General features: G+C 37.4%; 2 protein-coding genes across 2 annotated transcripts; both read right to left on the reverse strand.

The window, feature by feature from the left end:
- Positions 1 to 13,070: 13,070 nt before the first annotated feature.
- LOC140166099 (tubulin--tyrosine ligase-like protein 12) lies at positions 13,071 to 37,194 on the reverse strand. The gene is made up of 11 exons (XM_072189483.1): positions 37,043 to 37,194; positions 29,123 to 29,304; positions 28,480 to 28,681; positions 27,626 to 27,791; positions 26,779 to 27,103; positions 25,300 to 25,503; positions 24,184 to 24,298; positions 21,950 to 22,101; positions 20,957 to 21,047; positions 17,811 to 18,018; positions 13,071 to 16,297 (listed from the first exon to the last, which is right to left on the reverse strand). The coding sequence occupies exons 1-11, from the start codon at positions 37,190 to 37,192 to the stop codon at positions 16,149 to 16,151; spliced, it is 1,944 nt and encodes a 647-aa protein (XP_072045584.1). The 5' UTR covers positions 37,193 to 37,194; the 3' UTR covers positions 13,071 to 16,148.
- A 7,590-nt stretch (positions 37,195 to 44,784) lies between these two features.
- LOC140166103 (E3 ubiquitin-protein ligase RING2-like) lies at positions 44,785 to 55,623 on the reverse strand. Its single transcript, XM_072189486.1, has 9 exons — positions 55,539 to 55,623; positions 55,381 to 55,411; positions 52,177 to 52,372; positions 51,541 to 51,664; positions 50,332 to 50,436; positions 49,334 to 49,945; positions 48,149 to 48,293; positions 47,553 to 47,632; positions 44,785 to 45,866 (listed from the first exon to the last, which is right to left on the reverse strand). The coding sequence occupies exons 1-9, from the start codon at positions 55,551 to 55,553 to the stop codon at positions 45,774 to 45,776; spliced, it is 1,401 nt and encodes a 466-aa protein (XP_072045587.1). The 5' UTR covers positions 55,554 to 55,623; the 3' UTR covers positions 44,785 to 45,773.
- Positions 55,624 to 60,948: the final 5,325 nt, after the last annotated feature.

A 60,948-nucleotide genomic window follows, 5' to 3' on the forward strand; every position in this document is an offset into this window, starting at 1 on the left:
GTCCAGCTGTAATTGAAATTGCCAAATTTTAATCAAGATCTGTATAGGGTATGTATTATTTTACCATGTCATTGGCGTATATTGCAGGGGAGCTAACTAGAAGATATCCACAGGAGCTCTTTACCATGTCACACAATACAGACACCAGGACACAACTACAAACTCTTCATTTCTTCATTATTATTTCTGTGTACATCCAAAGTTCCAAAGAAGCTTTGTTACAGAAGATCAAGTGGCAAAGTGTAAGGCACCATCTTGGGTCACTCAAAAGGTTTGTATGACCAGCCCTACCACTCTCCACATACTTTTAATATCAGCTATTATAATGTAAGTAATTTAGATGCTGATTGGCAAAGTAATTTAAGTGTGTTAAATCCAATTATTCAATCATTGCTTACCCTATCCTTATATATTGTTAACCAATTATAATTTGAAAAGAATGATTCTTCTTCTAATGCCAACTACTACTGATTTTGCCCACACTACACAGACTGACAGTCTACAATGCACAGAGAGGTGGAGAGCCAGTGAAATTGTTTTCTAAAGCAATGGGTAAAGGGAGTACAAGTAGGGATGACCAATGAACCATCAACTTGATTAGAACACTCCCATAGACATGCAGGGAGCTCAACTGTGCACTGCTTGCACATACATTTCTAAATTGATCTCATTCTTTTATTTTTCAATATTTTTTCTGTAAAATTTGAGGAAGTTACTGCCAATTATATTTTGTAACTATCTTGCAAATTACAGCAACATAACTTATTTTGTTTTTCTGTAAGTGCGAGTCAAAATTGGTCCATCGCCACAGTGCGCTTAATTGCCAGTGGCTGAGTTTAGCACTGCTCAAGAATGGCACAAAATATTCAAATCAGTAAGATCAGGTGAAAAACGTGGCCTACTGAGCTGTAATTTGGCAGAGTTGCCAGTAATACCTCTATCATACCCTCTGTAAAAGGTTAAAAATTGAACAAGTAGATCTCGAGTTACAAATTAAATCACCAGCTTCCCTTTGGAATTTTTATATTCCTTTCAAATCATGTTAAGAAGACACCTTTCTGAACATAAATGTGAAGTTTCGTGCTCATTCGATGTATTGTTCACCTGATCTTAACCCTAAACGTTTTCTTATATTTAGGCCTATAACATCTACAACTTGCTGCTGGCTATACCTTGTTTAGGACTTTCAAAAGAAGTACCTGAATGTGCAACAATAACTGTTTCAAAATAGCCCGGTAGTCATGCAGGTAACTCCGAGGTCAAGCATTGAATTGGTTTGAACAAAGATACTCATAATGTATTGAGTGCTACTTTGGTTTGAATGAGGAATACTACAGGAATACACATGAGCATGATGAGGATAATCTCTATTGTTGTGAATGAGTCAATGACCTTCAAAACTTAAGATTTTGTTTACATACACCTACTAATTGGTCATATTAAACCCAATAACATTGAAATTCTTGGTTGTGAAAAAAAAGTTCACCTACTTAGTGCAATTTTGATTTTGTGCCATATCGGCTATCTTGGATGATTTTTGGCAAATGTCCTCTAAATGCATGATTTCAATGCCTTGGTTTGAAAAAATAAGTTATGCCAGTGACTAGTTAAGTGCCATTTCATAAGAAACCCCTTTGATACTTTCACAATATGCTTGTTTCATGTTTGCAAATATGTTAAAATAAAGAAATATATAAAGGTAAATATATGCTTATGCCAATTTTGCTCCCAACTGCTATTTTTGGACCTTGTCATTTTATTTCGTTCCAATGACCGGTCAGAATGGGAAACTTTGATAATTCATAATTCAATTGATTGACCGATTTTGACCATTTAACCACCAAAATACTTCTGTTGATTAGTTCTACTCAGAAAACAATCTTTTGTAGCAATAGGGTCAACATGAAATTGTTATGGTTATCCCTAGTACAAGGCAGCTGGATAGACTACCAGATCTTAAGGAATTTGTCGCCAGATGATCAGCAGCAGTGTGGAAAGAACTTGGTGAGTGATTTCATATAAATCAGGGGTGTCTATTCTTCCATTAAGGCTTAAAAATATTGTTTGATTGGCGTAACATAAAAAAAATTGGGTAGGTCGGTCGGCAATTTTTTACACACATTTTAAGCTGTAAATCGTGCATAATAAAGGCTTTGGAACTTTTTTTCTTTTTTTTTTAAATTAAATTTTTTTTTTCTTCTATTTTTAGGGTCAGTTGGGTTACACCATTTCAAACAATTTTTCAAATGTCTCAAATTTATATTTAAAAGATCATGTTGAAGATCATGCTAGCAGAACAACGGTGTGCGACCATATGTGCCATAGCTTTGTGATCCAAGAAAAATCTTACAGACACAAGCTGAGAATGAACAGGTGTCTAGAAGGTTTCGAGGTCTTGCAAAAGATCAAGAAACTTGAACTGGTATATACAGCATTTATTATTATATGCATAATATGTGACTTGCAACAAATTGAGAGTCACACATCAATTAAATTTTGAGGCCCACTGGCTTATATTGCCTTTGCGTCAGTTTGTTTGAGCCATGTGGGTAAGCCCCTGTGGGTTAGCCAGTGGCACTGGCAGTAGTATGTCAGCAACATATTGACAGCAATTTTGTTTCTTATCAATTCTTGTTGCACAGCCGCCATCGGCGCTGTGCATTCTTTTTTCCGCGTTCTTGCACATCCGCCATCGGCGATGTGCATTCTTTTTACCGCGTTCTTCTTCTTTCTTTCTTTCTTTCTTCTTCTTCTGTCAACACTATGCACGATCCGTCATCGTAGCCACATGCTTTCAGCCATGTTGACCATACTTGGTCACTTGAACCATTAGGTGGTGCCACAGATGTCACATGATAAACTTCCGGTCAAAAATCATCCACTTCCGGTCAATGGCCAAAAATATGATTTTCACTAAAAATGCTTCTCCTCCTACATATTACATAGCACGTGACATCACTTGCACACATGCATCACCTATACCCAGTGTCTAAAGGTTATACCACAGAATTGGGATCAAAGGTCATTAAGGGGTCACTTCGGTCAAAACCAAACATTTTCAAAAATTTTTATTAGCCAGAAAAAACATAGCAGAGTAACAGTATGTCCACACATGACTTGTTATTACATAGTAAATATGCAGTATTTTTTCATTTGGGGTCAAAGGTCATTAAGGGGTTACTTCCGGTATAACACGAAATACCTTCAAAAATTTTTATCAGCCAATAAAAACATAGGAGATTGATGGTGTGTTCACACATGAATTGTGTTTATCTATTGTATACGTGGTATTTTTTTATTTGGGGTCCAAGGTCATTAAGGGGTCACTTCGGTATAACACGAAATACCTTCAAAGATTTTTATCAGCCAAGAAAAACAAAGGAGAGTGATGTTGTGTTCACACATGAATTGTGTTCATCTATTGTATATGTGGTATTTTTTTTTTTTTTGGGGTCAAAGGTCATTAAGGGGTCACTTCCGGTATAACACGAAATACCTTATAAAATTTTTATCAGCCAAGAAAAACATAGGAGAGTGATGGTATATGTTCACACATGAATTGGGTTTACGTAATGTATATGTGGTATTTTTTTATTTTTGGTTAAAGGTCGTTAAGGGGTTACTTCTGGTATAAAACGAAATACCTTCAAAAATTTTATTAGCTAAGGAAAACACAGGTACGCAAATTTCAGCTTCAAGGTGTAGAAGGGAGCACTATTGTCATAAATAACACTTAATTAGAAATATGATTGGTTTTGTTTGGAGGCAGTGGTTTAAAAACTCTGAAAAGTGCCAGTGCTCAAAGTTACCACATTTTACGGTAGGCCTACTGGGCAATTACCCAATGACCCCACTTTTCACAGTTTTCATACCCGATGATGACTAACCCTTTTTGCTGTTTTCTGCTACTTGACCATTCAAATTTTCCAACATCCAGAACCACCTATGATACTACTGGAACATACCCGTCAGTTCAGATAGGGAGCCCCGGTTTCAATCCTGCACCTTAAGGTGGTATTGGAGGCATTTTCTAGATATTAGAAAATGCTTTGAGTAGGCCTATGTTTTAAACAGATTAATTGAGTAGGATAAAGTACACTGATCAATATGCCTTTTGTTTGTTTTCTTTGTATCCTATTGTTTCTATAGTTTTAAATAAGCTAAAAGGACTGTAAAGGCTCATTAATATGTATTTTTTGCCAATTTTGCTCAAAATCAATGAATAAATGTTCATGCACTTTTATTTTGCACACTTTTGCCCTGAAACTTGGTCAAAGTTTTTCTAATATGTTCTAATGTATTATATAGTGAAGCCGCCCCCTAATTTGCAAATTTGCATAATTAATGAGCTAATTTGCATAAATGCTAATTAATTATGCGAATTAGGCGGCTTCCTCATTACTTATGCATAAATTATCTGGAAGTCATTAGGAACACGTTGACCAAGTTTGAAACCAATATGAATATTCTATCAAATAAAAATGTTATGAACATTTATGCGTTGAATTTTAGTAAAATATTGGCAAAAATTACATATTAATGAACACTTTCAAGTCATATTAGCTGACAATGAAAACACACCTGAAGGGATGCATTTCTGTAATGCCCCTCCGTTTCACTCTACCCCGGCCCAAATGAACCTGGGGCAAAGCGGAACGACCTTTTTCAACTTCACACCATTTAATAAAGCTGCAATTTTTATCAACTTCCTTAATGTCATATATTAGTTGCAGTCCTAAGGTAAGATTATAAACCTTAGGCCTAAGTTTTGCCTTGCCTTGCTTCGTAATCCTGTTTGGGCTGGACAAAAAAAATTTGGTCCACTTTGCCCCGGTCTCCCCTATTATGAAAACCGTATGTCCGATTTTAGCTTCAAACAAAAGGCATACTGATCAGTGTTCTCTGCCCTACTCAATTAATATGTTTAAAATATAAATAGAACACTTCTAAAATGCCCCCAATACCGCCTTAAAAGTTAAAATCTTCATTCCCATAACAGAAATGGTACTATGGCGTACATTGTACATGCACATTTGATCTTACTTGACTTATTACTCTGTTAGATTCGTAGTTTATAGACTAAATAATCAAATAGGTCATTGCGAAATTATTACAAATTGTTACGTAAAATGTGCACATAACGGTAACAAGTTTTAAACTCATACTCAAATTCGCACCAACTAACTGCTCTTGGCGAATGCATGTTACAATTTCAATCAAAGTATAGTGGAAAGAAAGATGCTATTACTGATAGGGCAACCTTCATCTCACAGCAATGCGTCGCTATTCAAGTATGAACTATATGATGAAATCAGCATTGACCAGATTTATCGATTTCACATCATCATAATCAAGGCATAAACTGTCAGTGTCACTGAAGGAAGTTTACGTGTTGTCGTGGAGGAGAAATTAGTCAGTCGAGATGGCAGCGAATACAGGATCAGGGATGCATTGCCATCTATATGCTTTAAGTAGCATAAGTAATAAGTGTGGAAACAAGCACAAATTTTATGGAATGGATCGGGCCGGAGATGTTTATGAGTGTGCTGTTAATCCCAGTACCGGTACTAGCAGATATGAATCCCCCACAGCTGTGGTTCAACAAGGAAAGTTTTATGCCATAGTGGGGAAGTTCAACATAAAGCGTAGTACACATACACCGTACATAGAAATCATACCAGGAAAGGCCATGGTAAGACTTGTTTGATTTGTTAAGTCATATTCTGTTTAATTTACAATAATATCATGATTTAATCCCATGTAAATTGAGCGCATCAAACTTCTCTTCTCCCATCCGTGACACAGCTAACAGTCACTATTTCCGAAAAATGTTGTGAACAAGTATTGTAAATAAGTGGTAAATGGCATGTATAACCGTATTCGTGTCCTGGGGGCACCCAACTGAAATTTTGGTAGGGGTCGTGCCGAACTTTGGGAACTAAGAACTGATTTTGGGCAAAATTGGGGCTTGAATGAACTGAAATTTCATTATTTTTGATGGGCCTTGTGAACTAAAATTGGGCCAAATTTAGGTTTTGGAGCTAAAAAATTGTCCAAATTTGAGCTGAAGTCGAGCTACAATTGTCAGAGTGTGGGCTCAAAGAACTGGGTCATGACCCAAATGCGAGCCTTAAAGACGACTTTTCCCTGTATTAGATATTCATGCTGTGTTTTGAATGACTGAGATGTGCAAACACATCTGTTTCTGAATATCTAAGGTTATCTCAAGTCAAATATCTAATTTTTGTACTCAGTTTTACTGTGTGACTCCAAGATTATTGACAATTTTGGTGGTTTCTGCTGTGTAGGCTATTCTACACACACGCATTAAAGGTTATAATGATAAAAGAGTATTCCGAACCCGGGAACCAAATTGAACAAATTTCACCCCACCATGTTTAGACACAAATGGAATCACCCACAGTACAGGGTGAGTCAAAGAAAGTGCAATAGAGAAAATAATCCATTTTATTTAAGAACCGAGTAGAACCTTCTAGGTTTTATAACATGTTATAAATGATATCCATTAATGACCTTGTGTGAAAAAATCAAGGAATTAGCAATTACCTTTTTGTTTTTATGACACATTTTATAGCGATACCCAATTTTAATGTTTGTCCAAGAGACATCTAAAATTTGAATGTCAGCCCACTTTGTGTAAGGTAGATTTGGAACAACTGTCATTATCTTAACCTCATTGGCAATGAAAAATGTGTCAGAGTGAGTGAATTACAAAATATCCAGTAAGCTGGACATTGGGATTAAAATACTGGAGTTGGAGTCGAGTGATGTATGAAAGACTTAAAGTAGTCAGTTTCAGAGCTGGTGCCTTAATCGTGCATTGTGTGCTCTCATTCAAAATACATGGTACCTCATGGACAAATAATGAAATTGGCTATCGCAGCAAAAGGACTCAAAACAATTAAGCGGTAGTTGTGATTTACTTCATTTGTCACAGAAGGTGTCTATTGAGTGTGGCATTTATAAAAACTTTCAATATTAGGAAAGTTCAACTTGGTTCTTACATGTACATAAATGTCGATTCTTTGCTCTATTGCACTTTTTTTTGACTCACCCTGTATATTAATGTATCAATTTTAAAGTACATTTGCCATTATATTCACATGGTACATGTGCATTGCTTTGCACCCAAAATCAGTGACTGTGTGTCTAAAAACACTAGTGGCACTTCCCTGGTTGTAGCATCACTCCCTGACCAACCTTTCTAAATATATACCCACAATATCACATAGCACCCAAAGAGTCCCATGTGGCTCTTTGTGAAAGCATTATAGGTGTCAATTCGTCCATATACTGCCTGGTGCAAAAAGTTAATCCATATCCTGAGCCTTAATTATAATTCAACTGAAAGACCATCCCACCCCTCACAACATACCATGAAATCTCCTCCCTTCACATTTGTGGAAATAATAGTAAGTGTCCGACAATAGGCACTATTACCCTACATCAAATAGCAGATATTGCACATACACGTAGGCCTATTTTGTTAATCACATTGTTTTAATTTTTGGTCATTCTTTTCAGATTATTGAGGTTAACGACACCTTTGAAGTTAATGAACAAAGAAGACAAAAATTTGACGATCCACCGACAGTCACTTTCAGCGACATAAAGAACTCCCCCAAATCTAAGCGGTGACAGTGAATGGACAAATAGAGAAGGTAAGTCTTAATTGTGTCTAGATGTTCTTCAGAGCCATTGAAACTTGATTGACAATTTTTGAGATACCCATTTAAGTCAAAGTCAAATGCTCTAGGGGCTAAGTTCCAAAGAGAGTGGGCCATTTATCAAAGTCAAATTTTCAATAGAAAAATACAGCAAATATTATTGGGTAAATTGTAAATAAATATCCTATTATCACCATAATTGTGCTCTCAAACATGTGATTTGCACTACCAAAGGGTCCTGGGTACTGAAGACTAACCCGCATATTTTACATTATTGATTTTTATTTAGGGTCAAAGGTTATGAGGGGTCACTTCCGGTGTTAAACAAAATACCTTCTAAAATACCTGGCGGTTGTGCATGCTCGCGGTCGCAGGCGACCGCAGTTATATCTAGTTCTTCTTCTTTCTTCTTTCTGTCAACATCATATAATATCAGCCATCGTAGCCACGTGCCTTCAGCCATGTTGATCATAGTTGGTCACTAGGACTATTGGGTGGTGCCACAGATGTCACATGATCAACTTCCGATCAAATGTCATCCACTTCGTGATTTTCACTAAAAATGCTACTCCTTCCACATATTACATAGCACCGTGACGGCACTTGCACACATGCATCACCTATAGCCAGTGTCTAAAAGTTATACCACAAAATTGGAATCAAAGGTCATTAAGGGGTCACTTCCTGTAAAAGTCTGAAAAATTTGTAAAAAATATTCAAAAAATCACTGTCTTTACAAATTACATTGCAGTGAGTCACCATTAGCACACATGCATTGCTACTAGCCAGGGTCTTTAGGATGCCTACAGTTGTGGGGTCAAAGGTCATTAAGGGGTTACTTCCAGTCAAACACCAAAATGTTTAAAAAATTTTATCTCAAAATGTAAACAGACCAGAGTAATATAATCATCATACATGAATCAGTGTTACCTGATGTACGCATGGTATTTTTATTTTGGGGGTCAAAGGTCATTAAGGGGTCACTTCCTGTTTTTAGCTAAATAACTTCAAGAATTTTTATCTCAACAACTAAACATAGTAGAATTTTTAAATTAAAATTAGAACAATGCATTTTGTTGGTGTACATAGGGTTTTTTTTATTGAGGTCAAAGGTCATTAAGGGGGTCAAAAGGTCAATCATAAATTTAAAAAAAATCAAAATCCATGTAGAAGTTCCGATTAAGCTGAAATTCACCAGGAATATTCCTTATGACATCCTAAGCACTATGTAATATTTTTGCGGGGTCAAAGGTAATTAAGGGATTTGTTACTTTTTTACCAGGTTTCAAAGGTGACTGATGGCCCTAATTGGAAGAGAAGAGATATCACTCTCACAGATGCAGATTCCTCTCACGGCGATGAATCGACAAGGAAACGAATATGCCTAAAGTTGTGGGGAGAAACAACAGACCTTATTAAAGAAGAAGATCAGGGCGCAACAGTAACAGTCAAAAACTGTGTAGTGAACGAGTTCAAGAGGAACGATGGGTCCAGAGAGAAGCAGCTACAATCATCAGAGCTAATAGATATCCAGGTAAGATTAAAATTATATACTCTTTTTTGAAATGTTTAACCCTCTTACCAAGGAGGGGGTGGGGTGCAGGGTGGTTAGCAACCTCTGAGAGTTTTCAAATTTTTTGCACAAAAATGCTTAAGTTACCGTCAAGTGGGTCTAGGTAGTTGTAGTAAGTTCATCCTTTCCGGCCACACCTTCCACAGGGTCAGTGTGTCCTGTCAAAGTCGAGGTGTGTGTGGGGGGGAGGGGTTGCCACCCTAATTGGGATTGTACAGTACTGTTTGGTATATTTGACCTATTTTTCTTACCAGTATGGGCCTAAAACTCACTGATTTTTCTAATATTGTTATTTCCCCTCAGATAGGAAAGCGTGTGATTTTGGATTTTGGCAAATTTTGATGACTCACAGAAGTTATGATGTCACTGTAACTTTATACTAGGTATGCTTGTTCTTATTTTGGTATCAAAGGAAAGAAGGTGACTATAGCTTGTTTCATCTTGTATTTGAAGAGACATATTTCAGGAGAAATGTAACCAAGCTTCTTCCTCTGCCTCAGAAGACTCATTCCCAACAGGGGCAAAAGAAAGGGCAATGATATCACTAATTGATATTTGAATGCATAATCACATGACTCTCTTTTTATGCAGGTGATATACCAAAAGAGAAATACAAGAGACTTGTTCCTGTAGGTACCAATCCCACTGATTCCAGCCGTGAAGAAACTTGTAAGGCTCCAAAAAACATCCACAGTTCACTCAATAAACAGGTACGGTACCTGTTTGCCGCAGGGCAAGGAAGTAACACCCATTGATAGGGATCTCACAAGCTTAGTGGCTGCATCAAATCGATCGGGGCTTTCAGAAGCCAGATCTCCTGACAGCTACCAACTTTAGACATCGAGCATCCATCATCTTTAGGTACATTGCACCTAACACCACTCCAGAGGTGCAACAGCAAATCTATGATCACATGGGCCATGATGAGGAAATAAATAAAAGTGTATACCAACATCCACAAGCCATCATGGAACTACTGAATGTCTCCAGAATATTGGAGCAAATAGAGGGTAATGAGAATTGTTATCTATTATTTCTTTCTGGATAAGGGTTAGTCATCAAACTTTTACTTAATGTCTCAACTTATATCAGGCCGATTATCTGCCTGATATATACTGTGAAGCTCCAAAATATTTATATCTTTATGTGTTTTATAACCACTTACTACTATTTACATTTTTAGGTAGTTTAACTTATTTAATTCTTTAAATTCACAATTGTTTGTTGCTTGTAGATTTAGTTTAGTTTAATACCGCAAATCTTATGTGGTCAATATGCAGATGTTCAATAGGCTCTGCAAGTCTGCATATTTGAATTAGCCGTACCCAGGGGTACATCCCTGTGGACAGTAGACAGGATGTCAGTCACATATGACCAGAAGATTCAATGTTGGAGGAGGGCAATAGCAGAAGTCTACAGAAGTCTAAAAAACAGCCATCTACATGCAGAGTAAAAAATCAGATTTTTGATTGCCCAGTGACCTCCGCTTGAGCTACCACTAACTCTGGAAATATTTGAGGACGAGTTGAAAAAGAAAGGGTGAAAAGCAGAAACATTCTGTAACAAAGACTGCAACGCTTGAAGACAAAAGTGCAATTTGAAGAAATATCAACCTCACTGTGGTCCACCACAGAGAACCTAAGATTGGAGTGTACCTACATTTATCAATGTCACTGCTGACACCAACCGCCAATAAGAAGACAGGGTTGTTTTACAAGTTGGAGAAATCAAAACTCAAATAAACACTAGTGGCTTCTCTTTAAACAGCTGGTCACCAAAACAAAATTCATGCCATAACTGAATTCAAATTACCATAGCTAAAAACAAATGAAACGGGAGGAGCTGTAGGCCTCAATCTAGATTTTTAAGCTTACCTAATTTATTATGTCGTCGCATTGTATTTGTTTATTGGGATTTCCGTCATGCAATGTCAGGACTTCCTGGCCCAAATTGATGCCAAAATCGCATCGTTTATTTAATTTCCATGCATGTACTGAAGCTAAATTGTCCACGTAAACAGTCCGATCCAAGGAAAATGGGGTTCTGTCGGCACAAAATACGCCAATTTTACCTCGTGGATCGGCTGACATTTCGGTCCATTTCCAGTATAAAACATGGTTCAAATTCTTAGATTTTCTATATTTTTATTCCTCAGCAATTCAGGTTTCTGCTGATATGGTGCCCAATTTTGGAGGTGCAACCATTGTTTTAAAATTCCCTGCCAAATTTCAATGTTTATTTTTGGAAAAGACGCCATTATCGTCATTTTCGCGGGGTTTCCCAAATAACAGTGCGAATTCGTAATACTTTGTTTCACATTAAATTATTATATTCATAAGAAAGCAGCTTCTCCCCAGTTTTGGAAACTAGGCCAGTTTTATAGATTATTAAAGAATTAGTAAAATTATAGTTAGAAATAAAAGCAATTTAAAGAATTACTAATTACTAGGATTACCAGGAATTTTCAATCATAATCAGCTTTCAGAACATCATTCCCCCAATTTTTCTAGGCCAATCAGCTCGAGGCATTCTTGAAAGAAAATTGTTCAGTTCAAATTGCTTTTGGCCAGAGCAGATGTGTGAAAAACGAACTCGTGATTATTATCGTCTGTGAACACAAATTTATATTTTCTGTATTTTCCTCAAATACGGACGTGAGGTCACAAACTTGCCACTTGCCAGGCCTATTATAGAGGCGCCCGTTACTTTCGTTACATTGGTGGCAGCGGTGGGATAGTATAAAACATTTCTCTAGGAAATAAACCCATAATTAGTAAGAAAGTAAACAATGGCAAATCAAGAAGTACTAGGAACAGCCCTGAGGTCAGGGAGGACACTCGATCCCCCTCGCATAAGGGTAGTGCCAAATACAGATAAGGATTGTTTGTCCAAGCATTAGAGGGCGCTGTGCCCGAGATGCCACTACATGTAGAACCTAATGTAGTTATTATGAATAAGGGTGACAGTCTGGTAGAAGTAAGGGAAGAAATAGGCCCAGTAGGCCTATGGGGATGTACCAGTAGTGAGTGAAGAAAATAGAGCCCCTGATCATGCCGTTACCATGGCTCCAATTAGGTCTGACGAGTTAGTAATGATAGCCGACATTGTTACTCGTAACGTAATGGAGAAATTGGCATTTCAAGCTCAATCTCCAAGAGCAGACATGGGTGATTAACGAGCCAAGTGTAACCGATCACCAGACTAACACAAGCAATAATGCAAGTACATATAGTGACCCAATAATGAAGGATCTAAATAAGTTAAAGCAAAAGATGAAACCAGCGATTTACAACGGAACTACATCTTGGCCAGATTATTTGGTTCACTTCGAGATGGTGGCGAGGCACAATGGGTGGACGGAGCCACAGAAAACCACCTGGTTGGGCACGAGTTTGCGTGGAGTCGCCCAAGGTATATTAGGCGACTTGGTAGGGGACGCCATCCTTAATTATGGCGAAATTGTCGCCCACTTAGACCAAATGTTTGGTACGGACGGGAAGTCCGAGGCCCTCCTCGAGAAGAAAGTTAGGCAGCCTGGGGAATCGTTGCCAGAGCTGGCCCACGAAGTTCGTAGACTGGTTAAATTATCACATCCCGAAGCATCGTTGCTCATGCGTGAAAAACTGGCCAAGAAGTATTTCCTCCAGGCGATACCTAACCCAGATTTAAGAATGAATGTCACATATAATAGAAAACCTAAGGCCTATTAAAGAGGCGCCAGTTACTTCGTTACACAAATAAGCCATTATTACACCAAACTTAACACATATGGAAAGAGATGCTACTTTTACAAATAAAAAGAATTCCTTGCAAAGTTGAAATTTATTTACATCTCGGAAGCAGTTAAAAACTGCATTTTTTGGTTCAAACTGGAATTATTTTTGGGAGTGACATGCAATAATAATGTGCACAAAAAATACACTTATTAATCACCAGTTTTGTCACACAACTATATGACATTAAAGGAATTATCAAGGTACCTTCTTGCAAAGCAAAAATAAAATGAAATTTCAATCATTTGCCCCAATCATGCCATGTCCATCGCAAATCCACATTTGCCGTCATTTGCCTCATTTGGTTCAGTTGCCACACAATAATTTTTCGTACATTGTCTGAATACAACAAAGTCATAATCTATAATGGCTAGTTTTTGTGTGTTAAAGGAGTATTTTGTGATCCTAGCATCTTTTTATGACATTTTTCCTGTAGATATTCACAAAAAAAACCTTATTCCCAACATTGCAATTGATTCCGATTTTGTGTTTGCGAGTTATGCATGATGTGTATAATACGCTGCTCCATAGACATTAGACAATGTCTTGTAATTTCATTCTGGTGTACCAGAACGTAATTCAAATTTCATAATATTTTTGCAGAACGAGTTAATCCGCAAGAAATATTTTACATAAACATTATGTAACCAGAGGTTTCCAGTGGTATACAAATCTCAACTTTTTTGAGAAAAGTGGGGGGGGGATGATGCTGTGGATCACAAAATGCCCTTTTAAATTATCAATATAGACCTTTTTCCATATATCTCACAAATTCACAATGCACTTGCCCAAAAAGCTAAGTACTCAAATCGCCATACATGAGTTTCAATGCAGAGCACAAAATCTTGAAATTACAATACACAATTTGAAAGTGTTTCTTTGAAGTTTGAATAAAGCATTTTGAGATAACAGAGAAAAGGTCTATTTGATGAAGACCGAGAAACATATACTGTTTACCTTGTGAGCCAGCAGTTCTTGAGATGATATCTCAGGCATAGTTCTTGTTTTGTATCTAAACAGGTCACTTTCATCCCAGAAAAAAAAACCTTGAAAAAAAAACCATGCATCTACAAAATCCACCAGTGATGAGTTGTAGAAACTTTTTCAAAAGTTGTACAACTTCCTGAAAAAACACCAATGTTCTTGTCAAAACTGACAAAATTTAGGTCTACTTTTTGTTAACCCAATTTTGTTTTTCTGTTTTGAAAGCCTCTAATACTAATAGACTAAAGCAGTTGAAAATGTAACAAATAATCTCCTTAAATTTGAATTACAAATGTCAAAGTTTAAATATACTGTAGTTAAAGAATCAACTACTTTGACTTCCAGGATTCACACTTTGTGCATTTTTAAATAACTAGGTGCTAAATAATCGTCACCTTGAAATAAAAGTTTATCAGTAATTATGGCAATGCATCAAGTGTTTATACAATGTAGGCCTATACTGTAACTGTGCAACATTCATTCAAAGAAGTTGTATATCAGAAAGTTAAGACAAAAGACCCAATGTAACAGCTAGAAACTGTAGTAACTTTCTGGTATAGAACTTCTTAATAATTACTTGTAAAAAACTTGTCATAATGTATTCATTTACCAAAGAAAAACAAACTGAAATTTCTCTCCAAGTCCAAACTATAAAGAATCTCCTTTCAGAACTTGAATGGACAACTACTTACACTATTGCCAAAACCGTGTTTTTAGAATTAGATGCACAAAATGGCTGACTGAAAGATCACTTACCCAAGCATCTTGCCCATCATTAAACTACCTTTGCCAGTGTCAATGTGCAAAAATATTGTTAGAAAATGACAAGAATATTATGATAAGAATGATTATTTTCAGTTTCAGGTGGGGATTTGCTAATACAAAGTACAATGTGTTTCATTGACACATCACTGATTTGCCTTAAAGCACCAAAGGTATATTGAATCAAGTGCTTTTCCATGCAATTGGTCGATTTCTTTGCAGAATTTTGTAAATCACCAAAATTTGAGGGTTTTTTTTTACATCTTCACAATGTACAGATTTCATTTGTCCATTCAACTTCTGAATCAGAAAGTGCACTGCTTGGGAAATTATAAGGCACAAAGGTACAAATTAGCTGTGATATACTGCTGGCTGTGGTTTGGTCTTGTTCTAATTGATTACAGAATGCAGGCAACCTCCCAGATTGACTGTGTGGGGGCCAAGCCAGGTTGCGTCAGGCTGTCAGGATTATTTCCCAAGTACATATGTGACCATCCACCACAAAGTGGTAGTAAAGTCGGCTCAAGATCATTTTCTGTTTATTGCAGATTTTAAAAGAATGCACTTTCAGCTTCAAAATGACACATCGACCAGCTTCATCGGACATCTGGAAGTGAAGTTATGGTTCATCAAAGGTCAAATTCCTGATATATTTTACATAAAGATCCATATACTGTTTTTGATTGTATCTCAAAATGAAAAATACCGACTTTACGACCAGTTTGTGGTAGATGGGCACATACATCCTTGGTGATGGAAGTAAACAATGATTTGCATTACCTTTCGTCAAAGGTGGTTTTTGTATTTTTAAATGATATTTAAAATGATATTCTATCTGCAACATAGAAGATAGGATACAAAACACTCAACTAGTCCACCTGCATCTTGATGTCACAGAGCAAGACTGGTGCACAGCCAGCATTGTTGCATACCTGCTAACATTTAGACACCAGGCATATTTCAGTCAATAGAATCATCCCAGTGGTGATTTGCTGAGAGCAATTGCCTAAAAACTCTTATAGTGAATATTTTTAAAAGACCCAGAAAGGGCTATTGATTTATATCAAATTTTACATTGTGTTATTTGATTGCACAATTTGAGTATGTGCTACAAAATGTTATCATATGAATGGCATTTTTGTATCTAACAGTAAAACTGTTGAAACCCTCAGTCTGAAGTATAAATATGTGTTATAAAACAATAACGCAATCTAAAATGTCGAGAAACCCCTTGTTTTTACAATGGGAAACCAAACAAAAAGGGATGGTTCAGATTAAATCCAGACAGTCGGCAGGTATGCCACTGAAGTGCACCCCATTTAGTGCTATTACATCTAATAAATAAATACAACAAAATTAAGATTATTGTCATAGTAGTACAACTGGCCTGTCTTTGATATCATCTAGGAATAGAGTACTGAAGACATCATCGAAGTATTCCTTTCGATGCCAGCACGCTCGCTCACAGTCAGGTATAAAGTTGCATTCAAGAATCATAGGCTGCATATACTTGTCACCTGCAAAGAATAAAGGGGGGAACAGAAAAAAGAGATTAATTTATTACGGTAACACATGTATGATGCTATCTGGTCGAGGTGAGTCATTGAAATCCATACACCCAACATGGAAGACATGACACACAATTATTCTTCTACAAGGAGGCATAGATTTCAAATGGAGTCACCCATTCATGTGACCCATTTGACATTCACACTGGACAAATTTTAATGAATAAGACTGCTTCATCAACTTAAGCATTAGATCCCATTGGGCTATTCCAGTTGAAATCCATACACCAGGGATGCAAGTAGGCCTGATGACAAAATCCTGAAACTCTGGAAAAAATCCTGAAAAAGCGTGTGAATTTGGGCTAAAAAAAATTGGACACTAAAAAAATCCTACATTCAGGATTAATCCTACAAACTTGCATCCCTGATACACCCAACATGGAAGACATGACATAATTATTCTTCCACGAGGGGATGTAGATTTCAAATGAAGGCACTCATTCAGGTAACCCCATTTCAAATTCACACTCCCTGTGTGGACAATTCAGGTTATGTCTTCCATAGGGGGTGTATGGATTTCAACTGGGATAGCCCAATGGGATCTAATGCTTCAGTTGATGTGGCAATCTTGTCCATTGTTACTAGATAAAAAAAGAGGATAGGTATCAATCATTTTGATGTTGTAGGTACTGCTAACTGGAACAGCCCATTTAAGGGGGTACTACACCCCTGCCCAAATTTGTGCCCATTTTTGCATTTTTCTCAAAAATTATAGCGCATTGGGGACAAGTAAGATATGTATATTATAGGGGCAAGGACTACAACTACTGCACTGTAAATTTTATTTCAGCACAGACAACAGTTGTGGAGTTGCAGTAAAAAATGAGGGAAAACCAATATTTGATCAATAAATCAATAACTACATGCTTTGAGTGGCTAAATTTTCAGTACAGTAGTTGTTGTCCTTGCCCCTATAATATACATATCTTACTTGTCACCAATGTGCTATAATTTTTGAGAAAAATGCAAAAATAGGCACAAAATTAACCAGGGGTGTAGTACCCCCTTAAATTACTAGATTCATGATTTATATTCATGAAGTGTTAACATCATTATAGTCTTCATCAGCTCATAATCGGCCGGAATTGTTAAGCTTTTACCACCACACCAAAAAGTATACTCACTTTAAGAGTGATATAGTATGTACACCTATCTTTTCTATATGTGCGTGTTGAAGAAAGTAGACAAAATACAGGACTTGAATTAATAATTTGTGATGCTTCTGGCGAGATACCACAAGACGATTCTCAAAATAAAATATATTGATATTATTCCACGATGTTATGAGAGGTCTTCTCAAATGGATCATTTGGTGCATTTCCACAAATTCTTTTTTTTTTTAATTACCAAAACTGAATACTGATGGGTACAAATCATATATATACCTACTATAATAAATATTAAATAGTAAGTCCAGTTGAACAGAATTATAATTTAATCCAACTACTATAATAGTAGTTACCTTTCTCATCAGTTTGCCATTGCAGCATAGCATCTATACCATACATGGCCCTTGAATACGGTGAATGAGTCAATCCATAAGGATGAGGCTTAGAAGCTGCTCCTTCAAATAACTCCTTGATTGCGCCATGCATACTGCTCTCTACAGACTCCCATGTGTGACCTGGAAACTGACTCTCAAAGGCTGGCATAAAGTCTTTCCATAGAACCTGCAAGTACATTGGGCATAGAGAGAAAATACATTTTGAATACGTAACTGCCTTTCCATTGTAAGCAATAGAGGTATTCATATGAATGAATATGTAATAACAAATAAATTTGACATATCTTCATTTTTCCAACTCATTCATGAGCCAAGGCATGCCATACCATTGTATTATTCGGTAAGATCCGTCGGCACTGTCCGACTGCTCTTCTTGATTATCGCGTAAAAAGAACTAGATCACTTGTTGCTATGTAGGTTGAATGGCGAATGATGTAATGATGATGTGATTCAAATAGCCAATCAGAACCCCATTTGATTTCGGTGTTTTCGCTAATAAACAGCACCAAATAGGCAGACCACTAAAAACCCTTGCCAAAAACTATAACATGAATCTGTGTTGTGGGCACAATCACTTATTTTGACTGGGAAAAGGGTCACTCCATATCAAATCAAGGAGGCGCCCCACCTGACCCCCTCAGATTTGCTTTCTATTTTAGTCATATGTTGTACCTGTAAAAATATTAAAAACCTGCAAATTTGAGGTCTGTAGCTCTTACAGATTTTCTGTGGCAGGCATTTAAAGTTGGAGTAGGGAGGTCTAAATTTGGACCTAAAAGTTACCCCTTAAATAAATTTCATCTTTGGGAGTCTGTGCCTTCTTTATAAAAGGAAAGAGAGGTCTGAAACTTTGCATACACACTAACTGCATGCCCAATTTGTCAAAAAATAAAAATAAAAAAATTCTGTAATTATGCGTTGTGTCACGGGCTCATTAAATATGCAAGAAAAAATGTAATGTTTTGTAAACTGGCAAGTTTAGCCCCCTAAATTCACATTTTTGTCAGATTAATTATTTTTGTTGTCACCGATGCTATATATAGGATAAATACAATGCATACCCAAAAATTGGGGTCACAACTCATTTACATTTCGAACAGCGCCCTCACGAAGATGAAATTTATTGCAAATTCAACATTTTCAGGGGGCCCAAAGTCGATGTGGTCCACCTTCAAAATTTATAAAACAACACTTTTATATAACTACTAGTCTTAAATTACAACTTTGCTAAGTCCCAGTAATTGTATAGGTTGACTTCATATAAAATGACAAGCCCAAAGTTGACCATTTTCTTATGATTGCATGTAGTGCAAATGTGCGAATTCGGAAGGCTTGAAAGTCAAATTGGCCACAATATTAAAAATAAATGATTAGATGAGTAGTTATTGGCCCCATTTACTTGTATTTCCATTTCGTTTTCAATATATACAGATTTTCTATGGTAGCCATTTAAAGTTGGAGTGCAGCGCCCTCACGAAGATGTTTTGTAAACTGGCAAGTTTAGCCCCTAAATTCACATTTTTGTCAGATTAATTTTTTTTTTTTTTTCGATGCTATATATAGGATAAATACAATGCATACCCAAAAAATTGGGGTCACAACTCATTTACATTTCGAACAGCGCCCTCACAAAGATGAAATTTATTGCAAATTCAACATTTTCAGGGGCCCAAAGTCGATGTGGTCAACCTTCAAAATTTATAAAACATCACTTTTATATGACTACTAGTCTTAAATTGCAACTTTGCTCAATCCCATTAATTTTATAGATTGACTTCATATAAAAGCGACAAGCCTAAAGTTGACCGTTTTCTTATGATTGCATGTACTGCAAATGTGCCGAATTCGGAAGGTTTAAAAGTCAAAATGGCCACAATATTGAAAATAAATGACTAGATGCATAGTTATTGGCCCTATTTACTTTTATTTCCATTTTATTTTCAATATTGGGGCCAATTTGACTTTCAAGCCTTCCGAATTGCACATTTGCACTACATGCAATCATAAGAAAATGGTTAACTTTGGGCTTGTCATTTTATATGAAGTCAACCTATACAATTACTGGGACTTAGCAAAGTTGTAATTTAAGACTTGTAGTTATATAAAAGTGATGTTTTATAAACTTTGAAGGTGGACCACATCGACTTTGGGCCCCCTGAAAATGTTGAATGTGCAATAAATTCCATCTTCGTGAGGGCGCTGTTCAAATGTAAATGAGTTGTGACCCCAATTTTTGGGTATGCATTGTATTTATCCTATATATAGCATCGGTGACAACAAAAATAATTAATCTGACAAAAATGTGAATTTAGGGGGCTAAACTTGCCAGTTTACAAAACATTACATTTTTTTCTTGCATATTTAATGAGCCCGTGACACAACGCGCAATTACAGAATTTTTTTATTTTTTATTTTTTGACAAATTGGGCATGCAGTTAGTGTGTATGCAAAGTTTCAGACCTCTCTTTCTTTTTATAAAGAAGGCACAAACGCCCAAAGATGAAAAAAGATTAAAGGGCAACTTTTGGGTCCAAATTTAGACTCCCCTACTCCAACTTTAAATGGCTGCCACAGAAAATCCGTAAGAGCTACAGACCTCAAATTTGCAGGTTTTTAATATTTTTACAGGTACAACATATGACTAAAATATAAATCAAATCTGAGGGGGTCAGGTGGGGCGCCTCCTTGATTTGATATGGAGTGACCCAAAAGTACATTCAATGACACTGGGTGCTTGGTAGTGGTCCACTATACCACCTTGAGTTTTGGTAGCAACATAGGTGCATATTTTGCTGGACAGAGTACCAAATCCTTGCACTACCCAAAAAAAACCACCACATACACCTTTGTACAAAGGCAGTTTGTCAGCACACTAAGCACCAAGGCTAATATCCAACAAAGTTTTTGGGACATTTGCAAACTACCAGTTTCAATGTATCATTGCTGTCAGTTAATATTGAGACTTCAAAGGTCAATAATTAAGACCATCATTTATTACAAAGGCACACCTGATATCGCACCTAAGCAAAAGAACACCAAACAAGAAGTTCCCCAGAACTTTCCTTTTTTGTTGTCAACTCACAGAGCATATTAGAAGATCTTACCTGATGCCAGTCTGTTCCCTCCTCCTCCTCCGCATAGTTCATTACAGTGAAGTGTTTCTGGTAGTCATCAAAATGGTCCAATGAAAATGCCCTATTGGAAGATACAAATATGAAAAGGCTCTATTATATTGTGTTGCTAAAGTGGGCAAGTCAAGCTTGACATACTAAGACTCTGCTTGCAAACCCCAGCAGTGCTATTGTGTTGTGTACTTAGACAAGGTTCTTCCTCTCTATTGCCTCTATCCACCCATGTGTAAAAATGGGTATTGGCTTATGTTTAGAAAGTAAACAGACTCGCTCCGTGAGATGTGATTAGCCCCCTGCAGTATATTATACTGAAGAGTCACATGTCCCCACTGCTTTAGAAGAGGGATGGGCACTCCAGCATGTAAACGTACACAGCCATGAAACGTTAAGCTTTACCTTTGCTTGGATTTGCTGAACTTTATGAACCAGTTATAGGTTTCAGCCCAACATCTCCAGGTTGGCAGTGATCTAAAAACAGTACTTAATTTAATTCAACTCAACTTCAATGCTGCAAGAATCAACAGCTTCTTTGCTATAATCTCAGACCCAATGGCCATTACGACCTGGGACTGAAGCTGCCAGTGAGTGTGCCACTACGTGGCAGTGGCGAATTACAACAAACAAATTTTGCAAGATAATTTAAAATTACAACTGTTCTAAACATTTCCAACTTTGATAATATATCAGAAATTGCCTTCTAACAGACATTTAGTGGTTGATTTTACAAAACTTTTATTTATCGCATCAGGGATTTTTATCAGACAGGTCATTGATGGCCTAGGCATTTTTCAAATCATCCCAGTTCTTGATTGCCCATGCAAAATGCAGGTGGACGGGTCTGGACAAGTCTTGATTGCTGTTAGAACATCCAAAACACACCACTTACTTAGTTTTGTCTGAAGATATGTGGTACTAATAAGGATCTCCAGCTATAAAGTTCTTAACATTTTCATCTACAGTACTTACTTGTTAGCAAAGCGAATCCAAAAGATCTTGTAAGCAAACAGTTTCAATGGTTCCACCGATGACAAGAGCACAATGAATCTCAGATCAAACTTAACTGGTCCAATGCCACTGCGATGATACAGAACTGGATCTGTTATGTATTCACAGGCAACCTGGTGTTGAAAAGAAACATTGTCAAATTGGTAAATGTGACTTAACCAAACATATGAAGACAAACAAGATCAAACACATTGCCAATTTGCATGTCCATTTCTGTTTCAATTTGTCAACGTTTACTTTTCTTGCCCTCATGGGTTAATGTGTAAATGTGCTGGGAAAATGTAACCAAACCGCTTCCTTCCTATACTAGTTTACATTCCAGAGTGTATATAAGTAGGGATGACCAATGAACCATCAACTTGATTAGAACACTCCCATAGACATGCAGGGAGCTCAACTGTGCACTGCTTGCACATACATTTCTAAATTGATCTCATTCATTTATTTTTCAATATTTTTCTGTAAAATTTGGGGAAGTTACTGCCAATTATATTTTGTAACTATCTTGCAAATTACAGCAACATAACTTATTTTGTTTTTCTGTAAGTGCGAGTCAAAATTGGTCCATCGCCACAGTGCGCTTAATTGCCAGTGGCTGAGTTTAGCACTGCTCAAGAATGGCACAAAATATTCAAATCAGTAAGATCAGGTGAAAAACGTGGCCTACTGAGCTGTAATTTGGCAGAGTTGCCAGTAATACCTCTATCATACCCTCTGTAAAAAGGTTAAAAAATTGAACAGGTAGATCTTCCCTTTGGAATTTTTATATTCCTTTCAAATCATGTTAAGAAGACACCTTTCTGAACATAAATGTGAAGTTTCGTGCTCATTCGATGTATTGTTCACCTGATCTTAACCCTAAACGTTTTCTTATATGCCTATAACATCTACAACTTGCTGCTAGCTATACCTTGTTTAGGACTTTCAAAAGAAGTACCTGAATGTGCAACGATAACTGTTTCAAAATAGCCCGCGATAGTCTTGCAGGTAACTCCGAGGTCAAGCATTGAATTGGTTTGAACAAAGATACTCATAATGTATTCGCCAGAGAAGTGGTTACGTAACTCCCTAGTAACTGGATCACGCACCTTTTGGAATTGATAGTACATGTCATAGACTTTGTGTTGCGATCATTTCAATCGTGGTGCAGAACTCAAAAGCGTGATCCAGTTGGCATAGTGATAATCGGATTACACGTAACACTTCGCTGGCGAATTGAGTGCTACTTTGGTTTGAATGAGGAATACTACAGGAATACACATGAGCATGATGAGGATAATCTCTATTGTTGTGAATGAGTCAATGACCTTCAAAACTTAAGATTTTGTTTACATACACCTACTAATTGGTCATATTAAACCCAATAACATTGAAATTCTTGGTTGTGAAAAAAAAGTTCACCTACTTAGTGCAATTTTGATTTTGTGCCATATCGGCTATCTTGGATGATTTTTGGCAAATGTCCTCTAAATGCATGATTTCAATGCCTTGGTTTGAAAAAATAAGTTATGCCAGTGACTAGTTAAGTGCCATTTCATAAGAAACCCCTTTGATACTTTCACAATATGCTTGTTTCATGTTTGCAAATATGTTAAAATAAAGAAATATATAATAGGTAAATATATGCTTATGCCAATTTTGCTCCCAACTGCTATTTTTGGACCTTGTCATTTTATTTCGTTCCAATGACCGGTCAGAATGGGAAACTTTGATAATTCATAATTCGAAAAGTTTTAGACCGATTTTGACCATTTAACCACCAAAATACTTCTGTTGATTAGTTCTACTCAGAAAACAATCTTTTGTAGCACTAGGGTCAACATGAAATTTTGATGGTTATCCCTAATATAAGGCGCATCATTATGTTTATTTAGTTGCTCTGAAGATAGCACTCGCTAGAGTTCTGAAAGCTCAGCTCTTACTTCTCTAGGGAAAGATCAAACCTTAACTCACGTTTACCGACCTAGAGTACCAAATAATTTCAAATCGTAATGGCAAAGTTTCAAGAACAGTTTGTTGCGTTACACCATAGCTGAACTTCCAGCAGGGAAGTACACCACAGGGGTAGAATTTCAATACAGAGTGCAAGAATCAAACTTATCACTTGATTTTCAACCAAAAAAATTGTTATGAGAATCTTTTTTGGGGGGAGGGGGGATTATGGATTCTCATCAAAATTCTAGGTGTGCACCTACCTTGGGAACATTTGTTTCAGTAATCCTGATGATTTGATTCAGATTGTTAGAAACTGTAGTATCCAAGCTTCGTGCTAGGTTGAAAGGTTTCAAAATCCAAATGTTGTCATTGCCCCTGTAATTATAACCATAGCATTGGTACAAATTGTTGGCTGCATCACAGGCTGTTGTATCTCAAAAGGCTGCCATGTGTGATTTTAATCATCTTTGTTGTGTTTCATTTTATTATTTTATATTTCCGCATGTTGGGCATGGAATGATACCTCAACAATAATTCATGAAGTTAATGTTACAGCGTATCTCATCACAATAATAGAAAATAATAAAAAATTAAGACAGCCTTTTGAGATGTGACATTATGTGATTAAGGCCAGAGTAATGGAAGACACATTCGTTCTGACGTCACCACGGGATTCCTTGACTCATTTCCTTTCCAAAAATGTATAGTTTTATATACTTTTGACATACAATTCAGAAATAATGATGTTCGAAAAGGCCTGTGTTCTCTCCCATTACACTGGCCTTAAGTAAAAAAGGTTCTTTTTCAGATCCATAACTGATACTCACTTAGAAATATTTCAATTTCTCAGGAATCTTCATCACTCTGGTGTTTCTAGATGTTAGAAGAAATGGCAACACTGTCTGGTCTTGATGACGTAGCCAAACTTCCTGGTTACTGTTTATTTATAAAATTTATGAGCCGTTTCTACTAACATCTAGAAACACTAGAGTGATCAAGATTCCTGATAGGAATTGAAAAATGTTGAGTGAGTGTCAGTTTTTTTCTACTTAATTGAACTATGAACGATCCTGATCAATTTGTTTCAAGACATGTGATGCATAAAATTAAGAGTTGTCTGAACAAATTACGTGTTGGGTGAACTTAGGTGACAAAGTGACAGAAAATTCCTGATTTTAGTCTATAATATATTTTTAAAAATTTGCATCTCAAAGAAACAAGTTTCTATATCATTTTTGTTATTAATTACTGTTATGTTCATTATGACAAACTTTGCAAATAATAAAGCAGTAAAAGTAATAAAAAGTAATAAATCAACTTGATGTCCATAATATTTAAAAGTTTTCAAAAGAAATTTTAACTATTGAAATACTCACTTTTCCTGTTGCTTCTGGAAATATGAGACAAATTGTGGCAATGCCTGGTCAAGGTTAAAGGTCACCGGTAACCACTTGGGACCTGGTCTACTGCCCTGGTTGGCTGGGGTCTTTCTTCTTCCACTTACTGCTAACATATCCTTAGTAATGATAAGTTTTTCACCCGGAAATTGGTTGATATATTTGTTACTTCCTGCCAGGAGCCTGTGAAATTCATTTGAAGACATCGAAATCATTTTATTACCAAATTCAAGATTATTAAAAAAATAAAATTAAAAAAACCACCCTCTTCTATGGGCGGACGGTGGGGCTAGAATAGGGTTTTCTTTTTTCGCCATCTAACTGCAACAATTTGGACAAAATATAGAGGGCTTAGAGCAAGAACTAGCTATGAACTAGATGATACCAATGAAATTCAGTCTTTTCCCCACTGGAAAGTGTGCCCAAGACCTCACACACCACAGACGAGTACCCTAATGACTGCACCACATACCACACTCTCCATATATTTGACACAAGATACACAAAATGTTCACATACATAAAAGAATATTGAACTACTATTAAACAGTTTAAAAACAAGTGATGTTTAAAAGCTGATGAGTTTTTTTTTGAAGAAAGTATCTTCATTTAACTTAGACATCTTAATTAAATCCCGAGTTTCAAGCTGCCACGTACATTAGGAAAATTGTGTGCCTATTCCTCTTTGAAAATCAAAGAATTAATTTTTTCCATGTCTTTTCTTTTTTAACAAAAAGGCAAAAATAAAACTAAAAAATTCCTATTTGAATTCAAGTTAGTAACAAATTTTGCAACAAGTTTTCAACACAGAAAATAATAATTTTGTAGCAGTGACTTTATTAGTCTTATTTGTCTACTATTCCAACATTTGAAACAGACATTGGACACTTTCTGCACAAAATGCTTGTCCCAAAGCCTGTACATGTCCGACACATAAAAAATGATAACAAAATTGCATTCTGCATTAGGCTTTCAATTTCATGCAAGCTTTGCGACTCAGAATTTAATTAAAGTGACCTTATTTGAATATTTATAAGAAAACATATAATCTTGTCAGCATCTATGGTAAGTTACTGAGATTGTAGATCCGTTACCAAATATTGAAACACCCTAATTGGAAATTATGATCTTGGATACTTTTATTTGGGTATAGACGAATCTGACGAGCCACATTCCTACACCTCACTGGCGGCCATAGCTGGGGGCCATCCAACCATTTTACACGATGCCAGGCGTGCAGCGTTTAACACTCCTGTGACGCGCTCCAATGCACTCGCGATAGTGAACATCTTGGATCACAATCCAAACGAACTAATCTAGTTTGGCATAGATGGCCCCCAGCTATGGTCATCTTAATCCTGACCATCACTTGGCTCGTCGGATTCGTCTATAGAGCTCCTGTGTACTCATGCCAACACCTGTTGGTGCCTAGTAGTGGCTTTTTGTTGCTTAAACTTACGGGAAATCTTTCCAAGCTTCTTTTAACCACAAGATGTCAGCTTCTTCATGCTCCGGCACCAATATAAATCTCGGATGCTTCAAATTCTCCTGAATCTGTGCATCTGGTGTGAATACTTTCAACTGTCCATCCTTATTGGCAATAACAATGTCCTTTGATTCTGCACCAGGCGGAGTTTCATTACACACTTTTTGCATGTAGTCTTCAGATGGTTCAGATTGGTCAGTTGATAAATGGGTTAAGTCTTTTGGTTGCCATGGTAACAGGTGAATTTGTCTAAGTAGAGGGTCTTTTGTATGATGAGCAAAGTCTCTTGTGACTTCATCTATACAGCACACGGTGGAAAACAAAAATTGGTAAAAATTGGTTGTTTTAGTTAAAAAGTCACAATGGTTATCCTAAATATCTTCAGCACTTTTCAAATTGTTCACCAATAGAGTGGCTGAAGACACATCACAAAACCTTTACTCTAATCAACATTAGATCTTTTACAATAATGTTTAGTGCATACTATCATCATACAAACAAATAAACCACAGTTCCCATGGTAATTTGCACTCGGAAACAACAGCTTGGAAATATTTGACATTGTTTTATCTTTAATTCGTTTAGTTAATCTCAAAAATTAAACTCTGGTCTCTTGTAAATGGATTTTGTGGCTGCGATCACTTCATTGGTACATTGAACTTTTCAAGCCAGCTTAGTGAACTAGGGCCAGGCTTGTAAACATATCAAATAATGACCTTTGGGTAACCATACCAGATATTCAGACCCGGGTACCTTACAGACGGTTGGGTACCCAAGTCCCAGCTCTACAAGACTCAAGAGCCACAGATCAATATCCTACCTGCATATTCCAAATCATGAAGTGGAAAGAGTAGTGAGAATGCAATTTGTTGTCCCGTATACAGAAATGGTACAAGAGCACATGATGGTGTATCATCGTGACGGATTCGTGAACCAAACTCATCTAACACATACCAGAATGGCTGCTTTTCTTCAGCAGTTGCTCCCTAAATATGGTTAATCATACAGGAAAACAAACAATATTATATATTTAATGTAGATGACAATACAACCTGTTTCTTGCTTCACAGATTTATTTTAATAATTGATATAGAACATGAAGCACCTTTGCCTAAAATCAGAATACTAAAGACTACCCTACTTTATAAATCTTGTATAAGGGTTTAGTCGGGATCCAAAACCTGCCCGTCCACAGTCCTGATCATGGCCGTTCCGACCTGGGATTTAAACGGCCAGTAAGTGTGCCACCACTTGGCGAATTGTGACCATTACAAATTTCCCAATATCAAAATGGCAACTCTACTGTTTTTATGTGACTGTAAATGCATCAGAAATTGCATTCATATAAATTTAGAGGCTTTTAGTTGTTGATTGTTCACAAATTTAGACTTTGGAAAGCAAATTAGGACTGTAAAATGATCTCATCAGGGATTTTTATCGCACAGGTTATCACCGGCCCGAGCATTTTGCGAGATGTCCAAATTCACGATATTACCCATTTTAAACACAGGAGGACTGGTCGCTGGCTAAGCCATAATAGTGTTCAAGTCGGTCAAGTCTGTGAGGTTGACTATTTTCTATCATACAAATAGCATCATAAAATGCTGAAAATTTTCTGAAAATCGAATAGAACTTTTTATCATATTTTGTTCTGACATTCGGAGTACAACTTACCTGCACAGTGACACTATATGTTTGGTTAAACCGCCACATCTCTTTCAGGGCATATTCAATGTAATCCTTAGCTGTGTCATCTTTTGATCCCTCTAGTCCCATCAATGCCACCATCCTTTGCAATAGACCAGGGATCTGTGTCAGCTGTTGCCTAGCCTGAGAGGATGTCCTGAATGTCCATGCGTGATCTATCAGAAAGATGCTGTGTGCCAACATGATACAAAAATGCAAAATCAATGAAGGTCACATCTTATATCAGTATCATTACACTGGAATACAGGGCTTGCACTTAACTCTTTTGCCAACTGACCTACCGGGCAGATTGTTAAAATTTTCATTTGGTCCGTCAGCATTTCTGCTGCGCTTTACACACATTCAACTGGCAATTTTAAATTTTTGACCGAGACTGAGCTGGGGCAAATCATGATGAGCGACTTCTTTTTGTCTTCTTTTTTTTTTTTTAATTCAGCTGGAAATTGCCACCGGACCAGCAAAATTTTGAAAACCTATTGTTGAATTTACAATGTAGGCCTACACATCTGTTATTTATTCTATTTAGCAATCCTCATTTTGATATGAATAAAATAACACAATGAAGTTTGAACTTTGATCTTTCACCTACATAAACTCAATTCTTACTCACTTATTTGGATCAGCACATCGCAGTCCTTCCTCCTTGACCACCACCACCTTCAGTTCGGGGGGCTTATTACTTTCTGCTCCTGCATCATCCTTGTTCTTTTCTTCATTTTCACCACCACCATCCTCATCATCATCATCGGCCTCCACATAAGTCATCATAAATACACTGCCAGCATCATACATCTGGAATGTATAGAAATGTTATTTGAAAATATCATCATTATGTTGGAGATGGGCATTATGTGAGGCAAACAGAGGGCAGAGGCATCATGGAGAGCCCGTTGACATTGAATTTGAGTTGAAGTACCAAAGCAATCTCAGATTCTAAAAAGATTTTTAGAAACTAAGTTAGTAATACACCACAGTATAGTAAACATGCTGAATTTACTTTGCAGAGTACCGGTACTATACAAGGCCCCAGTGCTAGGCCCAATGAACAAAAGGAATTATCTGAATTCTGTGGCTTTCCATCTAATCCAATCTTGGATGCCGTGAAAAGTCACTTGGCATCTTTATAGAATGTGTCAAGAACTCAAGATATTCTGCTGCTATTGGAAGACAACCTGCAGGTGGGTGGGCTACCTCTCAGATATCTGAGCAGGCAAATTGTAGCAGTGACAGTAAAAACATCCTAGGTCTAGGGACCCTGTTTTTGAGAAGAAAATTTTTACCCATTTCAGTGCTTTCATTTTAAGGTAGAAACATCGGCTACGGTGTCATGCACAGATTTGGTTTAAAATGATACAGGATGTGTAGTTGGGTGAGAAAACTTGCCTGCCAAATTTTAATTTTTGCCAACAAAGCGTTTTTGAGTTATGGCCAATTCCACCGTTACGGACGTTACAGATACATGCAACTTGCAACTTTTAAGTGAATAGCACACATGTTTGCTGTTAGGATAACACTTTATTTCTTAGTATGCTACTAGTACACACTCTATAAATGTTCAATATAATGAAGCAATTTTGTTTCGGCTTTCTTAGTTAATTAGCTACAGAAATTAGAAACGAGCGTTACGGGCGTTACGAAAAAGTGTCTGCCTTTTTGACAGATGGTTCATATCCTTAAATCTCCATTCAGTTCTGTGTTTTATTTTTTCTGTTAACTATATTGAGCAAGCCCTGACTCCATTCTATGTAAACATGAAAAGCAAGTTTGAAATTAATACTCCTGTATCGTCCTACACTGTTGATTTAGTGTTACGGACGTTACATTTTATCTCAAATGTAACGTCCGCAACGTTTTACATAATGAAAAAAACCTGTCAAGGTGCTTCCTCAGATTTTTTTCTTTAATATCTTGAAGTAGGTCTGACATCAATCTATGGAGGCATGATTAGCAAGTTTGAAATAAATACTCCTGTTTTGAGCAATAATGTTCCAAAATTTTGTTACGGACGTTACAAAAGGCACTTTTGGCATGGAATTGGCCTTATGCCATTTTTTATCATTAGGAAACCCCATTGACTTTGTACATAAAGTGGTTTTGACACAAAGCCTCGTTCACTAAAATTGGTAAAAGCTTGAAAATGGATACTATGTTTACATATTATTTTTTCTCATTTCTATCCCCTTTATAGAACTGCTTTTTGGATCTTTTTATTACAAAAATGTTACCAAATAATATTAATGACTTTTTTCCTATATATTGGCCAGTAATAAAGGGGATATTTGAAGGTAATGTTAGTACTTGTTCAAATTTTCTTAATTTAATGTAGAAACACTGAATGACCCAATTTCATAATTATTGTCTGAGCTAACCATAGGGCCAATTTTAACATACAAGGTGTCATAATGAAAGGTTATTAAATTTAGAAACTTTTCTCGCCAGCTTTTTTTAATAAAGTGTTTCTATTTTAAGTTATGGGTGTTTCTAGATTTCCCTAATTTAAAAATGGAAAAAATGATTTTTCTCAAAAAATAAACACTTTATCAAAAAAAATCTGGCGAGAGAATTTAGATATTAGGCTTATTAACCACCTCACAAACTATGGAAACCATATCACATTCCCTCTAGGCTAGCAATAATTATTTGTAGAAAAAATTAGGGAATTTTCAAAAAATAAAGAAAAACATAAGAAATATTTAAATTTTCATGAAACATTATTAAGTGGAGTAAAGACTTATCTTAAATTGGTTATATATTTGATATGGATTCATAATTCTGATTTGATATAGTGGCCATTTTCCTGCATGCGCCTATTATCCGATGATCCTACCTTAAACTGAATTCCTGAAAGTAAAACTGTTTTTCTTTAATAAATTTCCTGAAAAGTTACATCACTGAGTCAGGGAGTGGAATATCATTTATAATATAATTAATATCCCAGATCCAGAAAAATTTTAAAATTGTATTCACTGACTTCATCAGATCCCAGGATCTCAATAACAAGGACTAATAGCTTTTCACTGTGCACACCATTTCTTATGCATTTGGTACCACAAATAGCTCTGTTCATGCACTACAGAAGATTGATTTTGAATGCAACAGTCTCCAGCCTCAAAGGTGAAGCTCATCGGTGAGCAAATTTGTGGCTAGCCTACTAGTGCAATCTTTGGTGAGCTGAGCAAATTCGTGCTAGACTTTGCGAGCAACTTCAAGCATGACTGACAAGCATGACAAGTATGCTAGGTCCTAATGTATTGTATGCATGCCATTGTATGCACAAGCTTGACATCGAACAGGTATTACAATGTATACATTAAAACGCAATGGTCAATGCTGTAATAAAACAAACCTTCCTTAAGATTATGCAGGCAACTATCATATGATGACTGTATTTAACATGATATGATAATCAATTCTTAGTCAGTGGGAGTGGTCTATTACGTAGACACATACTCTGATTGGACAATCGCATGATTTTGGGTGTCGTCTATCAGGCTGTACACGACCCACGTCATCATGAGTGTTGACAACGCGTAACTGCGCTTTCGTAGAGAGTGCGGCGTATGTATCGCGTTGTATGCGTGAGACGCAGTGAGGAATACTTTCGCACGCCGCTAGCAATAAGCGCTTCAAAAGAAGTGTAAGTTTCAAATCGTTGATGATTGCAGTCATATTGTCATTGCTTTTGTGTAGGCCTACATTTCAATCACAGTCAGTGACATCAAACAAGTTTTGAAGTCGGCAGAGTGGAAGTTACTAAATTAGATTTACCGTTTAAAAATAAAATAAAGTGTCAAACTTAAAGTTAAAATTAAATTCCATGGCAGAGTGCGTTTTTTTTTTTGTATTGAAATACATCGCTCAGTCATGTCGCTATGCATGTGTGACTAGCAGTAGCCTGACATGTCATGGCCCAATTGGTTCCTTCCTCGCCATAGGGTCATGACTTCCGTAGTACCGTAGAATGGGGTGAATAGGGACAGTTTCGGCACTTTCTAGATTGTAGTTTTTTTCCTGTAGCCGCATGAGCCAAACTTTCGAGGGCATATTATGTCCACCCGTAATGCCTTTAATCCCCCATTATAAAAAACTGAATATATGTGGGGAAATATATTTTTTAATAAAATGTTGGTGTCCCTATTGACCCCAACCTCGGGGTGAATAGGGAGAGCACTGGTACGGTCTGGATACGAAAAGCACTCCGTTGAAGGAGCGCGTACCTTTTTATCCCACATATAGAGGGACTAGGGATACTGAGCAAGTTTTTAAAAAACAATAAAACATGTCATAGGTAAATGTAATCCATACCACTATAATTGTTTAAAATCTGATTTCTTGACAATGTTGATCAGGCTCGTCAGTACTAAGATTAAGAAGAGGTGGGGTAGAATGTGGTGGAGTAAGGGTGGTTGGGGTAGGGTGCTGGGTGGTAACTGGTAAGGTATAGGTGGGTAGGGTAAGGTGGTAGGGTAGTGGGGTCAGGGTGGTATAAGAGGGTGATAGGGTAGGAGATAGGGTGGTAGAAAATAGTGGATAGGGTGGTGCTCTGGTAGGGTGTGGGGTAGTAGGGTCAGGCAGTGGCATGGTAGGATGGGCTAGGGTAGTAGAGATGGATGAGGGTAGCCTGGGTGGTAGGGGTAGGGTGGTGGGGGTAGTGGGGTAGGGTGGTGGGGATGGTATATGTCAGGTACCGTATTGTTTGTAATAAACGCCCTGGGGGCGTTGCATTTTTCCAAAAGGGGGGCGTTTATTGGAAGTGAATTGTCAGTGAAAAAAGCTTAAAATCGGCTTCAATTTCCGATGGTGCTCCTGTTAAAAGGAGGGATTTACGACCATACAAGATGGCGGCGCCCACTGAAAATTACAATTTCTTGGGAAATACAACAAAATTACACCTGTAAGTGCATGGAATTAGTGAAATTTTACCATAATTAGGCAATGAAATGGATGGGAATTGACTCAAAATAGATTTTTTTCCATGCAATTTAGCGATCGTGACTGACATGACTGATGCAAGTTTTAAGCTTACCTACACGATATGGCATGGAAATGTTTGCATTTTTGTCAATTTTTCACAGAAAAAGTGGAGGGGGGGCGTTTATTAGAGGGGGAGCGTTTATTACAAACAATACGGTATATTTTATTAAATGTCATAGCAGTAAAAACTGAATTGCGACACAATTTACAATAATTTACGAACATCAAAATTTACACATTAATTAATACAACATAAAATTTTATTAAAAATATATATCTACGTACAATTTCAAAATAATATATTACTACATCAAAAAAAACATACGGTATTTAAAAGAAAATAGGATTAGTCTGGATTACACACAATTTAAATCAAATTCATAAAAATAGTGCACTGGTAGGGAGCTCAAATATTGCACAAAAATTTATATTAATTGGAATGATACATGAATATTGCACAGTTTTGGTGACAGATTTTCATTGAGCATCTACGGTACGTGAAAATTTTGTGATCATGCCTAATGCCCCCGTCAGATTTTGCTGCCGCTTGCCGCTGCAGCAAGCGGCAGAGCGTTTCAACCAATGACAAGCCTTGATTGTTTGTTTGCAATGCATGTGCGCCACGCCGCCCAGCGGCAGGGTAGTATGAAACCAGCATATAAACTGTGTGATGTCTGATGATCACTCGAGAAAAATGGACACAAAATGACGTTTTTAGTAAGTACACTCATGGTGAATTGATGAAGGAATATAGCACATGTGTCACTAATATCAAGAACAATATCCTCATAGTTTTCATAATTAACTCATGAACTTGAAGGAATAAGTTTTTATTCATATTCTGTCGGTCCAACATCCGGGCTATCTCTAGTCTCGGGCCCAAACTGCATGTGGCTCCCGGTTTGTTATGAACAACAGAAAGCGGCTGTGAAGGAGGCTACATAGCGATGTTGCTGGAGTGACATTCAATTTCGGAAGAAACAACACTCGACCATGGAATTTTATTTTTAGTTTGTCAGTATATTCTGTCGGTCCAACATCCGGGCTATCTCTATAGTAAGAATTCCAATTGAATGAACGCAGCTTTTTACAGCTGCACTCGATCCAACCGCGATCGTATATTGCGTATTTCAAACTATAACGCTTGACGCATACGACCTTGGATACAATGCTATCCAATCACGAGTGCGTTAGCATGGTTGATTCACTTTCGCGTTACTCACGCACAGTCGCACACGCTGGCGTACATCGCGCAGTGTACGCAAAAATTCGTCACGCTATTGAAAGCTGCGTTCATTCAATTGGAATTCCCACTATAGTCTCTGGCCCAAATGGCATGTGGCGCATGGTTTGTTATGAACAACAGAAACCGGCCGTGAAGGAGGCTACATAGCGATGTTGTTGGAGTGAAATTCAATTTCGGTCTCGGAAGAAACAACACTCGACCAGGGAATTTAATTTTAAGTTTGTCAGTATATTCTGTCGGTCCAACATCCGGGCTATCTCTAGTCTCGGGCCCAAACTGCATGTGGCGCATGGTTTGTTATGAACAACAGAAACCGAAAACAGAAAAGTTTGTCAGTATATATAAATGGTAAATCAAGTGATTTTCTTCCACTCTGAAGACTTAGAAACGGTTGTTTGATTCCACTGACTATTTGCGTTCGAAATTTACATTTATATCACCAATGACAGAAATCATCAACAAAAAATCAAATCAGGGACTTGTTTTCACTCGACCGTGAGTCACATCATCAACCGGAAGTGACGTGGCACAGACCGACAGAATAAACAAGAAAAGTTAGTTTCTTCCACTCTGAAGACTGAAACGGTAGTTTGATTCCACTGACTATTTGCGATCGAAATTTACATAACACCAATGACAGAAATCATCAACAAAAATCGAATCAGGGACTTGTTTTCACTTGTGTGTACATGTACACAGCCATTGCCATTCCATGGAATGGCTGTGTACTAGAGAAAATCTCTTTTGTTTCAGCCAATTCGGAGTCTCTCTTGTTTACATTTCAGAACATGACTTTCTACACCAGTTGTAAGCAAATTAATAGTCCCAACTTGTAACGTGTGGAGGCAAATTGCAATAAGTACAATGAAATAATGAGTAGGGCGGGCTTGGAGGCGGGTTTCTTCTTCATCTTACGTAACAGTATTGTTCTCCAAAAAAACTAGATGGACAGCGGTTCTCGGATGTCGCGGTTTTCGACGCAAAGCGACCGTGATGCCTCCACCAAAGGGAGTGATGTGGAATTCACAAGTTGATACAAAGCTTCAAGCCTAAAAGAGGAGACTGAATTTGACCTTAGATGACACCTGGATGACCCCAAAACAACCTTTCAATGACTCCTGGGTGACCCCAAAATGACCGCCCAAAAATTTGGCTCTAAATGTTGACTGTACCCACCAAGTTTTATGGCCATATAGTAATTATACTAATTTGACCTCAGATGACCCCTGGTGACCCCAAAATGACCTTCCAAAAATTGGTTCTAAATGTTGACTGTACCCACCAAGTTTCATGCCCATACAACAGTTTTTACTAATTTGACCTCAGATGACCCTGGATGACCTCAGCTGACCCCAAAATGACCTTCCAAAATTTGGCTCTGAATATTGACTGTACCCACCAAATTTCATGCCCATACGACAGTTTTTACTAATTTGACCTCAGATGACCCCTGGGTGACCCTGGATGACCCCAAAATGACCTTCAAAAAATTAGGCTCTGAATGTCGACTGTACCCTCCAAGTTTCATGCCCATACGACAGTTTTTACTAATTTGACCTCATATGACCCCTGGGTGACCTTGAACCTCACCCAAAAAAAAGTAGCCAGAGTTTTTGACCATGACCCACCTATCCTGAAAATCTGAAGTCAATCCGCCCATCCATGCCCGAGATATCGCATCCGGACGGAAGGACGGACATTGCAAAAACAGTGACCAGTGTGAGTATGCCTCGCGGTGGAGGCATAAAAACGGAAGCTTGTCGTCTAGCGCAAGATACAGCAAGATAATGTAAGATAAAGTTGTTTTCTTAAACTTCCGTGGTCCGGGTACGCGCTGGTGAATTGCGATCGCGTAGAAGTGACAAGGTCGCCTACTACGCGCCGCGCCGAAGACCAATGCGTCAGCCGGCTTGTTGTCAAGTGCATTGATCAGCCAATCAGCATGATTGTTTATTGCTTTTGTGTTTACGCTCGTGTACGCGATACGCACAGGCACGACCACGGAAGTTTAAAGAAAACAACTTACTTAAATTGTAAACCTGTATTTTAGCTAGAATCTCGAGCTAATGTAACTGTAAGAAAGAAAAGCAGTGCCAGGGGCGTTAGGCAGTAAACTATACAACCAGAACCAGAAGAACATCATGACATGAACAATGCGAGTCGAAACATACCATGCATGCCAGGAATATTAAATAACATGATACAGAATACCTGCGCCTGCCTGCCATGCCTGCATAATTCGGAAACCATCCCCGAACATGCGCGAGGCATGGTTTTTTACTTTTAATTTAAAATACATTTAACGCGAACCTCATTTTTCAATTTGTAAAACAAAGTTTCCCATAACCATTCCGGTACTCCTGAGCCCTGTAATTGTGGCTGGTGGACTTTGAGAAATTGTTGAAATTCTGTTTCTCTTTGCAGCACATGATTCCCATTTTCCACGTTCGCAGACGACATTTTGTTTTATTAGTCACGGGCAAATCGATTAATAGACACGCTCACTTCCGGTACCGACCTGATTTTAAAATTAGTGACGGGCAAATCGATATCACCCCCCACCCGGTGCACCAAAAACATAATTATCATGATTATGTTACCCACTACACGTGTGTGCCCAGAAAAAAGGGTCCTCAGAATGAATGCCGATTTTCTACTATTAGAAAATTTCAATTGAATGAACACAGCCTGACATAGCCTGACGATTACTTTGTGAACACTGCACGATGTGTGCCAGTGTGTGACCCGGGGTGTGTGACTGTGAATGTGTAACACAGAACTTCCAATGCCATGCCATACGATCACAGTTGGATCGAGTACAGTATTACGCCGCTTTGTGTTCATTCAATTGAAATTCTTTGTAGTTAGGTAGTTTAGGGGATGTCATTTTCTTCGGAAGGGGGTCATGACGTCAATATTTTTATGACCCCCTATCACCGGCTAAATTTTTTTAGGATCCTCTATAGTGGTAAATTTTCATGACTTGACCACCCCTTCTGCCTGCACAGACTCAAGACAAATTAATCATTGCCGGAACCAATGTGCGGAGCATCCAAAAAATGATATGATATGAAGAAAGTGCTCAGAGCGCAATTAAAACTTTGATCATAAGTGTAAATAACGCATGTCATTCCATTTGTAATGTTACCCTTCCCCATGCATGGCACATAACTATATATTCCCTTATAGCGGGATTTCCAAAGTCCCCTAGTTTACAGAGGCATAGCACTAGCCCTAGCCCTGGGCACAGGGCATAGCACTGGGCTGGATTGTGGGGGTCCTGTGTCACATTAGAAGCCCATATTTTTCAATTGAAATTTTAAAAAATTTCTAAAAGTCATTCTGGTTGAGCGGTTTTGGGACAGGTGCAGTCACTGGATTATTATACCACCATTATCATGCTATTTGTGTTTCTCATTCGGAGTGCTTTGACTGTGATCTATGAGCATGTGCTCTGAATCACAATCTTCATTTAGGCATGTTGCAAATCTCACAGCGATCATTTTAAGCATATAATATGGTGTGCAATGAATTGCAATTACTTGAGAAATTATTTGACTTAAATTATAAAGTTTGTTTTGACTATGCTCCTCTTTTTCCAGATCTCTTCAATCAATCTATGATTTTTCCATAATTCCCATAAGCTTTTGTGGGTAGACCTCTGATGTCATCACGCCGATGTGCATCCTTACTGCACACTTCACAGCTTTCAAATGCCCAGTAACTTGTTCGCTAAATGCTAAGATAGATGTGACGTTAAATGATGACATCTCAGTCTACCCACAAGTACTTATGGGACTTGCTAAAAAAAAGGTGAATTACCTTCAAAATACTTTGGCCTTTCTGATTTTGTACCTAAAATACGACAAATGAATTGACAAGTAGTTTTTTCCGGACAATAGTATTTTATTGTTTCACAATCTACATGACATGCGGTAATGTCACTGAAACAGTCAATAATATAGGCATAATTGTAATCTACCATTAGCACCTTTGATTTAGAGTTAGGCTTTGATTACTCCCGATTCCAGAAAATTGCAAAACTTATAATGCACCCTGCATTAATGACAGACACAGAGACAGTACTTTTGATTTGTATTAAATATGATGCATTTCTATTTACAAGTCACTCTCTTAACTAAAAAATAAAATTTCAAAATACAGCGGTTTCTAACCACATAGTTCCCCGGCTGTCTCGTTATAAGGTTCATATTTCCATCAGGTTTTAAGAAAATGCAATTATTTTTGTGCATCAATTTGGACTTGTCTTATCACTAATCTCTGATATTTTTCCATTGATTATTAATTAGACTTTTTAAAACTGGAATTGCAAAAAAAGTGGAAAGACAAAAAATATGAAAGATTTAACGGAAACTGACAAATTAATTTTACAATTTTCAAGAATCTGGAGCAGGGTGGGTTCGGTGCTAATGATAAAAGACAATTATTCCCAACAATGTTAAATGCTCATAATCTACTGGGTATCGTCACATATAGATAATTGTCAAAATATTTACACTCAAACTTAATGTTGGTCAAAATGATAATTAATTAATACAAGAATAAATAACAAATTTCATGCAAAACAAAACAAAAACATTGCGCATGTAAATAGTTAAGCTACAAAAGACATTCTCAGTTGGTGTTAGTTAAACTGTTCTCCATTCAGAAAATATGGTCCATATTCACAGAAAATAAAAGCTGCATGAACTTGGCAAAGTCATGGAGTGTGATGCTGTCCAAATGCCACAAAGATTTATTTTTCTACCAAAATTGATAAGATCACAGGCTTTAAAAAATATTTAAAAAGGTCAAAGCAGTCTATGGTCAAATTGAGATATAGCTGACACCTTTCAATTGAACATTGAACATGATAATCTATTGCTCAAAAAAAGTTTTCGGACAAAAAACATCAATCGCCCAACTCCATAAAATTCAAGTCCATATAATAGTTCACATTTTGTATACTACTCTTGATACATGTACTGTAATTTCCAGACTATACGCCATATTATGGCATATAATAAGCCACACCTCAAAAATTTGCAAAAATAAGATTAAGATGTCAACATATATTTATACGCTGCACTACCATAGAAGACACACTGATCTTTGGCAGATCCAAAACAGTGTAAAAGCTGCGGCTCATATTCCGGGAATTACAGCATTATACCACCCACGGCCACAGTACCTAACTAAGGACATCTTTTGCAGCTTGAAAATTACATCCAAATCTACCTGTACATTTCACGGAAGAATTGATTATAAGACGGCAATAATGTAGTCTACATGTACGCACAAAACTGGTCTAATAATAACAGTGCTCAGTGTTTACATGTACTATTCTCTGCACAGAGGTTGAATGGACAAACATAACGCTGAAAGATGGAACACTTATGTAGGAGTGACATAATTTCAAAAATAAGCATTAGAGGACTTGTTTTTCCCACTCAGCACTGCCATTACTATACTGCAACAGAACTGGAAACTCAACTTCATAAATCCTATCAGGACCATTCACATGCAGCACACCGACGGCCCCAATTTAACTCAAACAAATAGTCTTTTGAATGATTATTTCAGTGCAAAAAAATATCAATATTTTTGTGAACTTTGTCTCTGATATATTAATACATTATGTCAAACTATTAATACCCCACGGGTCCATTTCAACTTTTAACCCTTCGTAACTCAAATAACTGTTCGTACAGTTACGAATACCCAATACTAGACGTAACTTTACAAAGGGTCCCTGTAGTAAGTTACGAAGGGTACCGTTCGTAAGTAAGTTTTGTGAAATGGAACTTACGACTCATCCTAAGTTACGAATGATTTCAAGACTTACCAAGCTTCGAAAAGTTGAGTGAAATGGACCCCTGGTGAAGACAAACCTTATGATATGTGTACACAATTACGCCCCTATTGTTTTCCGTATTTGTCCAACAAAACTTGTCCATTCAATTTCTGCACATTGGCATCGTCTCATGTTCTGTTTATACATGTACATGTTTTACAGCGAATAATACAGCAGTTGTTTTTTTGGTTCAGTACAAGATGCAGTACAAGGCTATTCAATTACTTATATATGATATATGTGACCAGATCTGGTCCAATCAGGCTAAAGTCAGCAATAATGAACTGAGATATAAGCAAAAAACAATAAAAACATAAGAAAATGGACATATCAAAGGTTCATAATTCTGCAACCAGGTATCCAAGAGACCTGGGGATTCAACATCGGTAATTGTAGGTACTGAGCAAGTAAGTAATGGTAGTTTTTAAGTTCTCAATTTTCAAAATTTCCGACTTTAGCCTGAGTGGATTAGATTTGGGCACATATGCAGTACTCAATTGCACTGATATCAATCCCATGTTACCAAATTAATGACTGAGCAAAATATAATCTTTAAACCACTTTTCCAAAACTAGGCTCAGTCCACCACCACCGTGTTCCTCATTCACTTTCTGGTCATTAAAACACAAATATTTCTAAACACAATATATAAGATACAAGATGCTTGATGAAATACCGAGTAACATGGCAATGGTAGACTAAGCAAGATTTGGTGTATCCTTTTTGTAAGATATTCATGAGTTAGACAAGTGTAAAGAGTAAGACTCCAGCTTTTGGACTAAAGCTGTACAATTTCCGTGCTACGGTAAGTCTGTGCAGCTTTACACAAAGGATAAACCCAAGTTTTGGAAAAGCACTCAAATGACTCAATTAATATATACCTTCAATCCATTCTTACACTTTTGTGTGAACAATTTTCAGCCATTTCAACCAAGGCAACACAAATACTTGTAATACCATCAATATGTAAAATACTAAACTCCTGTGATTTTCTTAGACAAGATACAATATGTTTGATGAAATACCAAGCAACATTGGAATGGTACACTGATCTTGAAAAAGTGCTGAATCAATATGTAGTGCATTTCTACCATCAATCCACTTGTGTGCCTCTTGTGGAAAATTTCAAGCTATTTCAAACAAGGCAACAAAATGCTTGTAATACCATCCGTAAGTAAAACGCTATTTAAGCCGAATAAAATACTGCACTCTGTGATTTCTGTGTACAATTTTACCATACCCACCTCTTGCAGACTAAGCTTTATGGCTTAAAATCTTACTTTTACATACAATATTTAAGCGTAGTTTGCCAATCAAACTACTGTAGAAATGGACATTTTTGTGCTACGTTTATTTTTGCGCTTTCCGCATTCCAAGCTGCTACCACAAAAATAAAAACCTACAAATATGTTCTTTTGTGTATAAGCCAATGTAAGTAAACATAGAATCGCAAATTTAAAAACCAAGGAAACAGTTCAAAGTTGGCAAAACGCAAAAAATTATTTGTACGAAAATGTCCACTTTTACAGTATTTCGTTGATTTTTTTAATTCTTTAGAAAATAAATATGAATGAAAATGGAAACATTTGTGAAACAAAGAAGCAAGGTTATTATTTTGAAAATAAAATATAAACTGACGTCTTAAGTCAGTTTTGAACATAATGCAGAGACTATACTTTGGGTCATCTCAAGTTTGGTAGTGACAATGCCACTTTGCGACTGTATTTCAAGCGTGCCAATAAACTGCCCTTATATGCGTGCGTGTAAACTCTATGCGACTAATGCTGGTTTCATACTACCCTGCCGCTTGCCGCTGAGCGGCGTGGCGCACGCGTATTGCAGACAAACGGACACAATCAAGGCTTGTCATTGGTTGAACGCCCTGCCGCTTCCAGAGCGGCAAGCGGCAGGAAAGTATGCTGGAGGCTTAACTTTAAGCACACGATTCAATACTGTGACAGCAAATTACGCACTTACGTCACACTACCGAACTTGCAGTGAACCAAAGTTCAGTTCCAAGATAAAACAAAGCTTAAGTTTAAGAATTTTTAAGTAGTTCATAAATCACCAAGGACAGAAATATACCCAACCATGTACATTATCCAATACTGCAACAACAACAAAATCACTTTGTCATCCTATCACTGGTGCACTAATATGATAGATTATATGTATGTGAACACTATTTCAGCAATTTAGTAACTGTCAACTGCATTACAATATTAGCTGCATGTATTTCATCAACGTTTGGAAATTACAGTGCATTGGCAACACTACGGAGAGAGAATAGTTGCAGATTATATATCATTAATAATTTGTGCCATAATAAATGTGTCTCCTTAAAATTGATCTTTGGAATAGGTTTCATTTATTAATGTTTATGTTTTATAAGCAATAAAATAAAATATAAGGTTGCAGTATATCAAAATATACCAGCAATTCTTATCACAGACAGTGATATTTTTCATTATAATTGACATCATAATTTTTTTAATTCCATTACATCTTTTTTTCTTTTACTGCCTTTAGCATTAAATGCCTTTAGCGTTAAAATACAGTCATTTAAATTGAAATACTCTTGCAAATCTGTCATATGTGTGCATGTCAGTACTACACATCAACTGCTTGGAACAAAAATGTTAACTGCATTAGCTTCTTGGACCACAAAATGGTTAACTGACTTTGTTTACCTTAGCAGTTATCGTTTAGTGCTCTAAGCAGTTGATGTGTGATTCACAAGATTTGACAAAATACAATCTTAAATCACTGTTAACAATAATATACTATGCAATACCGAAAAAGTTTAACAAATAGATATAATAAGCATCTATTAACTTGACTCAAGAGACATAACACAGCCATAAACCATTCAGATAATATGTGACTCCTCGCCACAACTGAGCCCGGATGTCGCCAGTGCCACTATTGAGATATGCTCCATCGAACTTAACAATAAACAATAGGAAAAAAAAGGATTTATTGACTGTTTTATTGATTTTTCACTACTTAAATGTCAAATACTATAGACATGATATACATCATTTTAAAGCTAATTTAAAGCAGAATATTTTGGTTGAATATCTCAAAAATGATGATTGGCGACTTCCGGGCTCAGTTGTGACGAGGAGTCACATATACCCACTGGTACATCAGCCCAACACATTCATTAATAGACATGATTCCTCATATATGAACTATTCCAGTTGAAATTCACACACCCTCCCTATGAAAGACATGATCCTAATCTTCCACACAGGGAGTGTGAATTTCAAATGGGGTAACCTAAAAATTCACTGCCTGTATGTGAGATTTAAGGTCATGTCTCTTCCATGGAATAGCCCAAGGTTTGACACTGACTGCTTTGTGCTTTTGTTGCCACCGTCATCTGCAACTGCTTTTTGATATATGCAGCAAAGATACTTGGTAATTCTCTCCACACGGTTTCACATTCATTTACACAGCTGAGACCCCCAAACAATTGTCAAACAGTATCGAGCCATGTCAAAGACTTGTCAAGTGTGTGTGCGTCAGCAAATAGAATACTTGATGATTGTTTGACATTGCTGGATTGAAGTCAAACATTTGATTACAAGCAGCTGTGCATTATGTAATTCGAAGTCGTAGTGCACGTTAGTAACCAATGGTTCCTGCTCCAAGCCTGGGCTCATACTGGGTTCAAAATCAACTTCTCATTTTAGTTTTTAAGTGTTTAAGAAATATAGGGCCATCTTATCTATCATCTCAATTTGAATTTGTTCATGATAGTCATATGCATATTACCAGGAATCATACATCAAACACTTTGGTTGTACCAAAATGTAATTCAAATTCAGGCAAGCGTACATTCCATGTCAGAGCTGCTAATACTTGGAATGGAATTGCACCTCAAATCCATAAAGAATTAAATAATATGTCTTTGTATCAATTTAAAGTGCAAACAAATATTTCTGCTAAATAACTTGTATTTCCCTTATAAATTGTACTTTTATAAGAACATCTTAACTTTAGTTTGTATTTTATATAATCTTTGCCATATGTAACCAATATTATGCTTTTGATTTATCATGTGTATTTACCGTTTATCAATTTATGTACTTTACATTATTTATAATTGTATGAGGGCCTGCTTGGAAAGCAGTGCTTGACACTGAAGTGGAATTACCCTCAATAAAGAAAGATTATTATTATTATTATACACCTGTTCCAAATTTTGATATGCCATAGGCTTTGTGTTGTGATCAGTGGTTCATAAGAAAGCAAGCTTGATCCAGTTGACCTAGCGACGGTCATATTCTAACGTGCACTATGACAGGGAATAGAATGAGTAGTTTAAACTATTTATACCATTGATGAGAAGTCTACCTTGCACAGACATGGCTGAAGTCCCTAGGATCCACAACATGCTCATTTATCAGGGCACAGTTCTTTAACTCCTATTTATTTGTACATTCATTGAATGACCTTTGAAAATTTGGGTACAAAAACTCATACTCTGCAACTTGAGGTCAAATTTTGAACTATGATTGTTTTATTGAGTTTATTGAACTATGCCATAATGGATGATGAGGCCATTGTGGTCCATAGTGAGTATTTGGCATGTTTGGAAAGTTTCATGGTATGTGATGAATAAATAAACATAGTCAAAGCCTGCCAAGTCTTCAATAACAATAACAACAATTGATGATATAGTTCACTGCTTGTAGCATAGCTGGGTAGTACAAAATCCACAATGAAGCAATACTCTAATCTTGACCTTGAAATATTTATCAATAATAAATCACAGGCTTACAATGGGCTTTTTCGGTTGAAATCCATACAGCCCCTATGGAAGACATGACCTTAATCTCCCACACAGGGAGTGTAGATTGCAAATGGAGTCACCCATTCAGGTAAACCTATTTGAAATTCAAACTACCTGTGTGGAAGATCAAGGTCATGTCTTCCACATGGGGTGTATGGATTTCAACTGCAAGAGCCCAATATTAACCAATAACTGATCTCAGGTTTCATGTCTTCATGATTTACGGGAGCCGAACCTGAATCTTAAAGTGATTCAAAACATCGAGCTGCACATTTGATATGCTTGGTTTTACCAGAATAAGCTTCTGTTTCACAAAATCCTTCTCTTGAAGCTTTATGAAGAAATGATAAGCTGATTCCGTACCCTGCTTGTTGTCAATATCCATATTATTTCCTCTGCAAGTAGAACAATTCCAGTGGCCTGTTCACCTTCCAGTGTTTCTCGTTAACCTGCTCTAGTGTCCAGTTGCCATTTAACAGCTGAAACAAAATGGGAAAACAACACATAGTCAGTTATAATTTAGTTAGTAATATAAATTGATGGCTTAGTGGCACAAGGTGCATGTCTGTTAGCTGCCGATCGAAGATTGCATCTAGATAGCCAACAGCTCAGGAGCACAAAGAGGTATGTCCACTAGCCACCATGATATACAACACCTCAGCATTACAAAGACGTATGTCCACTATAGAAAAATTATTTAGTTTGTGTACATCGTGGAACATTCAACCACGCTTGTTACTCCGAGACTTTTCATGCTAATACATGAGCATACAACGCTACTCTACACATCCATATTAGTGTGGTTATCTGCGTACAACAGATGTACAACATGATGTACACAAATTAAATAATTTTTCTCTAGCCACCATATGTCCTTGTAAAAGTTCAGCGGCACAAAGATGTATGTCCACTAGCCTCCATGTGTTCTTGCAACAGCTTGGTGGCACAAAGACATATGTCCCCTAGCCTCCATGTGTCCTTGTAACAACTTGGCGGCACAAAGACGTATGTCTGGTAGCCACCATGTGTCCTAGTAATAGTAACAGCTCAGAGGCACAAAGACATATGTCCACTAGCCACCCTGTGTCCGTGTAAAAGCATAGCGGCACAAAGACGTACCGTAAAGGTATGCCTAATAGCACTATGGGCTCCCTTGACCTAAGTGGAATTCTAGGCACAACCTAAAAGTGCCCTCCCATAAAATTCCTACCAGCAAATAAGGGCACAGTACCTAAATTCTTGTTTTGGATATCAGAGGAGGGAGCATGACATTTACCCCAAGGCAAAAGAGCCCAAGTGCACCGTTATGCAAATCTTTACGGTATGTCCACTAGCCACCATATGCTCTTGTAAAAGCTCAACGGTACAAAGACGCATGTCCACTAACCACGCTTTGTCCTTGTAACAGCTCAGCACTCAGCAGCATAAAGATGTATGTCCACTAGCCACCCTGTGTCCTTGTAACAGCTCAGTAGCACAAAGATGTATATCCACTAGCCACCTTATGTTCTTATAGAGTTCAGCAGCACAAAGTCTCCATTTGTCTTTTAAAGTTAAGTCTTTCCGCCGCTGAGCTTTACACAAATACTAGGACATTCATCTTTGTGCTGCGAAGTCCTGGGCTATCTAGATACAATAATAATCATTCGGCAGATTTTCAATACATCTTTGACAAAGCTTCATAAAAGTATTGCTCTTATAGAATAGAAGAACTCCCAGATTTCTGAGTTATAAGGGATGATTTTATACCTCTCACAAGAGTGATTTTATGTGACAATTATAATAGTACAGATTCCTTATTATTTTCTTTATTTTGTTAAATCAAAGTTAACCAGGCACATGGCAAAATAATCTGGAGGTATACTGTACTACCCTCCATGAGTGACATGCAGGGAACAAACCAAAAGTTTGATGACCTCCTTTCGTTAGGCGGAGGGGTAAAAAAATCTTGATTACATTTGTCAAAAAAATATTGGTCAAAGTTGACCTTTCAGGATTTGAATTTTCAACATTTCACATTTACGATTCAGGGAGGTTGGAGGGGGGTCAGCTTCCTAAGTACAAGACTTTTATTAATAGGACTTCACCAAACTTTTGGTTTGTTCCCTAAGCCTAATTTATGTGTATAAATGATAAAGTTTGTCAGAAAATGAACAAGAACTTACCGCAAACTGGCCTGGCGAGGAAGGAATGAATATGTTGAATTGCATTAAAGTGACTGAGCTGTCATTCTGACTCGATGGATCTGTAAAGGAAATCAACATAACCGTACATATTGTTATGCACAGGTGGATAATTCTGCACAAGTACACAAGACGTTATATTAACTCTACCCACGGGATGAGGATTAATGTTAGGTTTTAGGTCTAGGATTAGAAATAAGAATGTGATGTTAAGATTAGCATCAGGGTTGGGTTATGATTATGATTGGGGGTGTGGATGTGACTGCTTTTCATCATAAGTTGCTATGGATTTAGTTCTGGTTCTGATTGGCCAAAAAGAAATTTTCATTATCAACTGGCCCAATCAGCAACATTGTTAGAATAATTTTATCACGCAAAAAAATTGGGGTGAATTATTTGCAAAGCTCCATTCTGATTGGTGTTTAAAGTGAAAATATCATGTAATTGACCAATCAGAGGCAATGTTAGATCAGCAGGTAGTGCTCAGGGGGTTAACTTTACTGCAACCAGCAAAATCACATCTACATCACTACTGAACTTGGGATGCACCACAGGACTAGTCATTGAAGCTTCCTTACCTCTTCCATCTAGTGAGATTCTAAGTGAGAGATATTTGGCTAAATGATCCACTGTCGCTACTGTGGATGTTTTCAGATACCGCATGGCGTTGGGACGATCTCTCGTCTCTTCTGTCGGGTGGGGCTTGAACACTAACTCTATTTCCTGTAGAAATGATCAAAATAAAGCATGGTTATTGATTAGGTAACTGCAAAAAAACAAGTTACTCTTGGATCCAGAGCTGCCAACATTGGAATATGTAAATGCAGAAGATTTCTGTGAAGTGTAAAAAAAGCCTAGGGTTGGCGCGAAGGGCGGCGGCCCTTGCGTGGGATCGGTGCCCCCGAAAGCTCCTCGATGTTAGCTTTTTAAGACCACTCAACCTTTTTTTTTGCAAAAGGACAGGACAGTGGGTGTATATTTTGTATAATTGATTTTGTTTTGATTTTTTAGCCAGATGGCTGTAAATGCAGAAGATTTAGCTAGATGGCTGCAAATGCAGAAGATTTAATATGTTTTGTAGAAGACAAAAGATTGTCAGCAAATGAGGAAGTCTTCTACAGTATCAAGAAGGGTTGGCAGCTCTGTTGGATCAGAAATTAACAAGTGTGACACACATCTTTATACTGTGAACACCATCTATGTGAACTTGTAATTTGTCCAGTCATTAACTAATCTTTGTCAAATGAATGTATTTCCTAATGTGAACACAGTCTACCTGAACTTGTGTCCATTCACTTTCTTAACAGTGGAGTATGCTTTCATTTTATCTTCAATATAGTATTCCTCTTTCTGAACAATTTCCATATAATCAGTTACTCAGGGCAAATGTGACTGTAAATGTATTTGTTTGATTTACTCATAGATGGATTAATGTATTTGTGCGAGTACGTTTGAAATGCCATCAAAATGAGGAGTTTGATGTGGATGCACCTGCCACGGAGCAAAGATTTAAGGAATGATAAATTGAAGAACATTGAGATTAATTAGTATTTTCTAATGCCACCGCATCTATCAAATTAAAGGTCCACAATCGTTGGCCTGGTCAACTGGTAGGTGACCTTGTCCTTATAGATCACACTCCAGAATACTTGTATACTTGCCTGGACTAAGGTGGTATCTGGACTGACATGCCCTGGGCCACATAACTCAATTATGTAGTTCATTATTCCAGATGTGGTGGTGGACCTTTAAGCAATACTTACACTTGCAGTATCAGGGACCTCGGAATTCACTTCTGACGTCGCCTCTGTTGCGTCCGCATGAGTTTCGGTCGCATCCGTATCAGAATCATCCGACGTTCTCGGTTTCTTACGAGCCATCACACTATCCCCAGACGCCAAAGGATCATGATGGTGCTCCAACTCCGTCTCTGGCTCCTCCTGATCCAGTTCTGGCTCTAGCTCAGGGTGGGCTGCTTCTAGGGTGGGTAGGGCAGGTTCACTGTTGCTCATAGGTGAAGGAGGGTTCTGACAGTTATTTAACAATGGGGATTCTGTGCCGTTTCTCATTGTGGAATCATGGCTGTTATTTGACATTGTATCTTGATTATTCAAGAGTTCTTGATCCTGGCTGCCTTGATTATCCTGGCTGCCTTGATGATCCTGGCTGCCTTGATGATCCTGGCTGCCTTGATGCTCCTGGCTGCCCTGATGGTTCTGGCTGTCCTGATGATCCTGGCTGCCCTGATGATCTTGGCTGCCCTGATGATCTTGGCTGCCTTGATGATCCTGGCTGCCTGAGTGCTCTGAACCTGCATCACCATTTTCGTCAACGTCACCGAATTGGCCATCTCGGTTGAATTGGTTGGATTTTCTCTGTATCAAGGTGATAGAAATATGTGCAATTTTGAACATCTCGTTTATCTGGATTAGAATCAAGTTTTTAGATTTACATGATCATGATTTTTTTTTAATGTTCATAAGCAAAATTCCTATACCATAAATCGATATATTCAGTATGTTCATCAAATTTTAGTGCCAGTCTGGAAGGCTTCAATAAGGACTGAGTGCCAAGGGTCGTTAGCAGCGAGTGCTGACCGTAGCCGACCAGAGTAGTGACATCCCTGAACATCCTGATGAATAATATCGCAACAATTACTATAAGAAATGAAGTAGGTGCAAGAATTGACAAGACTCTCAGCAGTTAAACAGTTACCCCTAAAAGTAAGAGCATTATAAAATGCACACCAAGAATTACTCACCACTCGTTGTGCTCTGTTCATAGCCTGTAGTTGCAATCCTTGTTGGATACTATCACTTAAAGCTTGTGAGTTGTGGTGTTTGGTAAGCTTGGCTAATACTCTCTCCTGCAGACCATAGCAAGAAAACAAACAAGTTAACGAAACATGTCGTCGTTGGGCAGGAAAAACCTCCTGGGTGTGTTTGTGGCCTCTGAACATGTTTAAAACATAACTGCCAACCAGTTACATAGGAGGTTTTGCTTTAAACATGTTCAGGGGCCAATGACACATTGGAGGTTTTTCCTGTCCAACAACGATGTATAGATGATGGAAGGAGCAAGAAGGAATTATATTCCTTCTGGTCAGAAAGAGGTTCAACCAGAACCTACTCACTGGCTGAACTACCACAAGTCGAAATATGATTTTTAAAACCAAGGGCAACTTTTTGTTGAAAATTACCATTAGTTCACATATCTTTGACTTGGACCAGGCATAATTGCATAAACATGGCGCAAAGGCAGAGTAAATATGAATAATGAAAATGATTGCAACATAATTCAGTAAAAAGTCGCCCATTAATTTCCATGGGCACCATGGGCATTTGCAGGTTGAGCAGGGGTGAAAGTGCCCCCGGCTCCTGTTTATTTCAAACCCTGTCAACTACACCACATATGCATCTGGAACCCTTGCTCGTCAATATTGTCAAATGGAAAAGAAACAACAAGTCTAAAATACCCTGTTTTGTTGAGGACTCACAGTTTTAAATAATCCGATTATGGGCAACAAGCTTTTTAACAGAGGAGTGTTCATTATACAGTTACGTCAAAAGAAATCTCTTTCTTTTGTTTATAAACACTGATGTCGCTTCATTTATATAATGACACTATGTGACACGATCTGGTCCATGGAGAATAAAGGAGGTATTTTTGAAAATTGAGTTACTATAATTATTACCTTTACATACATTAAGCTATCATACAATTATGCTATCCTACATTGAAAGGTCTATCATACTTGATTATGAAGTTTTGTGATATCTATTTTCTTATGTATTTTCTTGTTTTTTTAATCCATATTTTTGCCTTTATCTCAATTTTAAATTTGCCGCCTTTGGCCTCCATGGACCAGATTGTGTCACATTTACACAATCGGCTGATCTTGAATGAAATGTGGTCTTCCTTCCTTTTTCCCTAATTCATAAGATACAAATTCCCCAACTTAATTATTTACCTGGTGTGCTTCGTACTCATCTCTGCTGGGATATATCTTGGATATCAGCGCATCAAAGTTAGGATCTGGACGTAATGATCGTTTGGATACCAATTTCTTACGGCAAGTTGGACATTCTTTGTTTCTGCAAAGGGAAAAAAGTGTGATTTAAAATTTTTAACTTCAAGGGTGGTATGTTACACAGTGTGGTCAAATTGTAAATTGTCCTGAATTTAATGAGGCAAAGGTGTGCAAAGTCTTGAAAGAAAACACAGCTATCAATGTTGATTGTTGTTATTCTAGACGCTGTCAATTTATGACGCAAGTTTTGCTTTGCTTTTTTTTTTTTTTTTCATTTTGAAATGGTTTGAAGCAAATGTTTATGTTTCTAGCAATTGTTATTTGTTACTAAAATAACTCAGGTTCTCTGTAATTTACTCAAAATTGTGGACAATGACTTTGATCAGCTTCATTCTGATTCTCTAGTTCTGGTTCTTTACAGCTTAATGCCCCTGAAAGGGGTCAAACAAGCAGGTGGTGCTACTGTTTTTAGTTGTTGGCTGCATTTCCTTCTTTTCCACGGATTAAAGATAACCTTTGCTGGGTTAAAGTTGTCACTTTTCTGCAGCATGAAATTTTGTTCATACACTGACTTACCCACTCCTTAGAGCTGTTATAATACAATCTTGACAAAACCTGTGAAGACATTCTTTAGTTGTGTAGGTACTCTTGAGCATATCCAGACATATCGGGCACATGAGCTCGCTGTGCAGACTGCGAGGGGATACTGCTATCTCTGTGTCATCGGTAATGGCCTCTTGCGGGGAACGATGAAGCTCATAGAGGCTAAGTTCTGTTATTGGAGAGAGAAAAAAGTTGATAAAATGTTTTAAAGTTAAAAATGACCATGATCAATCTAATCTGATCTGCTCTGTTGACAATTTTACCACATCACACTATTCACAGATACACAGAGATTAAAATACACAAAGGCAATGACTAATTTGCCTCAACAATAGGAACGTATAGGTAGTGACCCTCTCTAATAATTAACACCAATTTAAACTTGGAAAATAAAAACATATTGTGTACTTTTTGTAATAATTTTGCAGCATTCCAAGCTGCTGCACCGGCACTGTGGAACTGCCTCCCACGTAACATCACGGAGGCACGCTCACTCACAAGCTTCAAGAAACTCTTAAAATCTCAATATTATGCTTATTAATTTGTGCTTTGCTCAAGTCTGGCAAGTTGCACCCTAGTCAATCATTATAGTTCGCAACGCAAACTTAAAAATCCTTCAATTAAGTTCAGTTTCATCACAGAATTTAATTGTAGAATTTCTTCTCGCCCCCATACACTGCTTATAGCATGTGCAGATATAGGTAGTGTGTGTGCCATGTCCGTGGTTTGGAAGTCACATAAAGCCGTTGGTCCCGTGTTCAGGAGGATTCATCCCTGTACACATTAAAGTGTCAGAGCTTTTCGTAAAGAGAGGAAGGATCATCCCCGGTTCTGATATCTGCACTCAGTCCTAGGCTAGGTTCCTGGATAAAGTTGGTGTTTAATAATACAGCCAAGTCTGGATCTGCCGACTCAACCAAGAAGACATTTTCGTATTGGTGCTGCCCTATTCAAGTTTGCACTGATCGAAGTGTCATGTCAGTTTGGGTGCGCCGATTTGGATCATGTACTAATGAATTATTTATTCTGGATAAATAATGGAGATTAATTACAATTTCAAGCATAGGAGTTTTAGCCTAGCCTAGGCATATTAGTACAAGAACTAAGGAGCTGTGTAATTAATATTATGACAAATATGCAACTACTTATCGCGATCCTAGCCTCCTCTTTTTATGACATTTTTCAGTCGATATCCATGAAAAAAGCTTATTCCCAAAATCTCAGTTGATTCCGATTTTGCGTGTGCGAGTTATGCATGATTTATGTATACTAGTAGTAGTAGACCTCGACACGGAGAAGGCCAGTGGAAATCGTAGTGACGGAGGTGTGAGTACCTCGGTCCTCGGGCTACATCACAATGTGTTGTAATTTCCTTCTGGTATACCAGAACGAAATTCAAATTTCACGATATCTTTGCTAAACTTCCTTCCTTCCTTCCTTATACGTGCTTACCTCAAATGGTTGAGTATCAACGCACAGGCTTTCCGGGAACAGTTACCTATGCACGATCCTGGAACCTAGGATTGATTGCAGATATCAGAACCGGTGATGGTCCCCCTTCTCTTTTCGCATAGCTCTGACACGTAACGTGCACAGGGTTTGATTGGGGTTAGTTGGAACACTGGGTAAGTTGAAACATTGTATTTTTTTCTGACACAAAAAATTAATTTGGTAAAATGTTGGCACCTAGTAATAGGTATTAGTAAGGGTCATCCACCAAATTAGCAACAGCACTGATGCCCCACCAGTGTTGGCTTGGGAAAGGAATATCTGTTTTTTGACTTGCTGACTAATTTTTATACCCCTCAGAAAAGATCGTTATCTCCATGTTGTTTGAAGATTCAGGGATTATTTTTGAGTATCATAAGCACTAGTAGTAAGTCCCAGAATAATGTTAAATAAAAGTTTTATTGTATTTCTTATTTTGTGTAATGAACTTTGAAATGTAAAAATAGGCATCGGGGTTAGTTGAAACTTTTGAGGTGGGGTTAGTTGAAACGTGAAAATCGCATAGAAAAATATGGTTAAAAATTTGACTTTTTAAAAATTTGTAACATGTTCACCATTTCTTCAATATTGCTTTAATATGGTTAAAAGCAATAATACAAGCAAAAAGTGCACACAGAAAGTACATTTTATAATATTTTAGGCTTCTCATATTTTTGTCCATGGTGACACTCGTCACCTTGTGTCCAAAGTTTTGACCCGCGCTCCCACATATTTATTTATTCATTTTTTCACACTAATTGTATGTTAAAGGGTGCCTTCAAGGGAAGTATAACCCTAACAACACAATAATAATTATTTTGAAATTTTTACAAGCCATGTTTCAACTAAAACCACACTATGTTTCAACTTACCCCAGGGGTGGGGTTAGTTGAAACACTTTTTTCAAATTTTCAAATTGGATTATATGAATAATCATAAGCAGGTCCAATAAAATTTAAGGCTGTATTTGTAGCATGTATGTATATGTTTATACTGATATGGTTAGTGTTTCTTGAAAGTAATCGGTTTGCGTTAAAAAGACGATTTTGTGAAAAATGTTTCAACTAACCCCAATCTCCCCTATCTGCACGTGATAGGCAGTGTATGGGGGCGAGAAGAAATTCTTCAATTAAATTACTGAACCTAATTGAAGGATTCCCGACCATATGGGAACTTTTTGGGAGGGAAGAGAATTTTCACCTAAGGCAAGCCCAAGGCTCGAACCCTCATCGATCGTAACTCCCGGCCGGCAGCGCAACGCCTTAACCACTCAGCCATCTCGCCCTCCCTTATTAAACAAATTAATCTGCAAGAATTTTTTTGTACATAAACATTATTATGTAGCCAGAGGTTTCCTGTGTGATATAAAAATCTCAACTTTTTTTGTAGAAAAGTGGGGGGGGGGATGATGCTGCCTGTGCCGTACTACTGTGGATCACGAAATGCCCAGTTACATGCTTTAGTTTTAAGCTACAGGAGCTTTGTATTTTTAGTGCAAACTCTATTGAAATCATGCAGTTACGTTGCACTAGCTTTTTGTACACACTTAATCCCATACCGTTGTGCAGAGCTACTACGGTATGGGTTCCCTAGTCAATCCTGCAATGCATGAATGATGTTCATCATCATCAGAGGATCATGCATTTCATTTGTTTTCCTTTTTTTACACATGTACACGAAGCTACTTACCCCACGTTTTATTCGGCTGAGAATTTCCAGACTGAAAATATAAACAAACCAAATAAGAAAATGATTATTCAAAAACATATTCTGTCGCTTTGCTTATTTTTACGACACTAGAAAGCATGCTTTAGAGTTAAAATTAGGACGATGTTCTGTCTTCCTACCTGTGTAACTGACATCTTGGATTTTTAATCAACAACAGTTGCCAGTTTGTTGCTCCACAGTTCCACTAAAATCTTATTCGTGAGTTTTAAAATCCCAAAGCTGAGATGAGACGCGTCGTCGGCTAGGTAAAGCTGTAAAAAGTTTTCTGGATAGTTCAGGGGAGAAATATATCATTTTTTAATATTCATAAATCCATAAGAAAATGAAAAAAAGAACAAAGAAAAATATTTTCTCATTGCGAACCCATTTGTGATTTGAAACAAGAAGATGAGAAGACTCATCGATGAGGAGGGCGGCACTGGCCGCCACGTCCACAGCCCTAGCTAACCCGGGCTAGCTAACTACTGAATAAAAGGGGGCAAGCCACCAACTTCGAGACTGAGATCAATACAGTAGGCCTATACTTTTTCTACAAAGATTGGTGTGATGGTATTTTGTTTGTTAATGACTTGCTTAATCCTCCTCTCTTAGATTTTAAGCTTTTTGAAGATGATTGATTAGTCCTTGATTTTGATATTTCTATCTCGCCGAGGTAGCCAAAAGTATTACTGAAAAATATTCCCATACTACGGTATATGGTTTGATAATCCGATCACTGAAGTTACTCACACTATTGTGTTGTAAACAAGATAATCATCATGTTTATGATTTAGTTGATCTGAAGATGGTATACTCCGCGCCAGAGTTCCGAAAGCTCAGCCCTCTCTGAAAAGGATATCTCCAGTGACATTTCTTTTGAATTTTTTCTTCGTTTTAAAAATATACTTTAAAATATCCAAAATTTTTGTCATAATTGAAAAAAGTCAAATTTTGACCTTTTTTGACCCATATTTTTAAAGTGAAGAAAAAATTCAAAAATTTGAGAAAACTGAATCTAGTTTTGTGTCTTTTATTAGAACACAAATATGCAATTTTCATCAATTTGGATATTTAGGGTAGGTTGTTATGTGGTGGACCGAAAAAATATGGCATGAAAAATCAAATTTGACGCTTTTCTCAAAAACTGCTCATTTTTGCAGGAATCCGCCGTACTTATCATCATTATTTAAATTAAAGATATACATACAAAACAATGTCTAAAATTTCCCACCTTGTGTGATGCTGCGTGCCACCTGCCTAGTATTGATGGCTGCATGATCTATTGGTACCGTATGTTTTGTATTTTCAGCATTTGTTACTGGATGGTACCGTATCCTGATTGTTTTATTTGTGCAATTTGTAAAAGGTGATGATGAATTTTTTTGAGTGATTGCTATGTAATTCTGTTTAGCACTGGTTTCTGTGCTGTACTCTACCTGTATGATGCCAACTGTAGGATAGTAGCTGTGCTCGCTCCGCTCGCTATTCGAGAGGCGTCGCGGTTTCGAGAGGCGTCGCGGTTTGTGGAACGGGGCTAGTTCTAATTCTGTTTTGTGTGATTTCTTGAAAAATAAAAAAACACTGACATATAAAAAAAAAACTTCGAGACTGAGCCTCAGGTCGCAACTTCGCATCATGAAAAGAAAAACTCAAACTCGTATTTTGACCGTTAATTGGAAAATATTGAAAAGGAAATAATTAATAGGCCTATTATGCGCTTGTGGGCCTACGTTTTTCACAGAAAATATCAATTTTTCAATTAAACGTTATTGAATTTCATAATTGAAAGTTTGATGAAAAATTTGTTATTCAAGAAAATACTGAAAAAATGAACATAGGCCTACCGCATTGGCCTAATTATCATTTTGACGAATTCAATATTATCATCAATTTTCTCAAAATGTTTTCGGAAATAGTGATTGTATGTTTATATCCTTTAAAAGAATTCTTTTCTTTAAAGTGGAATTAAAATTATTTGACCGAAATCGTACATTATGGCTTTATAACAGGCCTACGCCCATGATTCTAAATGCATGGTAGGCCTACTCCAATTTATCAGCAATCACTAAAAGCTGAATCAAATTGACAGTAAGAACTAGAAAAACAACAACAACTTGGCAACACTGATACTCCACGTTGAAAAGGTTCTTTTAATATTAGTATATCGTATGTGCATTATTTACACGCGCATCAGCTAAAAAGTCTCATATCATTTACACAAGGTAAAGTTACTGATTTGCGATATTTTGTGCCGAAAGGCACTGATGTTAGGGGCGGAGTTAGGGGGAGGGCCCGGCGGGGCGGGGGAGGTTTGGAGGGGATTGCGGCGGCCCGGTCAGCCACTTGCCGGATGTTTGCCCGGGAGTTGTCAATTGCAAGATGAAACGATGAGAAGAAGAGTATTTTGTATTGCTTGCATTCCGAAAGTGACGGGCAAATTTTAGGGGAGACCGGTGATGGACGTTACAAAATTGACATTTTGCCCCATATAATTCCAATGAAAGAACCCAAACACTCCATTTTGGGTTTGTTAGTTAGCACATAGCCCGAGGTAGGCCTACTCACACCTCCGTCACTACGATTTCCACTGGCCAGGAACAGGGCCATGATGTTTCGGGCTCAGCACATTATGTTTAACTTGGGGCATAGGCCTAGGTAGTACTGAGGCCCCTACAAAACATGAATTAACTACCGGTACGGTACCGTACTAATTAAATATAATGAAGGTAATTTTATGTAACAACTTAGGCCTACCCCGCATACCGGGTAACGTAAGTTGTTACACCATGCGGGGTAAGTTGTTACAATGTGACAAAAATTTATGGACCTTAGTATAGGCCTGTAGAGAAGCATTTAAGAGCCAGTCTCCCTTATTATGTACCCAAATCAGGGGGGTTGTGATACAAAAAAAAAATGAAATTTCCCTTAAAAATAATTTTGGTACATATTAGCACCAACAACTCACATGTAAAATATGAGCGTGCACAGCGCCCTCGTTCAGCTTGAAAAAATTCTTGAAATTTCAGCCTCTCTGAGCCTTACTTGCAAATGGTAAACTTTGGAGGTGCATAACATCGTGCGCCATCATCATCCCAACCTGCATTTTGCATTTTTTAAAGTACCAAATGGTTACATTACAAAAACCAAGAAAAAATTGGGATCTTGATGGCGCACAAAATCAACAAATCCAATGATTTGATGAAAAGCGCCTCGTGCAAACTTCAAAGCATCATAACGGGCTGCGCCATCAAGATCCCAAGTCCGAACAAGTTTGAAATTAAAGACCTCCATGGCAAGTTTCATTTTTCAGCAAAATTTTTTTGGGATTTCGTTGGCGCACAGAGTTAGTTAACAGAGGTCAAAGGTCAAAATTTCCTATTTTCGCACATTTTTGCACGCCTGTAGGCCTATTATTGCGCGCCAACGTCACCTGACTCTCCGAATAGGATTTCATCAAAGAAGAGGTAATTCTCTGCAAGAACTGAAAAAATTAGCTTGGGATCTCTTGATCTTCATATTTTTCTGATTTTTTGAAAATGGACTTAGCCTCATTTTGGAGGTCAATTTGACCTCTTTTTCCCACTCGCTGCACAATGTGGGCTTTTTACTGCATCACAAAAAGATGCGCCAACAAGATCCCACACAAGATCCCAATTTTATTTTTCATCGTCTAGCTTCTTTGGCGACCAGTAGACAAAAAACAAGCAACAGCTAATTGGGATCATGTGGGCGCACCAATATAAAAGAGGTCAAAGGTCACGCTTTGTGCCAAAGTGATGCATATTTTTTTAATGCCTATGTGCAGCACGAAAGTGGAACTTTGACCCGCAATAAAAATGTGCGCCAACAAGATCCCATCTTACTTTTTGGATGATTGGATAAAGGGGCTTATGTATAACTGATAACAAGTAAAAAAAAGTGGGATCATGTGGGCGCACTAATTCAATAGAGGTCAAAGTTCATACTTTGTGCCGAATTGGCATTACTTTGCCTATGTGCAGCACAAAAGTAGAACTTTGACCCGCAATAAAAATGTGTGCCAACAAGATCCCATCTTACTTTTTGGATGATTGGATAAAGGGGCTTATGTATAACTGATAACAAGTAAAAAAAAAGTGGGATCATGTGGGCGCACTAATTCAATAGAGGTCAAAGTTCATACTTTGTGCCGAATTGGCATTACTTAGTATGCAGCACAAAAGTAGAACTTTGACCCGCAATAAAAATGTGCGCCAACAAGATCCCATCTTACTTTTTGGATGATTGGCTAAAGGGGCTTATGTATAACTGATAACAAGTAAAAAAAAGTGGGATCATGTGGGCGCACTAATTCATTAGAGGTCAAAGTTCATACTTCATACAAAATTAAACGATTTTTGGCCTAAAGTTGCCGAATTCAGCAACCTTTCACTCAAATTTGGCAAAGTATTTTGACAAAATTTTTTTTTACTCTCACCAACTACCATGATGGAATCAGCATCATCTGAAATGCACTCACACAAGTTTCTATGAGACATGTCTGGTGATCCCTATTGAAAAAAAAAATCGGCACAAAGTATGAACTTTGACCTCTATTGAATTAGTGCGCCCACATGATCCCACTTTTTTTTTTACTTGTTATTAGTTATACATAAGCCCCTTTATCCAATCATCCAAAAAGTAAGATGGGATCTTGTTGGCGCACATTTATATTGCGGGTCAAAGTTCCACTTTTTTGCTGCACATAGGCAAAATAATGCCAATTCGGCACAATGTATGAACTTTGACCTCTATTGAATTAGTGCGCCCACATGATCCCACTTTTTTTTTACTTGTTATCAGTTATAGATAAGCCCCTTTATCCAATCATCCAAAAAGTAAGATGGGATCTTGTTGGCGCACATTTTTATTGCGGGTCAAAGTTCCACTTTCGTGCTGCACATATTAATATGCATCACTTTGGCACAAAGCTTGACCTTTGACCTCTTTTATATTAGTGCGCCCACATGATCCCAATTAGCTGTTGCTTGTGTTTTATCTACTGGTCGCCAAAGAAGCTAGACGATGACTAATAAAATTGGGATCTTGTTGGCGCATCTTTTGTGATGCAGTAAAAAGCCCACATTGTGCAGCGAGTGGGAAAAAGAGGTCAAATTGACCTCCAAAATGAGGCTAAGTCCATTTTCAAAAATCAGAAAAATATGAAGATCAGGAGATCCCAAGCTAATTTTTTCAGTTCTTGCAGAGAATTACTTCTTCTTTGATGAAATGCTATTCGGAGAGTCAGGTGACGTTGGCGCGCAATAATACAGGCGTGCAAATATGTGCGAAAATAGGAAATTTTGACCTTTGACCTCTGTTAACTCGGTGCGCCAACGAAATCCCAAAAAATTTTTGCTAAAAAATGAAACTTGCCATGGAGGTCTTTAATTTCAAACTTGTTTGGACTTGGGATCTTGATGGCGCAGCCCGTTATGATGCTTTGAAGTTTGCACGAGGGCGCTTTTCATCAAATCATTGATTTGCTGATTTTGTGCGCCATCAAGATCCCAATTTTTTTCTTGGTTTTTG

This window comes from Amphiura filiformis, chromosome 12, assembly GCF_039555335.1.
Source record: "Amphiura filiformis chromosome 12, Afil_fr2py, whole genome shotgun sequence".
NCBI classification, from domain to species: domain Eukaryota; kingdom Metazoa; phylum Echinodermata; class Ophiuroidea; order Amphilepidida; family Amphiuridae; genus Amphiura; species Amphiura filiformis.

What these genes read in the sequence shown, in the direction of transcription:
- LOC140166099 (XM_072189483.1), bottom strand. Translation starts at nt 37,192, where the DNA reads ATGTCGTCTGCGAACGTGGAAAATGGGAATCATGTGCTGCAAAGAGAA. An exon ending in CGATGTGCTGATCCAAATAA is followed by an intron (nt 28,682 to 29,122) that starts GTGAGTAAGAAT and finishes GTTGGCACACAG; the next exon opens with CATCTTTCTGATAGATCACG. An exon ending in ATGGCAAACTGATGAGAAAG is followed by an intron (nt 16,298 to 17,810) that starts GTAACTACTATT and finishes TATTCTTTGCAG; the next exon opens with GTGACAAGTATATGCAGCCT.
- LOC140166103 (XM_072189486.1), bottom strand. An exon ending in ATAACAGCTCTAAGGAGTGG is followed by an intron (nt 51,665 to 52,176) that starts GTAAGTCAGTGT and finishes TTCCCTTTGCAG; the next exon opens with AAACAAAGAATGTCCAACTT. An exon ending in AATCTCACTAGATGGAAGAG is followed by an intron (nt 47,633 to 48,148) that starts GTAAGGAAGCTT and finishes TTTCCTTTACAG; the next exon opens with ATCCATCGAGTCAGAATGAC.